The sequence below is a fragment of the Anabas testudineus genome, chromosome 23 (assembly GCF_900324465.2).
Source record: "Anabas testudineus chromosome 23, fAnaTes1.2, whole genome shotgun sequence".
Lineage (NCBI taxonomy): Eukaryota > Metazoa > Chordata > Actinopteri > Anabantiformes > Anabantidae > Anabas > Anabas testudineus.
The window spans coordinates 210,025-270,972 of NC_046631.1; the positions used below are offsets into that span (position 1 = coordinate 210,025).

General features: G+C 38.6%; 2 protein-coding genes across 3 annotated transcripts; both read right to left on the reverse strand.

Annotated features, from left to right (window-relative positions):
* Positions 1-32,300: 32,300 nt before the first annotated feature.
* On the reverse strand, positions 32,301-52,988 carry braf (B-Raf proto-oncogene, serine/threonine kinase). 2 transcript variants are annotated; one of them, XM_026362418.2, is made up of 20 exons: positions 52,828-52,988; positions 47,060-47,161; positions 46,662-46,949; positions 46,354-46,457; positions 45,667-45,769; positions 45,396-45,544; positions 45,065-45,184; positions 44,753-44,912; positions 43,830-43,869; positions 43,195-43,314; positions 42,025-42,161; positions 41,817-41,934; positions 40,328-40,412; positions 39,958-40,134; positions 39,827-39,873; positions 39,571-39,689; positions 39,162-39,293; positions 38,639-38,773; positions 38,109-38,262; positions 32,301-37,386 (listed from the first exon to the last, which is right to left on the reverse strand). In XM_026362418.2, the coding sequence occupies exons 1-20, from the start codon at positions 52,981-52,983 to the stop codon at positions 37,364-37,366; spliced, it is 2,469 nt and encodes an 822-aa protein (XP_026218203.1). In that variant the 5' UTR covers positions 52,984-52,988; the 3' UTR covers positions 32,301-37,363. The 2 variants fall into 2 exon arrangements, with proteins under 2 accessions (XP_026218203.1, XP_026218204.1); XM_026362419.2 differs by lacking the exon at positions 43,195-43,314.
* Positions 52,989-55,147: 2,159 nt separating this feature from the next.
* Positions 55,148-56,894, reverse strand: mrps33 (mitochondrial ribosomal protein S33). Its single transcript, XM_026361258.1, has 3 exons — positions 56,732-56,894; positions 55,917-56,133; positions 55,148-55,732 (listed from the first exon to the last, which is right to left on the reverse strand). Exons 2-3 carry the CDS (start codon positions 56,129-56,131, stop codon positions 55,627-55,629), a joined length of 321 nt encoding a protein of 106 aa, XP_026217043.1. The 5' UTR covers positions 56,132-56,133; positions 56,732-56,894; the 3' UTR covers positions 55,148-55,626.
* Between the last annotated feature and the right edge of the window lie 4,054 nt (positions 56,895-60,948).

Here is a 60,948-nt window from a genome sequence, read left to right on the forward strand (position 1 = left end):
AAATTCTCTGGTCCCACCCTAATTGTGACAAGATAGACTTGCATGGTTTGTAATTTCCTAGCTGTGGATTAGACCAGGACAGCATTGAAAAGATATTTGGGACTAAGCTGATTACAAATCTGCATCAGTACAGTAATTCCTAAGATAAATCTTAAGACATCTGATTAAATTCAATTTCTTTTGTATGCAACAACAGAAGTCATCTCAAGGCACTTCACAGTGTAAGGTTTAAGACCTTACAGAGCAGTATTGTATAAAAATTATATAGAAAACTCAACAATCCCATTTGAGCTGCTGTTTTAACAGTGGAGGGAGAAAACTTCCTTTAGAGGAAGAAACCTCCAGCAGAACCAGGCTCAGGGTGGGCAGCCATTTATCTCAGTTCAGAGTCATCTGAGCCATCTCTAACTATATGCCTTATAAAAAAGGTCTAAGCCTAGTCTTAATGTAGAGAGGGTGTCCGCATTTCCAAACTTGAACTTGGAGCTGGTTCCACAGGAGAGGAACTTGATAGCTAAAGGCTCTGCCTCCCAGTCTACATTTGGAAACTCTAGGAACCACGAGTAAACCTGCACTCTGAGAACAAAGAGTTCTGCTGGGAAAATGTGGAACTATGAGGTGGAGCTTGATTATTAAGTGCTTTATATGTCAAGTCAAGTCAAGTCAAGAAGCTTTATTGTCATTCCAACCACATATAGCTGAAGCAGTCCATAGTGAAATGAGACAACGTTTCTCCAGAACCATGGTGCTACATAAGACGATAACGAGACAGAACATGGAGCTGATGACTGCTAAGTTGTCCTAGCCACATAAAGTGCATCCTGTGCAACCTAGTGCAAACAGTGCAAGAAGACAAAGAAAAAGTGCAGACAGAAATCTGAAGACAGTTCAAAAACAGAACACAAAACACAAAAACAGCAGCGACCAGTAGCTGAAATTTACCATGTACATCTGATGTATTGTAAAAACGATGGTGAAAATGCTGTGCAAGAACAGCAAGGTCAAATGATTTGTGCAAAGTAAAGACATGTAAACATTATAAACAGTTTGTAAATAGGCAGCATCAAATCTAGTGAGTGTGTGTGTGTGTGTGTGCTCAGTTCAGTTTGTTGTGTGTGTGTTGAGGAGCCTGATGGCTTGAGGGAAGAAACTGTTTAACAGTCTGGTTGTGAGGGCCCGAATGCTCCGGAACCTCTTCCCTGATGGCAGAAGTGTGAAGATTGGGTGTGAGGGATAGGTGGGGTCGTCCACAATGCAGCTAGCTTTGCAGATGCAACGTGTAGTATAAATGTCCGTGATGAAGGGGAGAGAGACTCCAATGATCTTCTCAGCTGTCCTCACTATCTGCTGTAGGGCTTTGCGATCCGAAACTGTGCAGTTCCCGAACCAGGCAGTGATGCAGCCGCTCAGGGCGCTCTCAATGGTCCCCCTGTAAAATGTAGTCAGGATGGGGGGCGGCAGATGGGCTTTCCTCAGCTTCCTCAGGAAGTAGAGACGCTGCTGGGCCTTTTTGCTGATGGAGCGGGTGTTGAGTGACCAGGTGAGGTTCTCCTCCAGGTGAACAACAAGAAATTTGGTGCTCTTGGTGATCAGGGGAGAGTGGCTACTCTGTGCTCTTCTAAAGTCAACAACCATCTCAACCATCACTGTCACAGACGGGTGGAGTTGTCTTGTAGTTAGTGATTGCCTGGATGCCCTGCCACATGCTCCGGCTGTCTCCGCTGTCCTCAAAGTGGCCGTGGATCCTCCTGGCTTGCGCGCGCTTCGCCTCTCTGATGGCTCGGGACAGTTCAGCCCTTGCTGTTCTTAAGGCCGTCCTGTCTCCTGCTCTGAAGGCGGAGTCCCTCGACTTCACCAGCGCACGGACCTTAGCAGTCATCCACGGTTTCTGGTTGGAGCGTGTAGTGACGGTCTTGGAGATGGTCACATCATGGACACACTTACTGATGTAGCTGGTCACTGATGATGTGTACTCCTCCAAGTTGCCGGAATCGCCGGTGGTTGCAGCCTGGGACATGCAGTCCTGAAGAGCAGAGATGGCTCCTGCTGGCTAGGTCTTTACCTGCTTCAGAACTGGTTGGGAGCATCGGGCAAGTGGTCTTTATGCTGGGTGGGGGTGGGGCTCCGCTCGGTACGTGCCGGGGATGTTGGTGTAAACACGATCCAGCGCATTCTCCCCTGTTGTTGCAAAGTCCACATGCTGATAGAGTTTAGGGAGCACTAACCTGAGATTTACATGGTTGAAATCTCCGGCAATGATGACCAGTCTGTCAGGTTTTGCGTTCTGCAAGTCGTGTTCTGCACGTCGCTGATAGCCCCATGTAGTTCACCCAACGCCTCTTTGTGAGGAGAATAATTTTAAATTCAATACTGGAATTTACAGGGAGCCAATGGAGAGAAGCTAAAGTAGGAGAAATATGATCTACCTTGTTAATGTCAGTCAGAACTCTGGCTGCAGAGAACAGGATGCTCCTAATTTTAGCAATATTCCTCAGGTGGAAAAAGGCAGTTCTAGAGATTTCTTTCATGTATGAAGTAAAGGAGATATCCTGGTCAAAGATAATTCAGAGATTTCATCTAGGGTAAGAATGTGATTAGACATAGTGTCTTTGAGATTTTTAGGACCAAACAAAATAACCTCTGTCTTATCTGAATTTAGAAGGAAATTGGAGGACATCCAGGCTTTTATGTTTATTAGTCTCTTTGATTGATAAATATAGCTGGGTAACATCTGCATATCAATGGAGTTGAGTGTTTCCTAATAATATTGCCTAAAAGGGACCCTTAGCACAAAGCAAAAAACCCTGTGGAACTCCATAACTAACTTTCTTGTGCATGGAAGACATTTACTTTATTTAAAAACATTGTTCTGCTACATCACCCATCTTCTAATGAGCTTCAGCTTGGCAGTAGAACAGCCCCACATTATAATGGTGGCCGCAGTTCACCATTGGCATCCAGGTTTAATGTTGGTTTGCTGTTCTGAATTACACCATACATAGTGCTGCAAACAATTCAACCTCAATTTCATCAGTCCACACAAAAATTGTCCCAGTGTCAGGGTGGTCTTTCGGGTCCGTCAGGTATACCGTAACATTGATTTGTATGAAATTACCTCAGGAATGCTAATGCTGTTCACACGAAAACACAAGGTTTTTTTTTATAATCAACCCAAGATCAGAATTATACAATAATAGAGAGAAATATACATACAGAACATCGAAAACTCGTTGAATGTTTCTTAGCAAGTGTCACCTGTGGGGATATGTTATCAGTCAGTGGGAATGGTATGACAGACATCAAAGGCACTGCTCAGTGGCTTTAGCAGGAAGATTGAGAAATTGGCCAAAAAGCAGCAGAGCAACCAGACTGACATCTTTAGTTAGTTAAATCAGTTTATTTTATATTCAGTGTGTAAAACAAATAAATTTAGTCATTGTTGGGATTTCATTATTAATCATAGTTCTGCCCTGTCTCTTCCTCACCTTTATGCCTCATTAGAGAACCGGTTACCGCATATTATGCAGAGCGGGCTTGGTGCGAGGGAACAACCTGTCGCAATAAGTCCATATTTCCAGTAGGACTCCTGGTACTGTCACTACTGCTGTGATTGGTCTCAGTATATAGGCAGCCATCCAAACTCACTCTGCTAGATTGTTGATAGAGCTTTAATTAGTGCTCTTTGGTCAATGTATGTTTTTGTGTGATTGTATGTTTTTTTCACAGGACTTCTCTTCATCTACACCTACTTCATGTCTGTTTTCTAGTTTGACAGTTCAGTCTCAGTTATATTATGTTAATAAAATGCTGTTTTCTCATGAACTCCAGTGTCTGGAGAATCAGGTCTAAATGTTGTCTGGAGTTTGAGGCAAGCATATAGGCCATTTTGAGTCACCAATTAACAATACAAGCTTGATTTTGGATTGTTAGAGGAAGTCGGAGTACAGAGAGACAACCCATGCAGACATGGGGAGAACATGCAAACTCCAGAGCTGGGTCCTACTTGCTGTGAGGCAACAGTGCTAACTACCACCACACCAGCAAGGTGCACATCATATCTCTAATATCTGCCTACATTATACACTGCCAATTTAGTGCGGATAATGTATTTATTATTATTTAATATTCTGATGAGACCTCTGCATTATACATCACATTACTGTTTGCTTTAGGACATTTCCAAATTAGATTTTAGTATTAAAGATTAAAGAGATTAATTATATAAGGACTATATAATGACATTTTATTAGTTTTCTATTAGAAGCCAGTCTGTCTAACTTTTTACCTAGGTTTTCTGCTACACACAAAAAAATGCTTCACTAACTGTAGGGTTGAACATGCAACTGGGCATATTCCAACAGGCCTTTTGCAATTAGCTTAAATATGCCAAGGAAGGACTGAGTTGGAGGAAAATACTTACAAATTGAACTCCATTGAGCCTCAATCACCAGCAGCTGACTGCCAGCCTTTCTCAACCTTCCTGTGGATGTTGGCTCTTTAGGCATTCAGCCAAGAATGAGAGTTTCATAAAGAAGGAGCCACTGCTCCTCCCTCTGTCACTGGAATGAGTCACCCCAGCTTACCACCACCAAATGTGACGTGCCATCTGCATACCAGAGCTATTTAATGTGTGCTATTTGGAGCAGTTGGAGCAATTAAAGATGAGGTACATAAATATGTTGTCCAGAGGTTCTTAACCTGATGTGTGAACCATGGCACAAGAGTCAAAGAAAGAGATACTGGGAAGCCCCCATAAGCTGAACCCAGAGAGGCCCTGGCTTGGATATAGCAACTGAAATTCTGTTCACCAGTGTATGTACTTAGTAATATTAAATTAAGTGTGGAGCAGTTATCTATTTTTTAAAATGGTTCATCCACTGCATTAACAGTTAAATTAAAGTTAACAGTTAAGTTATATTCACACCTGCTAATCACCTTATTGTACAGAAAGATAAAAGTTATTGCTGTGAAGGAGCCGGTTAAAGTCACATCTCCTTTATACAGCTTTTCTAAAATAAAGCAAAGTACCATTTACTGTTAGACTATTGTCAGAGATAGTTAAATGGTAAATGGTCTGCACTTATATAGCGCTTTTCTACCTAGCTGGTACTCAAAGCGCTTTACACTGCATCTCATTCACCCATTCAGACACACAAACACACACACAGCTGACCTGACTCACCGGGGGCATCTTGGGGTTCAGTCTTGCGCAAGGACACTTTGGCATGTGACGTGGCAGCCGGGAAACGAACCACCAGTCCTGTGATTGGCAGAGAACTGCTCTACCTATTGAGCCACAGCCACCCCCATTTAAAGGTATGAATAACTTTACTTCACTATGAACTTACACTATGAACAGCAACTCTGAATTATATACCAACAATACCACAGATACGGTATTATCAATCAGTTGAAAGTAGTACAGTGATTAATCACATTTGATGTGATCTTAGTCAGATCAATAGTTTATAGACATTTGACTCTGTACAGTATACTGTTCATAAAATACAGTATAAACAGAGATTATAAGCCAGAAATTTACACAGATCAATATTTAGCTGCCAGCCAGTCAACCTAGGGGGCTTGTATCAGTTCACAATTCACTGTATATTTAGCATTTTTAGACTTTGACAGAATGATTAGGCTATCACTCGGCCTCTACAGTAATGTAAAATTAATCACTGCTTCCACTGAGGGTGCTTAGGGGCATTAATATGCACTACATCATCATGCAGGTTCCACTGGACAAGCAGAGATCTCCCAGACGTGTCACGAATTGGCCATTGCCCCATTAATGACTTGCCAGCGTTTTATGATGGGTTGCACCTTTATTGCTTATTGGACATTTGTTGGACATAACCAGCACACAGATATTCCAGTTGCTGCTGCACTAAAATACATCAGCTCTCAGTTATAGGAACATTTCTGTAACAAACTTCTTAGGACCACCAATTTAGTTTATTTTCTCTTGCACAAGGGAGCATGCATACATCAGCACACGACTGACAGAAAAATACTCAAAGAATCTAACACATGCAAATCCTTATCTATGAGGGAAAGGTGAATTGATAATACTAATGATCTGTGAGAAATTACAGTTTCAAGGTGAATTATATGCCAGAACATCTTATCTGACTCCCGGAGATAAAAGTCTATACACTTTAAGTTATACAGTTTAACGAGAGAAATAAATGTAAAAGGATAACACTCTGTACTATTTTTCTAATACCCAGTTAATTCTGTTTATGAAACCATATTTGTGATGGTGATCCATTTATTATCCTAACCTACCTGCTTTTTTTTTTCAAGGTGGTGAGGGTGCTGGACTTAATTCCAGCTGTCACTGGGTATACCTTTCACAGGTCACCAGTCCATCATATGACTGACTGACATCTAGAGACAGACAGCCATTCAGTGCTAAGTACAACACCAATGTGTACACTAATAATCTAGTGCACAGAGCACATGGCTACACGCTGTATGCATTAAAGGCAAAGTTAATAGTCATCAGCAAAGTTGTGAATAGACCATTTGACCCATACTTGCCTTACCTAATGTGTACACAACTTTGCTTTTGCCCATTTTATTTAAATCATATATTTATGGGTGCTGTCCTGTTGTCGTACACAGAATAGATTACTCCCCCAACTTGTTTATCCTGTCTTGACCACTAGGGCAGGTGCTCGCCAAACCTAATCATAAAGTGTGTTATTGAAGCAGAGTAGTTCATGCTAGAGCAATTACATGGCCAGCCCTATTTAATTTCATATAGTCAATGCTGCTGCTGCTGCTGCTACAGCATCTAACTGGAAACCAACAGGCAATGAACTTCCTGCTGGAAATGTCAAAGCATGTTAGGACCAGGGAAAATGGAAATAGCAAAAGACTCAGTGATTACTGGAGTTGAGTCAATTAGTTATTTTTCTTGCTTCTGGCCATTATAGCTTAGCATTCACATGTAGTTCTGTGCATAAATGCAACTACATGTGTGACAGAGATGTGTTTAAGTGTTAAGTGTTTAACTTAAACAGGGTAAAATGACAAAGACAGGTAATACTGGAATAATTCATACCAGTAGTTATGGAAGACGCTGATACTGCCATTTGGGTCTGTGATTTTGTCATCTGTGATACCCAGCATTGGTGGTTCGAGTATTGAGACCATGTAGTAGTTTACTATATGTACTATTATCTATGTGTAGCTGTCCATCAACAATGTCCCCATGAAGATCAATAAAGTAGCTAAAGAAATTAAATGAAAACTTAAAATAATAGGCATAAAGCCAGAATCTTATCGCTCAATAGTTCCTTGTAACTGTGATGTTTCTATATGATTGAATATATGGCTGGATTTAACTGAACTTTAAATAGATATTTACAATCCTTAGAAGCCTAAAGTGTTTGTGATTATTTTATACTCATGGGGTGGCTGTGGTCAGGAGGTAGTGCAGTTGTCTACCAATTGTGGGATCAGTGGTTTGATTTCTGGCTCCTCATGTCACATGTCAAAGTGTCCTAGGCCAAGATACTGAACCCGATGTTGCCCCCACTAAGTCAGGTCAGGTCAGGTCTGTCATTAGTGTGTGTGTGCAAATGAGTGAATCAGAAACAGTGTAAAAGCGCTTTTAATGCCAGTTACTTAGAAAAATGCTATATACGTGACAAAACCATTTACTTGCACACTGCATTTCTATTTGCTTCTACTACTTTCTATTTCACACCTGGCTGTCTACTGCTACCTGATTGGCAGAGATTTTGGTTTTATCATGATATAAAACAAGACAAAAATAGGCCCAATCAGGCGCAGTCAACCTCTGGAGTATTTGCAGGCAGACTCCTTTGTCGTCAGCCTTTTGTGCCTCAGATTCTACATAAATGGAAATGCAAATGGGGTCAAAAGAGGACACTGAGACAGTGCAGGTAAGGTTTAGTAAGATAAATGGGGAATATGGAAAATGAACTTCTCTTTAGTGCCTCCGGGGCCTCAGGATGTCAGGTCATTAGCTGTGAGATTATGCGATGGAGTTAATAGAGGAAGTGACACAGAATAACAACAGGCTTTTGATCTGTGGCTGCTTAGTTTGATCTTCTTGTAGAATATTTTACTGCAGGGAGAAGTAGTGCAATTCAAACTTCACAAAATCTGAAGCCAAGACTTAACCAAGACCTTTGCATAACTGACCTTTGAAAACAAAGTGAGAGGTTAGAACCTAAAACAAAAACAGTCCATCTGTTGATGAAAATTGTTAACTGATGGAGGACATTTAAATTAAATTGCATAAAAGTGAGCACTTAATGAATTAGGGTGTACAACAGCACTACAATATAAACATTCCTCTGACTTTGTTTGTTTCTCAGCAGTTCGATGTTTGGCAAAAACTTAAATAAATAAGAAAAATGGTTTCTCTAATCCCCTAACCTGATAACAGTAATAAGGTTTCCCATTTATACGTTATGTTTATGTTAATCAAAAACATAACTATGTGTACCCTCTTTTTTTCCTCCAGCTAAATCTCTACAGTCTCTATTAGTGAATACAAGAACAAAAAACGTGTTTTGGATTTTAGTAAATCCACCAACAATTCTGAACTAACTCTGCAGTGCCACCAGGGGCAGCAGTGGTGCAGTGATGTAGAGTGGTTGCCTCATATGTCGAAGTGTCCCTCAAGAAACTGAAAACTGAAACTGAACCTTAAAGATGTCCACAAAAACCACTGATCCAGTGATGTTGCACAAGCTATTGAACTCTTGGTGACATGATCCGCTGTGGTGAAACTGACCATGGCATAAGCCAAAGGAAAGAGAAGTGGAGTGCTGACCTAGATAAAAGCCTTTTGGTTGTTGTTGCCATTGATTCCACACCTTCCTCAACAAAAACAGCTATGACAAAATTTGACATTACTTAATCTTTTATGTGAGACTGTTAGCTACATGTGATTTTCCCATCCACTGTGACAGCTACAAGACCAGAAGACAATCCAGAATATGCCCAATGGTGGAATGGAAACGAATCAGAGGCCGTTTTAGGCTGCTGATGCTGAAAATAAGACAACAGCTACCGCTGATGCTGTTCTGACTGGAACTAGCAGAATAGATCATATTTCTCCCACATTAGCTTCTCTCCATTGGCTCCCTGTAAAATCCAGAATTTAATTTAAAATTCTCCTCATATATAAAGCACTTAATAATCACGGTCCATCTTATCTTAAAGACCTCATAGTTCCACATTTTTGCAGCAGAACTCTCTCTTTTCATAGTGCAGGTTTACTTGTGGTTCCAAGAGTTTCCAAATGTAGAATGGAAGGCAGAGCCGTTAGCTATCAAGTTCCTCTACTGTGGAACCAGCTCCCAGTTCAGGTTCAGGAGGCAGATACCCTCTCTACATTTAAGACTAGACTTAAAACTTAAATTTTTTATAAAGCTTACAGTTAGAGATGGCTCAGATGACTCTGAACCATCTCTTAGTTTTGTTGCTATAGGTTACGTGTATGACTTGCAAGAGTGTCATATTCCAAAAAATAACGCTGCCTATGTAGATATGTCTTTAGATTCTGAGGGTTAACCAGTTACTTCTGCCTGCTGCCGAATCTCAAGAGCTAACATCACATGTCTGCATTTCACCAGATTGGGTGAAAGAATGGTTTCCATGTTTCATGAAAAGAAATGTTTGTTTTGTGAGATAAAAACAAGCTGCAAAAGAGTTTTGTCTTGTTTTGTTGAACTGTAAATATTGGGTGTAAGGCTGATGAGTGAGCGGGATTCTTTTTCCACGATCACAGACAAAAGCTTTGCTTGGGGTCTTTTTCAGCAAGGTGCTGTTAAGCTGACCAATCAACAAGGTTGCTCTGTTAGTAGAACACTCCAGTAGTCAAGGTGAGAGATGATAAGTGCCTGCACAAAAAACTGTGCAGCACATTCAAAGAGGTAGGGTCTGATTTTTCTAGTGTTATAAAGAATGGTAAATGGTCTGCATTTAGAGGGCACTTTTTTTTTTACCTAACTGGTACTCAAAGTGCTTTTACACTGCATCTCATTTACCCATTTGCACACACACACACATACACATACACACAACTGACCTGACTCACTGGGGGCAACTTGAGGTTCAGTATCTTGCCCAAGGACATGTCGGCATATGACAGGAAGAGACGCACATCAAACCACCAATCTTGTGATTGGTAGACAACTGCTGTACCTCCTGAGCCATAGCCTCCCCTCTTCCCAGAAGAGGGCAAGCCCAAGAGATGGAGGAGATATGTTTAGCAAAGCTTAGTTGGTCATCAATGAACAACAGCAGGCTTTGTGCAGACAATCGCTGAAGATCTCTAGTTGATGCTAATGCTATGCTTTATGGAACGTCTGGCTGGGAAGACAAAAACATGTATCTTGGAGAGATCAAGCCGAAGATGTGTTCACCCAGATACTGTAAGTAAATTCAGAGAGTGCAGGCAGGAGATTGTGATGATTTACAGTGTCAAAGCCTGCATGCAGATTGAGTAGGATTAGGACAGAGGACTGGACAAAGCAAAACCATTAAGCAATTTGATGTTGATCAGTTTAGAGATTATGTTGAAGGAGAGTGCAATACATTTTTGAAAGTATTATTGGTACACTGTACAATAATGGAACTTTAATTGGCTTAAACACCTGATAAAAGTTGACTGATTTCACATTCCAAGAGGCTTAACTAGGTAGTATTTATCTCCTCTTAAATTACAGATTAAATTATCTTTATTGTGGAAGCTTGTATACAATTACAACTTTACACAACACACATCACACAAATGGATGCATGTTGTTTTGGATAGAGTAAAAGCATCTATTGAGTGGATGAAGAAGGGTGTCTGGTCTGTTACTTGTCTGATGAACAACGATGACAGGCAGATTGTTATTATTATTGTTATTATCTTTTGTTTTTGGCACTGGTTTAAATGTTAAAATGCAATTTAGAGAAGAAAGTATCACATCTGCCAAATATCTAAATCTAAATGAAAATGCTCACGAGTGCCGTTTCTGTGGAGTGACCACTCTAGAAGCCGGACTGGTTGGCATTTAGGAAGTCCTTCTTAAAAAGGAAGTCAGTTGAATAAAGACTGCTCGTTCAAAGGTCTGTAATTCTCCACAAGGGAGAGTTTTTTTTAGGGAGTGGGGGGATCTGGGCCTGCTTAAATGAAGTGGGAAAGGTGCCTGTAGTGAGAGATGTGTTAATAATTTTTGTAATGGCTAGGATTAGTGTGAATGCAGTTGTTTGAAGGAGAATGTAGGGTATAGGATCAAGAAAACCCATTGTAGAATGGTTTGAGAGGAAGGAGAGGGAGCTACCTGACTCACTGGGGGCAAGTATGTAAAGTCTGGAAGAGAGAGACTGTAAGCTGAATGAAAAAGTGAGCTGATAAATGTGCAGTAGTGGTTTTATCTCCTCGCCCACACTGATGGGCGAGGAGTGTGAGAAAGGGTGAAGTTAGCTAGGGTGGCTGTGTTTTGTAGAGTGATCCATGTTCCTGTAAGTGCTAGCAGCTGAACACTGAAAGGTAACTGGAAACTGGCAAAAAAAATTGTCTGAAAACCAGGCAGGATTTGACAGTGTTCTTCCCTTAATAAATGAAATTATCATTTAAAACAGCATTTTCCATTCAATTGGGTTATCTTTTGGTAATACTGAAATTTGTTTGATGTCCTGAATCATTTAAGTGTAATAAACAGTATAAAAAAAGCATAAAATTAGGAAGGGAGTGAATTCTTTTCCCAGCACTGTAGTTGCTCTGCCACTCCATACAGCTGTGTTTAACCATTGTGAGCTAGCAGGTAAAATCACAAGCACAGACAGTCACAATCATAAGGACCATTCCAGATCTGAGACCTACAATGATCTGCATGCTGTACTAAAATGTAGTAAGCAACTTAAAGATATACATTAAATAATGAAATGTCACATTTAGCAAGGGAGTGAAAGGCAAATGGCATTTTGGCTGGCACAATTTGTATGAATATTAGGGGCCTGCTAGTAGTGCTTTACATTGAAGTCTGTATATATATTTTTTCTTTTTTGTTAACATTTTAACTTTTAACATGAATTGCTCTGTGCTGTGATGAATCAATACTCATCACCAATACTCTAGCTAATTGTTCTTTTCTTCCTTAACCTGAGTGATATAAAATTCCACTGTGCTGTATCAGGTTGATGAGACTTGAGGATATTCTCCCTGGTTTCTATCTTCTCTGGTCCAGTATGATTTATTATGTGTTTTTACAGAATCAGGAGCTGTGCTGAGTGGCTTAAACACATCAGCGTCATTCTATGGTGCATCTCTCTTTTTCTCCGTCTTGCAGACACACACAACCATGATTCTAAAAATAAAATAAAAATTATCATTCAATGAGTTATTGATTTTGGATCCCTGTTTTGATTGAATGTGGCAAAACACATTAAGCAGATTCTAATCAGCAAGTCATGGAAAGCAGAGGCTGATTGTGAGTGCACTACAGATGTGACAGGCATGTCTGATGGATAGGTATGGTTATAACATAACAGTACCAGAGGTCATGTTTTGCAAGTGAAATACAGCTTAGGATTTGTAAAGTATTCTATGATCAGTGTTTTATGAGACAGTTTTATTGATTCTCTTTATCTCAAGTGTCCAATACTGCAGAGCTGCAATGTAATACTAGAGATACAGGAAAAGTAAATATATTTGTTAAAGACATAAAGCAGCATGTAACATGAAAAATTAGCCAATGAGTGTGTTGTAATCAAAACCTGATTATGTTATTATATAATGTATTGTATTATATATATACACAAAGGTTTGGGATCACTTGCAAATATTGCATGAGACAGCTGGGAATTGAACCACCAATCGTACAATTGACAGATAACTGCTCTAACTATAGAGCCACAGCCAGGCAAAATGATTACGAGAAAACTCTTGCAAAATTTGCAATTGTGTTGCTCAAGTGAGAACAGTTGTACTAATGGAGCTAACAAGACAGCATGGCATTCTTTAAGTTAGTTTAGTAGACAACAGAAAACTATACATAAGACAAAAAGACAGGACATATGTACAGTGAGTGTGCGCATGTATGGAATATTTCCATCGAGTTATTGGGTGCCATAGGGAAAAGGAAGGAAAAACAAACAAACAACAACAAAAAAAAACTCACTGAACAAAAAGAATAAGGAGGGAAGGAGGAGAAAAAAAGGGGGGATTAAATCAACATCAAAAATAGTAATAGTAGTGATGGCAGATGAAAAAGAATAGGTAGTTACAAGAAAAGAATATACACATTAAGTTGTAGATTGTTTGCCTAAATTTCTTTCTATTTTGTTGTAAATGAACAATTATTGATCGTAAATGCTCTGAAGCACACACGTCTGTAGACATGTCAGACTTTTGGCAAGGCATGGCTCATATTAGCATATTCTTCTTGTAAGGAGCAAACTAATAAGCTAAAGTGTTGTTTGTCAGTCGAAGTAGCTCTAGTATACACCTCATATGCTAACACCTGACTCCAATTAGCTTTTTTTGAGGTCATTATTCAAAGGGTTCACATACTTATTCTACTTGCATAAAAATAGGGTTGTTCTCAATGAAGACACGAAAGATCAGATTTCTTTTGTGTTATTACTTTAGGCACAATTAATTAGTTAATACTCTTGACCTCGAAGGTCAGATCACTTTTGAAGCCAAATAAATACAGAAAACCATGAAATTCCAAAAGGTTCACATGCCTTTTGTTTCTACTGTACATACATATACACATTATATATACACACATCTATGGAAGGCTTGTTGAGGTAGAGGGTAAGATGATTGCAGCAAAATAAAGGACTATCCTGGAGGACTTATTCAGTCAGCAAGACAACTACAGCTTGGGAGAAGATTTGTTTTCCAAGCAAGACAATGACCAGAAGTATACAGTGAAAGCTACACAGAAATGGTTTACGACAAGATGAATGTTCTAGAATGGCAGAGTCAATTGGAGGAGGTGTCTAGGGAGGGGGAAGTCTGGGCATCTCTGCTTAAGCTGCTCCCCCCGCGACCTGTCCCCGGATAAGGATATGCATATGGATGGATGGATGGAAGAATAGCATAAAATACCAGTGTCCAGATGTGCAAGCCTAAAATTAAGACCTATACACATAGACTCCATGCTGTGATTGCAGCCAAAGGTGCATCTACTAAATACTGACCAGAAGGGGGTGAATATTAATGCAATCACAATTTCACCTTACATATTTTATTTAAGTAACATTACTTCTTAGAACCTGTTTTCACTTTGAGGTATTTTTCTAAAATGTTTTTGTCAAAGTCGCCAACTTTTATTGACTATGATTGATTTGTAATGTCAATAAAATGATGAAACATCCAAGGGGGTGAACCCTTTTATAGGCACTATATAATCTGATTTCACTGACTCCAGTTTGCCTAACAAAAATATTCAAACATAAGTTTGAACATTTGAACAGTGTAACTGTATGATTTACATGCATGTCACCAACGATGAACCCAAATCATCAAGTACTGAAAGACGAGCCTTATTTTGAAGTGTGTAACTTTGATTGGAGTGAAAATTAACTAATTAGGTCATTATGCAGTGATTAAGCAGATTTCACAACAGCAGCAAGAGACAAATCTGACTTTTCCACAAAACATCAGCATTCAGAACTGTATACTAATTTAATATATAAATGCAATGAGAAATAAGCTAAGAAGAACTGCTGTAATCACTTATGTTATGGCATCAGTTCAGTACTCAGCAGCAAGGCAGATTTTTTTAATCCAGAGCCAGAAAAAACACAATGCCCCACTGCCTTCAAATAAAGACTTTTGTTGTCCAAAAATAGAGTACAAGTACTGTAGATTTTGTTTTCAGCAAAAAAGGAGGGCCAGAGAAGAAGAAGAAGAAAAAAAAATGAGCAAAGTTCTGTGTGCGTTAGTCTGATCTCTTATTTTCATTTCGTTTTCCAAACTGCATCTTCTAATTGATTGCATTACACAGACAATTTTGCTTTGTGAGGCAATTTTACGGTTAATGAATATGGCACATTCAGGGTGTTAATTGCTGAAATGCTTGTAAGAAGATTGCTAGTGGAGTGGAAATCAAACAAGCACATGCTGACAAATTAAACTGCTGTGCATACATCTCACTAAATCATTATTGTGGAGGCTGACCTTTAGAATGTAGTGATATGATTTTAAGCATTACAGATTAACAATTTATGAAAGTAATATTACTGACCACAAAGGCTGTCAACACAGCATGTGGTGGCAGAGTGTGTAATAGTTTTACTCCTCACACAGCAGCAGGTAAGATTAAGGGCTGATATTTGTGGCACAGCAGGCTCTGAATCTCAACACATGTACATTGATACAATGCATGTAATAGAAAATTTGACTGTGACTATGACAAAATGAAGAAAATTTACTATGAGCAGCAGTGATTTTCCTAGGAATTCATTCAGATGTTCCGTTCATTTCACACAATTATGGAGGAGCGGGAGGAGAACATGCAGGGTCTGTTCTTCACATCACAAATTACATTCAGCATAACCTGATCAAGTGAGGATGCACCTTAACACTGTTATTCGCAGTAAGGTCTCTGATACTGTGAAAAGTCACTTCATTTCTGGGGGCTGTAAAACAGGTTCAAGCTCTAATGAAGAAAAAAAAAATAGAGGTGGAGGCCTTAGGCAGCATGATAAATAGGGGAGAAAGGATGCTTCCTTGTTGAAGGCCCGCTTGGGGTATCCACAGGTCTTGAGATGCCTGTCCTCCTTCAATTGTGTTTCTGTGTAGGTGGCGATGTAGGTGGCACTACATTTCTCTAAAGGAGAGACAACCAGCTAAATATACTTTATAAAGAACATTTAATAGTACAGTAGGTTTTGAAAACAACAATGCTATCCATAACACAAACATTTTTCCAAAACCAAAGGCATCTTTTTCTTGATCAATGAAAAAAGTCCCACATTGAAATTTTGAAAATTGTATTCCCAAAAACAGCTCCATTTACTCTGTGCACTCCAAAACCACTCACAGCATGCAGTGAGAGGAGAGGAACACTGTATCAGCCGAAGTCCCCCAGCAAAGTCTATAGCATCATAACTAAGAGGTGGTTCAGTCACCTGAGTCAGCTTGATTATTATTGACCATATTATGTACACACGTGGAATAAATTGCTGGTACCTTCTGTTAAAGAAAGAAAAAAATGCAAAGGTCACTGAAATAACTTGAAACCGAAAAAAGCAATAATAAATAAAAAATGACTAAAAATTAACTCATGAAAATTAAACATGACTTGTGAGCTGTGTTTTAACAGAGTTTTTTTTTTTAAAACTAACTAATGAAACTGGCCTGGACAAAATGGTGGTACCCTTAACTTAATATTTTGTTGCACAAACTTTTGAGGCAATCACTGCAAGCAAGCATTTTCTGTAACTCTCAATGAGACTTCTGCACCTGCCAACAGGTATTTTGGTCCACTTCTCACAAGCAATCTGCTCCAGCTGTCTCAGGTTTGAATGGTGCCTTCTCCAGACTGCATGTTTCAGCTTTTTACACAGATGTTCAATGTGATTCAGATCAGGACTCAGAGGCTACTTCAGAATAGTCCAATGATCTGTTCTTGGCCATTCTTAGGTGTTTTTGGCTGAGTTTTGGGTTATTATCTTGTTGGAGAACTATGACCTGTGACAAAGACCAAGCTTTCTGACACTGCGCAGCACATTTTGCTCCAGAATGCCTTAAAAATCTTGAGATTACATTGTACCTTGCACAGATTTAAAAAATCCTGTGCCAGGTGGAGCAAAGCAGCCCCAGAACATAATTAAGCCTCCTCCGTGTTCCACAGTAGGTGCAGAGTACTTTTTTTGTATGCTTCATTTTCACATCTGAACATAGAGCTGATGTGACTTGCCAAAAAGTTTAAGTTTTTTCTGTCCAAAGGACATTCTCCCAGAAGCTTAATACTCCCTTTCTGTTTTTTTTTTCTTTTTTACGATTTGCTTTCAGTCCTCCTCGGTTATCTTCTATTAAGTCCACTTTGGCTTAAACAGCGACTGATGGTGTGATCTGACTCCTATGTACCTTGATGTTTGTCTATCAGGAGATTTCCTGAACAACTCACTCCTTAGTTTTCTTAGTGATTCATGTTAGGTGTGATACACACCATGAACAGCACAGTGACCACTTTTCACCCTTTAAATAGACAGACAGACTGATTACAAGTCTGAAGAAACCTGTGATGCTAATTACAGGACACACATTAGTTTAACATGGCCCTATGGTCAAATTATTTTACATCTTTTCTAGGGGTACCATCTTTTTGTCCAGGCTTCGTTTATTTTTTAAAAAACACTTGTTGAACCTGTCGTAGCAATTTCTCCTCTTCCGGTAAATATGATAAAATCTTAGCATCTGATTTTCATGAGTTAAATTTTAGCAAATTTTTATTTGTGGGTTTTTCTTTCTTTAACTGAAGGGTACCAACAACTTTGTCCACATGTGTAATATTTCTCTCTATATCGCTCAACTGTAATTGAGTGAAACTAACTACATTTTATTTCAGTTCATCATATTGTTATAATAATGTTAATTGTTTGTTGGTGCAATAACACAAAGCTATAACTCTTTGTGAGCCTGGGTAAAGTGCTGAAAAAACCTGGGGTTGTTCTTATTTGCCTCTATTTTTATCCAAAGTGACTTAGAAGTGAGGTACAAGGCCAGCAAGAAATCAGAGTCAAAGAGAAAACATTAGAATAAAGTGATATAAAAAGAAATCTTTCCATTTAATGAGCTGCAAGTTATAAGACATTAAGATGTGTCAAAGTGCAGTTTCGACCTGTTTTTTGAATATTGGGAGTGAGGCTGCTAAACATGCAGTTTGGTACCTCATTTGACCATTGTGGGAACACTAAGCTGAAGAGCTTTCCTTGGGATCTTTTGCTGTGAGGTGAAGGGACCATAAGATTTTGTTTGTTGGCAGAGAACAGTTGGTCAAAGTTAAACTAATATTCATTTAGTATTGAGTATGGTTATAATAGTTACATTATAGTTATATTTTAGTATATTTATCCATAGTATGAACTCATTAGGTGATGAACAATTAATAATTGTAAGCTTTCAACAGCATAATAAAACTTTTCTGCAACTTTTAGTTTATTTTTATATTACTTGTTTGTACTTCTGTGCGTCATCCTTGCAGCTCCCTGCACCATCCCTAACTGTGTCAGTGTTCACATCGATGTGCAATGCTTTACAACAACAAAAGTAACAGTGACTGCAAAACAGTGAGCATACACTTAGCAACAAAAAGCACAGAGGCAATAAACTGTACATAGGGACAGGGTGTGACAACTTTAAGTTTTTGGTTTCATCAGGAGAACCTTTGTTAACTCAAGAATATGTTACCATATTCTTGAGTTAACTGTTGTTTCCTGTCATGCCAGTTCTCTGAAGAAAGGCTGGAATAATCCTAGGCAGAAATCTCTCATCTGCTGGGCTCTGCTCTGCCTCTGGCTTAGTTTCCTTGTACCACCACTAAGCAGCCTCCTTTAAAAGCCAGCGCTGGCCCCTAGGCAGGAGCAGGTCTGAGTGAAGGATCAAAAAAAAAAAGGGGGATTTGTTAAATTTAAAGCACTGATGCAGTGGCTGTATTACCTTTCATCTTTGTTTCCTCTGACCAGTATTATACAGTCTGTATAATTCTTTAATTTATCTAGATTATTTAGTGGTCTCTGATTGTAACCAAAACCTAATTCTGGACCCTAGTTGGCCAGGTTCACTATAATGTAGGGCTGACTAGATTTTGGGTTGGGTCTAGTCAGGTCTATGCCAATTGATCTCTCTGTAAAACTTTAGAAAATTCGGGTAATTTGGGTTAGAGCTTTGTTTTCCACAGAATGGCTGAGTTTTAGATTTCACACTCATTAGGAATGTAAGACTTCTGATACAATCTACTTGTATTTAAATTTATTTAAATGTATTTATCTTCATATAAATAATTATAATCAAAAGGCAACTTTGCTTAGCTGGACCATAGAAGGTTAATTCATGTTGATGGCAGCACCTTTTATTAAATTAGATAAAAGGCTAGGGGTTTGATCATTTTATTAATTATTACTTTTCAGTCTGGATGCAAATATAAATCTCAATCTACTCGTTCTCTCTCACCACATCCTGGAAGTAGACTTTGTTCAGAGGGTTACAATGTCAGTTGCCATTCTCTGTTCACTGAGGTGTGTAATAAATAATAATAATAAATAATTGTTTATTCTCAAATTGCACTCTTCTCATTGGGAAAATTACATGTCACTGCTTTCAGAAACTTAAGACTCAAAATATCAATGCAATGGCTGCATCACCCTTTTAAAAATAAACAAATACTGATGACAGGGAATATGCTGTTCACTGTTGTTCATCTTTACTTGATGCAAAGGCAGATCTCTAAAGGCAAATGATTTAAAAAGATTGACTCATTTCGTTGTACTAATTTACGACTAGTTCCAAGTGAGAAAAAAATAAATACTTTTTAAATGGACACTTAAAAAAATTGGAAATGCATATTACAAATAAAGCACTTAAAGTGCCCACATTATATTTTTTGGGACTTAAAAACTGGTCCTTGAAGTCCCCAAAATGTGCTGTCTTGCTGAAAACCTGTGTAGATTATAGTGAGTGTAAAGTATGAAAATGTGTGTGAATAGGACCTCTCAAAAGCGACCAGTTTTGTAAGACTAAGCAGGGAATGGGATCATGCTCAAAAAGAGTGCATTTCTAACATATTTACATACATGAAGTCATATAAAATGATTAAAATGTGGATTTTACTGTATGCATTTTATTCAATCATATTTATCTTCAGTTATTAGTTCTTAGTCACTTGTGAGACCTTTCATTATAAGTTCATAAAACATGATACTTTGTATCAATTGAATAATATATATCAACTCATTTTAGTTAAACTGCGAAGTAGTACAGTGCCTATAAAATCATTCACGGGGAAACACATTTAATCTTAAATAGTGTTGTATTTTAATTTGGCTTGTGTGTGTTTAAGAATGCATAAGAACACATGGTGACAAAGGTGAAGATGAATAAACTGTCTCAGATCCATGTGTTTAAAATACACTTGGTATTCATTAAATTAACATTTAATTAATAAGTTAATTAAGAATAGGTACATAGGTAAAGTTAAAGTAATATAAATAATAAATTAATTATTAATTGTGAAATTAATAATTAATTCTCAATAATTTTTGTTCTTTTAAGAGTTTCAATTCAGCAAAAAGTCATTTCTACAGGTATATCATCTATGGTATGTCATCTGTGAGGGCCACTACCAGTGACATGTCAATAAACAGTTAACTCTATTTATATCTTAGGTTTTGATTTCCATAAAAAGCTGCTGACTGTAAAATAGCACATGTTGCTTGCAGTGTTGACTATGAGTGACTATTGGGCATGTATGTACAGGATGGTGTATGTGTAGTTAATTGATTAAGAAGCTGCCTGGGAATTAGCCTGTGATTTCATTTTATGTTTTTATCTGCAGACTAGTTACACTAGTTACACATGCACTGGAAATTTTTAGAGAAGGAATTTGGGCAAGTTCAAGTAATATTTGTAATGTATCTTTTACCTTTTTAAAAAAATTATCTGTAACATAGTTGTTCACACATCATAGTTTTCCCCACGTTTCAGTTTAATACCCAATAAAAAGACTTTTTCCCTTTACTGTGAGTGGAGATTTGAAACTCTATAAAGTCTTGTCTTTGTCCAGTGTACCTGCATTGAAATCAGTTGAAACCCTTCACTTTTTTACTTTAACTTAATGATCCATCTCTCATTCTCAGGATTTTTTTTTCCATGAAAATTTACCCATAGTTAGAGGATGAATTGTTTTAACTGTAGTGATCCCCTGAAGTTTTGCTCAGACATAATTTGATGTAGTCAGTATTAACATCACAGATTTTTTTTGGCAAGACAAAATAATTTCTTGTTGCCATATTTGTTGCTGCCAATGTCTGTCCAAGTTACCAACTTAATGCTGTAGTTTACAGTTGACTGAGTTGACAGTCAACACATTGTGTATTAAAGTGGACTTAAAGTGGCCTCTCAACAAACTTATATTTCCTCAGAGACCGCCTTCACCTAGAGCTGAGAGTTAGGGAAAGTGGAAACAAGAAGAGTAGCTTTCTCCATACAGTAAGTTTGATACAGATTGAAGGAGACTGTATATAACACTGAACATGATTGCTCTTTGTGGGTGTGCTGCTGGTACACAGAGCAACATAAACAGAGTGATTAGCGTCATTAAGCTACATTCATAAGAGCATGTGCTTAGCTAGAAACACTAGATGCACACGGCTGGGTGGTTTTTAAATAACGTGACCTTGGGCGGCTGAATAAACAGCTCTTTGTTTTGTTTCCATGGTACCCATTCAGTAGAGATTGAGAAAAACTGAAGTGTGATTTTGGAGTGGTTTTAGTAGTGCTGTTCTAATTATTTCAACCTAATAGAAACTGTGGGAGGTTGCTGCTGCTCTGCTGGACAAGAATGATAAAGTCATGGTTCCAAATATGGAGGAGAGAGATGTCATCATTGAGATGAGAAAGCATCATTCACACAGTGAAAGTCACTCTGCTGCTCTGTCCATCACAGAGCCCTTTGTTGAATTGGCATTAAGGTCTGGGTTAAACCTTATTTACAGCTTAGCTTCAACTACTTCTTAAACTAAATGTGATTACATTTTAAAGGGTCAAACAAGGCCCTACTATCCTAGTAGGATCCTGCACTACTGCTGAATTCTGGTAATGAAAAATAAAGGGAAAAGGTGTAACATCAGTTCTTTCATTTTTTCACAAAGCTTATTAATACAGTTCAGTGGTTTGTAATATTCAGAAAGGACTTTTGTAAGTTAACCTTGTGGCAAATGTTTTTTTCTTCTTTCCTGACTATATTGACATAAACAGCACAAATACAGCCTTTGCGTTATAAGGTAATCCACCAAAAATACATACATGCATGGGATTGGCTAAGGCACTGCCTTGCAGGATAACATCACACTGTGTTGCAGAAAATGTTTTCTTGTCCCAGCCGTTCTAAACTAAAAGGGCAAGATAAGGATGTTACTTTTTTCCACAAAAAAACAAAAACAAAAAAAAACGATACTATTGAAGCACATGTCATTTTCACCAAGAGGTGAAAAATCCAGAGAACCAAGATCTGAATTTGCTACATACAGTGTGTGTATGTTTATCATGTTGAAGGCTAAAACTGCTGACTGGATACAAATAGTATCTCACACTGTACTTGTCAAAACCTGTTACAAAGCTTTAACAATAACCTTTAAAAAAATGCAAAAAATGTTTGACTCATCAGATCAGAAGTTGGATATTTAATGGTATAGCCAACCAGTGGTTCATAATTTATTATTGGCACCGTCACAATATCTGGTTCCACATCAGTTCCATAACACACTACTGATACTGCTTGATGTTAACATGAAAGCGTATGACCTTTTCTAAAAAGAAAGTTTATTGACATCTAGATTTGTCAACCCTGAGGTGAGGAAAACTGAGTTTTCAGTCACAAAGATCACTTTAACACTGAGTGAGTTACCATGATAACCTGCAAACTGGCAGGACTACTAAGTTTTTCTTTTACTCTGATTAGCTTTGCTAAACTTGATAGAGTTTATGGTTAAGTTTAGAGTTTGTTAAATCTGCTTTCTGAAAGAGGGCTCTCGTGTCAAGGAATGTAGGTACTTACTAGAAGATGATAGTGTCATCACAGGATATGATAAATGTTTGCTCTTTTAATAACTGCTACCACACTGTACAAAATATTCAATTACTATCGAGCGTCATGTTTCCTCACAGTGTTTGTCCGTTCATTTTTCGTCTAATCTAATGATCAAACTGTCCCTCAAGTCCCCGGAGGTATTTGATTGGTGTCTCTTGTTGCAGAAAATTAATTTATGCATTTGAGAGGATTTTTCAGTGATTGTTTTTTGTGCAGTTTGGACTAGGGAGGTAGTGATGAGATTCAATTTGGAAAAAAATTGACAATTGGTAGTTCAAATATATATAAAAATATCTTACATGCTACTTAGCTAATTAAGTGATGCCAATCAAATGGTACAGTGTGAGTTTGTGTCAGTGTTTCTAAACTAACAAAATAGGTGTAATTCCCAGCTCTAGTGCTAGCTCTTGTGCTTCTGGGTCCTTTCAGGTGACAGCCTCCACTTTATCTCCAGACAGTTAAATGTATAATTTAAACTACACTGTTTTAAATTATACACATAATAACTAAAAACCTGCAGAAGTGACATGCAATAGTCTGGGGAATACATTGTCTGTCCTTGTAGCAGACTGAGCAGTGTCTTTCCCTTGAAAGACATGGACCAATAACTCTTATCATACACATCCACACAGTAATCTTGTGATAGAGACATGTTACTGGGGAAGACTGCAGGTTTTCAGCAACAGATTAGGGACTATTCGAAAACAAGCAAGCTAGTGGCCATCAAGGACCAGTAATGGAAACCTCTGGTCTTGCCCAGATTCTGCTGAGACATTCCTGCACACAATGCCAGTCACTTGGTTGTGCCTCTCAGTGTATGCTTTCCTTGCCGGCATACTCCATCCTTCTTTATGGTTCCCATGCAAATGCAGTTACCACCTTTCACCTGTTCACTACCATCCAGCCACACTCAGCAGATTACAAACTTACCTAAGTGGGCTTTATATGAATCCGACTCAAAATGTTAAATGTTATTGTTAAAGCATATCCGAAGTGTAGACCAACAATTCTCCAACCAAAGTGGAGTAGTGTACATACATCATATTTACCTTACTTGAATGTTAAATATTTCCTTTTCCAGTGCAGTGGTCATTATGTCAACAGAGAACAGAATCAGGTTTTCTGTTACGTTCCCGATATAAACTCACTGAAACTGATTTTTTAGGATACTGTACTGGATAGGAGATTGCTCCTCTAGTTTAATTTGTTTAGCTGTTTAGTGTGTCTGCATTTGTTTCTACATATACAGCCTGTTTGCTTCACTGCATGTAGTCTATAATCAGTGCAGCTGAGAAATTGAGTCAACTATGTGTCATGATACTCTATTATATTATACTATACTATACTATCAAACACCATTACCATTAATGCTGAGAACTATTCAAACTGTGAATGGCTAAAGCTAAACATCTGTGTGCAGATACATTTTTGCTACTCTGAACATGTTGGAAGACTGTTAGAATACGGTGAAAGTGAAAAGAAGGGTAAATGCAGGCATGGCTATGTGACAGCTGACCCTGGAGTTCAATATTCACTGGTATCAGCATAGAGATCTGCAGAGAAAGTCTGCAGCTGATAGAGACATTCACAGGCTCTCTACATTTAATTAGATTAAGATTCACTGTGCTACCTCTTTTTACCTCTCTTAACCAGCTGTCTGGAGAAGACAGTGGATAAATGGCCAGTGGCTAAAAAGTGACTGGAACAGTCTGGCTCTAACTGATGAAAAAGTGGATGTCATTCATTAAACTCCCAAAAACAAAGCAGCATTAAGCACAACACAAATACATACAAAGATACAAATAGAACACAGTGTGATCTCTGGATCTTAATTCAAGTACACCAATAACAAAGTAACAACCTCAAACTGAGTTTTAGAGACTGTTCTTCACCTTGGCAAAAGCTGATGACTAAACTAGCCATGGCTAATGTTCAGCTTAGTAATAATTCCAGAGTTTTCAATCATATCACAAGATCTTCATCAACAGGTCAAAACATGGTCAATAAGTCTTTAAGGGAAGAGATGCACCAAGCCGACATGAAATAACCTGACATTTTTGTGTCATGGATTCAAGCTGAAGTTCAGATAAAAAGCCCAGATTATGCAAAGTCCACCTTTTCACCATTTGTGCACACATATAACTATTATGAATACAGACACACCAAAAAGAGCACTCCCTCCTTTTTTTTTTATTTTTCTATTTTGTGAAAACAAATTCTTGATAATATGTGCACGAAATTACGTCTTAATTAATCTCAGTGACACACACCCTCTTCAATCTCGGCCCAAACACCGTTCACAACAACCTCAGCCAAAAACCATTGTTATAGACTCACTCTGAAAACAGCAAAACAGTAGTGATCCAAACAGCACTTCCATAAAAAGTAAAAAGTTGTCCACTTTGAGATTTCTGTAATGATTGAGTGAAATATGTATATGCAAGACAAACCAAATATAAATCCTGAGTGTCCAGAGATATGCTGAAAGTTGTGTGCAGGCTGCAGAGAGCTGACAGTGTCTAGATGAAAGAAAAAAAGAGCTGCTGGTCATCTTTCAAAGCTTGCAAAATGCTTGAGTTTTTTCCCCTTTTAGAGCATCAGGTATCATATCAAACTAACAGTAATCATTAGCTCTGGATTGCCATGCTGTGTTGTCTATACAGTATATAATGTCAATGAATATGCATGGCGAGAGGATCAGAGGTGGACCAGGTCTGAAGGCAAAAGACATGGGTCTAAAAACGGAAAAGGAGGCAAGTAGAAGAAAATCTACGGATTAAACATTCCTCCTAGAAAAGAGATCACTTACTTTGGCAAACCAGCAGGAGCAAGGCAAGGGCAAGGTCTAGGCTCAGAAGTTGTTGTAAACAGGGCTGGAATACAAGACTATGTTGGGGAAAAAGGTGAGTGCAGGAAGGTGTGAAAAAGTAAAGGCTCTAGACAGGCTGTGAAACAGGATTATGACAGGTATTCACATCACATTTATGCACCTAATCACTGTGATTATGGTCAGCAGAACAATTCAATCTTCCAATGATTAGAGAAGATTTCTAAATACCAGTGTTGATGTGTTTTGACAAAAGTATGCAAAGAAAAAAAAACCTTACAAATAACCTCACAAATGTGCTGATGATTAATATGGGGAACGGTTCATTTTGTCTTGTGTGAATACAGCAATTGCATTCAGGTGTGAACCAAAACAACTGGAACGAGACTCTTAAAAAGAGGTAACTCTAGCTAACTCCGGTGCTGCCCTCCTGGCAAAAAAGCAACACAGAAACCGAAAGCTATGAATCACTTTTAAATTAATTTCTTTTGTACATCCAAAACATTCTGCAGGATGAATTGTGGACAAATGTGGAATCATGAGAACAGCAGTGCCTCATAGCTATCTGGTTACATGACTGATGAAAGGTAATAAATAACCGCGGGGAAAACCAACCTGCGTTAACATACATCTAGTCCCAGAAACATACAATAGTCCACAGTACATTACAGGTTCTTCATCCTGTATGTACATTTTTTGTACACACAGCACACACATCTGACCAATAGGCAAAGAGAACATTCTTGTGGGGTTTCTTGTGATGCATTTTGGTACGCTTGGATTTTTCTCTTTGTGAAAAAAAAACTGAACCAAGGGGAAAATGCCACAACTTCACAAACTCATCAAGTGATTCTGACCAGAACAAATGGCATGAGGATGATGAAAATTGCAGATACTCTAAATTGAACTTTTAAGAAAAATATCACTAAGATACATTTATAAACATCAACTAGAATGACTGCAGTAATCTACTGTAACTAGACAGCCTGCAGCAATACTGTGATTACTTACGTACATGAGATTTTTTATTTTTAATGACTTTGCAAAGATTTCCAAACAGCTAAATGAAATCTTGTGAGGAAAACATTAACAACTTTTGTGGCAAGTCACATATAAAAATCCTGGAAACAATGGTTTAATAGTTAATAATTTATTGTGTTTTATTTAAAAGAATCATAAGTTTGGGTGTCATAAAAGATTTATCAAATTTCCAGTTTTTCTGCTACATAACAGCTCTGTGATCAGAAAAAAGAAACTTTTGTAGCTTTTGTACAGAAAAGCTTTTGGTCTTCAAAAACCTATATCCGTCAATTCCTGATTCCACCTGTATTGAAGCATCAGACACAGTGATCAGTGGATGCCAGGCTAGTCAGGCTGGTGAACTGCACAGTCATGTCCTAGTGGTAGAAGTTTCCTCCTGTCTGTTGTTAGTGGTGGAAAGCAGATGTAGGAGGTGGGAGCATTCAAAGAAACTTGGAAAGAAAATAAATCACTAAGGAGAGGCAACGCCTGAGGGACCGTACAGCAAAGAACATTTTATAGATGGAATAGCTGATGAAGGACAGGGAAATACTGGTGAATAAAACAGAGAGAGAGAGTTGATCATAAGAGACATTTAGTTTGCTTCAGGAAATGACGGGAAGAAAAAGCTAAAGAAAAATAAACTGCGTAGAATGTAGTAGGTAAAGACACAACCTTACTGCTTTTGTAGCTTTTGTACAGTATATTGACAGTTGGGATGATTTTCACCACAATTCAAGTTCAGTGTTTTTGATGGTTTTTATTTGATGGTGATAATAATTCATAAAAAAGGACTTTGCACTATAGTTTTACTAACAAAGTGATGATTATAATAATTCTAAAACAACTACATAATAATGACCTATTATATTAGACATGTCAGATGTTTTCCAATCTTCTAGGTACCTAGGAGATGCAAGTTCCATCCTCTGAATGGATATAGGTACATCTTTACACACACACTTATGCAATTGGATTCTTATGAACCATGCCGCCACCATCTCCACAAGACTGCATCACTTGAATCTAACACTTAGATGATAAGCACCCTAGAGGCACTAGGTAAGTGCTACACTAGTGGCTGGAGTCAAGTCAAGTCAAGTCAAGAAGCTTTATTGTCATTCCAACCACATATAGCTGAAGCAGTACATAGTGAAATGAGACAACGTTTCTCCAGAACCATGGTGCTACATAAAACGGCAACAAGACAAACATGGGGCTGAGGACTGCTAAGTTGTCCTAGCAAAACACATAAAGTGCATCCTGTGCAACCTAGTGCAAACAGTGCAAGAACACAAAGAAAAAGTGCAGGATAGTGTAGTGGTAAGTTGCTGCCCTCTATGTGGCAGACTGGGGTTTGAATCCCAGCTCCGGCTTACCTCCAGCACATTTACATTTGGGTGTTTTCTTTACCCTGCCTTTGCCTTTACCTTGTACCCTTGCAAGCTGACTGGATAAAAGCATCTGCCAAATGACTAAATGCATTAATTGATATATATGTATTGCCTCTTCAGAGACAATATTTATTTATATTTTAATAGTTAGGAGCAACTGTGGTTCCATTGGTAGGGCAGTCATCTACAAACCCCAGGGTTAGTGTTTTGATTTCCCTGATTCCTGCCCACATATCAGTGTCCCTAGGCAAAAAACTGAACCCTAAGCCCTTGGTGCCTAAAATGCAACTGCCTACCCACAAAGAATTTCCCTAACGGGATTAATAAAGTATCAGGTTAATTAATCACAGGGTCTAAAATAGTAAACTTTTGCAAGCATAACCCTGCTGATCCACACTCCAATCCAGGAAGTGTATATACACAAAGTTACCACATCTGGGCATCTGAAATACATCTATCACGCCATAGTGGATCAGGACTATGAACAGTACTGACCAGTTCAACTAATAGTAAAAATCTGACATTTGAGGTGGTTTTGGATGTTTTAATGAAAGAAATTACAAAGCCAAAGCATATTATTTCACAGGAGAGAAAATATTTAAAATTATACAAACGTTTTGAGTTTTAAATTTGGTTTAGTTTAGTAATAGGTTATGTCTGAATTACATCTTTAGCTACTGAACACTACAGAATTGTGTATGATGAAGTCTTTTTTCATATTATCCCTAAAGATGTTATACGAAGGTATACCCAGTAGCACTACGGAGAAAGAACTTACAAATAGCCTCTTTAGCTGTTTTTTAAAGGTGCATGATTTAGACAAGACTGAATAGACATTCTGATTTTAAGAATTTTAAGAATTATATTTATTATTACTGCATGTAATAATATAATATAATTCTTAAAATCAGAATAATCTTAAATATTACATATTACATTAGTGTCACAATCTACAAAAGATTCAAATTTAACTAACTATCCTGTATCATAAATATATTTGGCATCTGGCATTTTTAACAAACCCAACTGCTGAAACATCAGCTGTAAACTCAGCGAGTTATTGATATTTGAGTTGTAGATGAAGCTTTGTCTCCATACACATTCATGCAGTAAGATGTGCCTCCCTGATCAAACATGGCAGCTGAGTGGACACATTGACACCAATGGAAAGAAGTGGGTCAGGCGGTATCAGCAACAAAAGAAGAATAAGGACCTACCACGTGCATCAGCATGAAAACCTTATATAAAGCAGGCAAGACAGAAAGATCTCGAGTGAAAATGTAGTGAAGCTGTAGATTAGTGCATAGATAATTATAGTAACAATAACACTGTAGAATTGGAACTCTAACTGTGACCTAATATTCCAAAGTTGCTTTTGGAAACTGGACTGGACAACTGGACAAAGTAACTGCTTCAGGCTGTGGAAAGTTGGCAGTTGACTACAGATTGATCCCTTTTCTACCAAGGATTGTTTGCTGTATAAATATTTTTAAGTAGCTTGTGACACTATTATGTGCTCTTTGAAAAATTTGAAGAATATGACATTAGGTTAATGTTGCTCCTTTCCAGTGGAAGCTGGAAGGGACTGATGTGACAGTCTCAAACAAAGTAATGCCACCGGTTAAAAAGAAAAGTTGAAAAAACGGATAATTTGTTTTACAGTATACATATTTTAACAATTGAGCTAAATAAATAGTAAAAAAATAAAGTAAAATGAAAAGTAGTCAAGTCACCATACATTCATTGGCATTATCCACTTGGACTCAGCTCCTGAACAACAAAGATGTGTTTCTAGTTCACATACAAATCATTTGAACCCGTATTTTTCCAGGGGAAGTCAACTGAGCTCTTTACCCTCATTGTGTTGCCTCACGTTCATTCAGTCCTACACACTTGAATGCCAAAAGCTGCCCACTTTCTTAACAGCCTTGTACTGTTGGCCTGCGAGCTTCTCTGCTGGAGCAGCTGGGGCTTCACTATGTTTTACAATTGCACCTCCACTGTGGACGAGGGAGGGAAGCTGGTGATTCATTCATCTTTCCCCTTCTATTATTCCTGACAGATGTTTCATACACACGTGTGGGAGGAATAGGATCCTTTACCTATTACATACTGCCATATAAATAAAAGTATCCATATTGAAACCACAGTGGTGATAAATGGGAAATATGATAAAGAGGAGCAGCGTCTGTGATTTTATGAGGGGTTGTCAATATGTTTTACGGTGTGTAAGATCATATTTCAGGTGTGTAGACAATCGGAACACTGCTGGAAAAAAAAGATAGTGTCAGGTCACGGTCTTCATGCATGTATGACCAGTGTTTATGGATGTGCCTTGCCCTTATCTACCATAGCCCTGTAATCAAACATTCACACAGTTCATATTTCACACACACACACACACACACACACACACACACACACACACACACACACACACACACACACACACACACACACACACCAGCACATCATGGGATTCAATCATAGGATTGATGGTTTGATTCCTGGCTGCCATGTTACATGCCAAAGTGTCCTTGGGCAAGATACTAAACCCTGGTGTGTGGAGTGTGATCAACAGCTCTGCCCTGTGTGTGTGTGTGTGTGTGAATTGGTGAATGAGACGCAGTTGGTGAATGAGATGCAGTGTAAAGTGCTTTGAGTACCAGTTAGGTAGAAAATTGCTGTGTAAGTGCAGACCATCAGTTTGCCAAGTGGTTAATACAAATGACTAAATTTCTCCTAGAGCAAATTTTCAGTTGTAAGACAAGTTTACAAGTTATCTGATTTCAACCAACACACACAATCACCTTGTGCATGTGTGTCTTTATTACAGTCACTCAAAGTTGTGTTAGAGCTCCCTGGTGACTTCTGCAGCATCAGTGAAGAACTGCTTTCAGTTACGTTATATGCAACAGCACACAAAAAAAGCTGAACTTGAACTTGAGGTCCCATCATCAGGGAGACCTAGCAGAGAGGCAACCTATCTGATCAGTGAACTGCTCACACTTCTTGCTCCTCTGGACATGTTTCAGAGGTCTTAGCACCTACATTGGTGATAGACAGAACAGAAGAATGAAGGTAATAGATAAAAGCCACATAGTTAAAGCAGACATTCTATCATTGAACAGACATAAAAGGGTCCATATCTGATCTGCAGATAACTGGGAATTTCTGAAGCTTATCACTCATCAATTTCCCAACAACAATTTCCCATAGAGATCAAAATGTTTTTTATCAATATTAGAAAATCGGGTAATGAATTTACACTGTGCAGCAGTAGAAACTGTGGGGCTCATAAAAGCCTGGTTCTTTCTAGCATTTGGTGGTTTTTGCATCAGATTGACTGGATGTGGTCACTGATTCCACAGTGTGGAATGCATATGTATTTTAGTTTTAACATATTTCCATTTCTTAATTCGTTTTTGTAAATGCACATATGTAAAATTTAGAGAAGCAAAGACTTAGTCATACTCAACAATGATTGCTAATATTGGTATGACATCACATGCCATAACATACTGTCCAGTATTGACAAGAGAAAACAAAACAAAAACTCTTTTCTCACACCTAACAGTGGCCCTCGGGTTGCTTTTTGGTCCTTGATTCACAATCATTTTAAAAGCCCAGTCTTAAAGTGACAGTGGGCTGTTGTTCCTTTTTACTGACTTGAGAAATTTGACATAATCTTCATGATTGTGATTTATCATTACTGGATGGGAAATATGTTTTGACAGGGCACATATGTCAATGGAAAACTAACCAGGAATTGGCCTCTTGAAGGTGGTTAAGATTTTAACAAAAGCGTGCAAAGTTGTAAACAGTAGCTTTTTGGAGGAAGGTTTATCACTGCATATATCTTGCACCATCATCGTTTCTTGAGCCTGCTTTCACAACTGTGTATCATCACTTAATTTTCTCAAACTACATTTACTTTTGAAAACATATGACCTGCTGCCCATTTTAAGAAACCTGACCAGTGTTAAGTGAAACATGATGCTCAAAATCAAGTCTGTGTTCAACCCAAACAATGTGACAGTAACTGTGACACACTTTTGTATCACAGATCTCCAGTTGTAATGTGAATGTACTTTTGAAATGTGTCCGCTTCACATTTCCTTCCAGCAGCACGTTCCTATACATGTTGCAGTGGTAGATGGTGCCACCATGTGGATGTAAAATGTTTCTAAGTCAGTGGAACATTACACTAACACAACTCTACATAAATACCACACAAAGACATGTAAAGCAAGCTACAGTTTTCATGCACTTCTTTAATATATCAGTTTTTCATATTCACAACAAATACATTAAGCTCTTTCTTCTTATGATACAGCCTTAAATATTTTTTACACACAACCATTTTTATCAGAAGTCTATCAAAATGTCTTTTAATCTTTGTCTCTTTATTTTAAACATTTCAGAATTTGTTACACTTTTAGTCTCCATGCCTCCTAGCAAACTGACAATATTTCCTTTGTACAACTATTTACAAGTGAAAACCAAAACAAATCTTCATAAAGTTTTCATGATAGTTCTCAGTTGAAAGCAAATGTTGAGTTTGAGCTGCAGGCAAAGATGTGGGAGGGGGGAATGTTTGAGAACAATACAGGAAGTGAACAATGAGGGCTGAACACAAAGTCAGCAATGACGATGAGGAGCAGAGGGCATGTGGTGCAGCTCAGTGTTTCCTCCTGTAATCTATTCTATGAAGGTTTAGCCGATATACATCTGTGATAATCTCAGAAAAATAAAAGATCTCCAAGAAAAATGCACATCAAAAGACAAGACTGCTTACTTCCTTAGGTCGTGTTCTATCAACAGTGAGAGATCTCTCTGCAAAGACACGTCTCTGATGGATGACACTATGGAAGAGACTGAAGCCATGTGGTCCCACCCATGCTGGGATACAAATACATGAAATGATGGGAGTTAGAATTTAAAGTCTGGCTTTATATTTTAAAATTTTTTTTCCCAAGATGGGAGAGTTTACAATGTCATGGAAGTGCAATGTCCACAGCTAGTAGTGGAACACACAGGAAAAAAACGACTTATCCCAGACTTCTACAAACCCCTGAGCCATAGTTTTTTAGAAAAAGTGTTAAAATTAAACTGCAAATAAGAATTCCTTAAATTGAGTCAGATCTGAGTTTGTGTCTTGACTTGAACCTTGTTTCTTCCCACATGACCTCGTTCTCTTCTTTAAGTACAAGAATTAGCTGATTTCAGAGCATGTCCATCTTCCAAATGTAGAAACTCAGAAGTTAACGACCTATATCTAAGTCTCCTCAACAACCTGAACCAGCTGGAAAATGGTGAATGATGCGTCAGGTCAGGTTTCAGAGATGTTACATGACCAGAGGATATGTCATATGTAATAGCCTACGGTGTCTCATATATGAGAGTAATCCTAACCTGCATAATTGAGTGTTTGAGTAAAAGTAGTGGAGTACAGACGTAGAAACCAAACTATCTCAAATCTACTGGTGGAAACAATGTACTGAGCTGTCTGCTGTTGGCTGTGGTTTAGATCCAGGTGATACCAGCTATTTCTGTAAATGCAGACGCAATGCTGGTGACAAACAGGAGTGGCGTACACTAACCTGAACTAACCCCATGTGTTAAAAGAGAGCAAAACACCATGTGAACCAGCAACATGGCAGAAACATATGCCATTATATATTCAGTGTCCTTTTAGTTGTTTTGGTCTCTGCCAACTCCTAAGAAAAAGAATTGGCTCTTCTAAATGATCCACTGTGTCCACAAGCTAGCCACAAACTTCATACGCGTCTGCAAAGTGGGTTTCTCATCATACATTTACAAAAAAGTCAGAGAATAACCTTTCTAATTACCTAAGATTTTTCCCTCAGTACTTTACATCCATGCTGTCCTATCCAAAAAGACATTTTATCCTTGGAAGATTTGGTAGGGTTTATCCACAGCACAGCTGCAGCCACTTTTGTTTCCTTCTATTCTGTATTAGCAAAGAGAACAACAGTTGCATTGATCAGTAGCCAGACCAGTTTTCTATTAAAGCACCCCAGCTGCAATAAAGGCACAACCTACTGTCTTCATTCATAGTGAATTTTAGATGGTGACAGATGATTTCCGATTATCATACCAGTAGTAAAAACATTCAAAATAAAAATGTATAGTCCTGAAGCATTCTCAACTTGTTGAGTATGCTGTCAGGAAAATTACCAACCAAGTGCGACTCAAGTTTAAATAACAGCTTTGGCCCACCCTTGTTGATGTGCACCTGCACTATGCTATGCCACACAAAACCAGATGAACCCATACTCAAAATTGCATCACCTGGGACCAAAGGCCACCCAAATTCTGATGGACATAAGGTACTTTGCTTACACCAGTAGATACAAAGCTTCACACAGATTTTTACTCTTCAAATAAAGTATCACTTTGGGAAATACATTTTTCTGCTCTTGTAAGCTGGGTAATGTCATAATTGTGATATTTGTGCATCTAGCCCAGAGATACTTTTCTTTAGAGACAATATTCTTATCAGATGATCTCTTATAAGATTTCAGTCACTGAGCACCTCAGAAAATGTGTTGAGGAAAGCTTTATTTTACAGAAAAACAAACTCAATGGATTGAAGGGAATCTTAATTAGGTAGGGTAAATTGTAGCTGGGTCTAAAGTTAACAAAAAAAAGTCAATAAGTTAAGATGATTACTGTCAATTCAAGACTTTCAGTGTGTTTAGTGTGTGAGACCTACAGATTCAGCTATGCTATGATGCTATAGGATATGCTTTAGGGAAGTTGACAGAGCATTGATATAAATACACTTGTCACTTACCCAGGATTGTTTTTCTCACCTTTTAAACCGATAACCTATCCGACCATATTATTAGCACAGTTCTAGTAAAACATTTTGTGAACTGCTCAGTGATAGAAATGTTCCTTTTACAGCATACAGAGATTCAGGACAGTCACATGTAGCAAGACTCATTGGTCCAGACAAGCAATTCCCCAAGTTCTAGTCTTTGTCATAAGCTAAACTAAACTCATCACAGTATAATCTCTTTTCTGGACATGCAAATATACAAATAAGTGTATTTTCTAACAAGTTGTCCCTTCCATAAAAAGGTAGGCAACAAAATGCATATTAGCGTTGCTGCAAGTGGGGGGGTACCTGGGGTGTAGTTTCTGATGTATCTGATGGAAGGACATACATGACCCTTGATGAATGTGAAGAACCAGTTGTTTGAATGGACACTTTGACTGTGTGCTCTGTCACCACATCATCAGGTCAGCAGTCTCGTGTTCTCATCGCCTATCTCTGTAGGTATGGCGACATATTTTGTGGCTGGAGGCTTTTTCAAACACAGTTCTTTGATTAAAACTAAGCCTTCCCAGCAAAATTTTCAGTCTGCAGATGTTTCATGCATTGGATGAATTTAGGTCATCAGGTCTGTATATCTGTGTAATTTATTCAATAAAAAACAAAAAAAACAAACAAAAAAAAACAAAACAAGGCAAGACGCTCATTTCCTTTGATCCATCTCTACAAAGTGCAAGTACACGAGTGACAAAGACTAAAACAAGTGTCAAAAGAAACACTAGCTAGCTTCAAATAAAGTGGTCTTCAAACTAAATCCAAAAAAAAATTCACATAAATAAGTACATATGTGCAGGCCTGCCTGTACAGAAAAGGCAAACAATGACAATAACGAAACAAACAAACAAACGAAAAAGAAAAAACTAATAACACCTACAACCCCGAACACACGCTGGAATGAAAAAGTACAGGTGTATTTGTGTAGAAAAGGTAAAAGGTGACTGAAAGAACATTTTCAGACATTTCCAAGCAGAACTATCCAGGTGATCACCGCTTCTTTCAGCAAGAAGACGCATCGGCCTGTTATTTAGCAGCTGCAATAACTAAGGTCCCCATTTTAAGCTGAGTGCAATATTAAAGCCACGTAATCAAAAACAGAAGGGTTTGAGTGAAAACGTTAGAAAGCAAAAGAACAGCTTTGTTGCAAAGATGCCATCTAACAACTTCAAAGCTTCGAGAAGCAACAAGAACTGTACACTCTCTTAGCTCCGTATAAACCCTGGGTAGCAGCTCAGCTTATACTAGGCTCTTTAAACAGAATAAGAAACCCCTCTTAGTTAGCTTCCATCACCAAACTAATCTGCGTTTTTCCCCCCTCTGAACAACTCCTGTGGTGCCTGGGTTTTCTACCAGAAACCTATGAAAAGAAGAACCCTGCTTTCACTTTTCACGTTTGAGAAGACAGAGTCTTTCCAACCCCTCTAAAGCTCATTTATCAGCATGTCATTTGTTGGCTTAGATGAGGTTCTTTAACTTGAATCATTACCAAAGAAATAAGTATTTTTCCTCCCAACAGCTCCTGATGTTTTTAAAACCCTGCAGACTCTGGATTACCAGAGACCTGTAGGAAGAACCGCTTCTCCTGTTTTCACACGGAAAATCATGAGCTTTTGTTGTTTCATCATTGGTGTTGATTTAGTTGGATGCAAAATACATTATTTATTTTGGTCAGTAAAATCCAACAAGACAAAAAGAACGAAGCCTGTTCTGAGTGACTAGGTGGAAGGTTTACTTCTAAAAAAAGCTACTACCTCTTCAAAAGAAAATAAAGAACAAAACAAACAAACAACAAAAAAATAATAATACACCAACTGCTAGCTACTCTGAACTCTGAAACAAGAGAAACAACAACAAAAAAAAAAGTAGAAATCGATTTGTCGTTCAATTCATCGACACAACCCTTGTTGAGTGACTTCAAACTCTACTTGGGAATGGGCTTACGTCTGACCCTCTATTTCAACTGATAGATGAGAGGATTCTTCTCCTTCCACAGGCCATGTTGTGCTGTCACTCCAAGTGCAGTTCAGCAGCCGAGCCGATAAACTTCCCTCCTCACACCCGCACAGGAAAAGATGGGATGAGCGGCACCCAAAGACTCAACTTCTCCTGACGTTTTGCCACCATCTTTCCTTCCATTTGCCTTCAATTTTTTCCCCTCCAGCAGGCAACAAAACCATTTTAGTGTGGACATTTTTCTTCTTTTAGTGTCACTAAAGTTGCTTTTTTATTTGACATTTTGTTCTAATTCTGTTGTGTCGGTTGCTGTGGCTGTTTGCCTGCTGGACAGCTTTGTGTTGCCTTCGGTAAGTCTGCCTTCTTCAGGTTGACAGAGGAAGGAAATAGCACATTCTTTGAGACCATTCTTTCATTTTTTTTTCAGTAATGAATGAATCCACCGCAGGGACACAAGACTTTTGAGAAGTGACGAGAGATGGACTGGTGAGATCTGTAGCACTTACTTAAATGCTGAAAACTCTCCTGAAAAATAACATAAATACAATTGAGCATGCAAGCATTGCTGCAGCAGCTACACTAATATTTGTTATCAAGTTTATATGTTTAGTACAATTTCTCTCAACCAACTGAACAAAACAAGCCAGTAGTGAAAGTAGGAATCATTTCAAGCTGACTGTCTCTTCAAGAAGTGTTGCATTCAAGCTACTATCAAACTTCTCTTAAGGTGAAATGTGTGTTCAGATATCCAGCAGACTTTATTCTGGTTTCAAGGAATTCAGTATTATACCATTATGTAATGTACACTTATTACCATTACACTTAATGCACTTATTACCATTACCTTACCATTTGGCAACTGTTCAACAGTATCCTGCAAACCAGCTTAAAGGACTCTAGCCCCAAATATGTTTTCAAAATGCAGTCAACCATCATCCGCTTCACTATGTTATCTATGTATGTATGTATTGCTGGACCACTATATTTCTGCACACACATACACATGTGGAAACCAGTCTAATCCTTGTTTTCATTAATATTTGAGATTAGCAAAGGTATATATGTATATATATATATATATATATATATATCTGGGCTTTTTCTTTCATTTTTGTAGTAACACTTCAAGTATAAAGACATATTTGTTAAATGAGTATCCATCTCATAAAACCTCCATCTTACGATAATGGTTGTTTAGTTAATATACTGAATCTTTACTAGTACCGTTACAAAAGATGTGTTCTCACCATAGCCGCCAGCCTGGATGGGGGTTTTGGGTGAGGCGCAGGCATACAAGCTGAAGTCCTCTGTCTGAAAGCCAGCTCGGTTCAATGAAGGCTCCGAGGCGCTGCGGTGGATTTTGGGTAATGAGCGAGCCAGCAGCTCAATGGATGCCAAGATCTGATAGAATACACAATATAGCCACAGATTCACCAGTCAGAATCAGTTCACAGCAAAACAACACCAAGAAAAATGCTCTGTACTGCATTTCAATCAAAGCCAATTACATTTTTATCAACAGAGTAACATGCTTTCAAAAATGAACAATTTGGTTGTGTTTACATTAGAAGCAACATGTCATACCAGTTTAATTGATAAGATGCATATTTAATGACAGAAATAACTGGTTTCCTCTACCATTGAGTTTAAAGGAAAACATTAAACAATATTCACTGAGCTGTGCTTGTGATGCCACCCCGTCTTCAATGTAGTAAATAATTAGCATCTTTCACCTCCTAGTGAAATATACGTAGATGGATATGCATTTGTTTCTCACTTGAGGGAAGAGAGGTCGCTCCTCTCTCTTCTTCTTTAGGCAGTCAGCCATCAGCCTCTTCATGGCCTTTGGACAGTTGCTCCGCACCTTACTGAGGTCGGGAGACAAGTAACCTCGACCCACCATAAATATGATCTGCAGGAAGGGAAGATACGGCTAGTTAAAATACAGGATCTTTGAACTGGACTGTTCACCAGCTTCCACACTTAATTTAAGCTAGGCTAATATCCATCTGAATAGGTCACTAACCAAAACAAGTGACTTTCAAAACTATAGATGGATAAACAGAGTACAAATTACAAATATAAAATTCTGGTCTATTCATCTGTGTGCTGACAACATATACAAATGGAATGGAGTGGCCCACAGGTGCAGGGTTCCTATTTTCCTAATTTTTGTTAAGAAAATGTGTGAAAAAGCGTTGGTAAGAGACATATTCTGAAACAAATTAAATACTGTATGTCACACAAAAGCACTGCTATTAAAACGTCAAGTGTCAGTGGAATTTAACAAGTCCTTGTACCTGGTCTCTGTTGTTGATATTGGAGTAGGGCAGTGCTCCCGACATTAGCTCATACAGCACAATGCCAAAAGCGTAGACATCTGACTGGAAGCTGTAGGGATTCTTGTCCTGCAGCCGGATCACCTCTGGAGCCTGGGATAGCACAGGTTATATGAACTGTTGCCCAAAGAAAACTACACACTTTTAGCTGCTCAGCACTTAGAGCACCAAAGGGGCCACAGATCAGACTGTGGTTGTACTGGTCAGCTTCCAGGAGTGAATAAAATAAAATACATTACTGCCAAACATTACCATGTTTGGATGTAAAAATCCAGAATTTAGAAGAAGTAGAAAAAGGACAAAGAAAATGTAAATTGGTTAAACAAACAGACAGCAGAAATGTCCTGCTGGTAAAATAAAACTCACTGACCATCCACAGTATAGAGCCAGACAGCTGTTCAAACTGGTGCGAGCCACTCCAGCGGGACTTGACTGTAGCCAGCCCAAAGTCACCAATCTTTACTGTGAGATCGTCGTGGAGGAAAATATCTGGGAAAAGAGGAGGTCAAGGAAGCAGTTTCCATGTCAACGTACCGGCTTGTCTGTTGGCCAGATCTGAACTTAACACTGAGAACAGAACAGAAAGACTTTGTCCTACAGATTATTGTCACTTTTGAAAAGGATACTGTTGCTCTTCAGATCTCTGTGGATGATTGATTTGGCATGCAGGTAACTGAAGAGAAAAATAACAACCATTGTTAAACCAACTACACATATGAAGAAATTTGACTGCCATTGTATTTGTGGGGGAACTTACTCCATGCCCTGAGCGGTCTGTCGAGCAATGTCGATTAGCTTGATCATCTCAAACTTAGTCTCGATGATGTGCAGGTGGTGGTACAGACTAGAGCCTTCACACCACTGGGTGACTATGGCCAGCTGGGGCTTGGTTGTGTAGCCCATGAACAGCAGGATGTTCACATGACGTGTTTTCCTGGTGGCAAATATTGTACTTTTACCCTACTTTATTTAATAATTATAGTTACTTTTCAGAATCTGAAAAGAATTCAAAATACAGCATAATCATCAGACTTTAATGACTCCAACATGTGATCAATAAAATAGCTTAATTTAAAGGAGTTTAAATAATTTCCATTGTTTCATTGTTTGAGCAGGTGGGATGTTACCTGAGGACTCCCACTTCATTCTTGAATGCCTGGAGCTGCTGTGGTGTGGGAGCAGTGACATTCAACATTTTCACTGCCACATCACCTAGAGAAGACATGTTAGTCAAAGATCATTTTAAGAAGATGTTGTACAAATGCTAGTGCAAATGCACCTTCACAGTGTCCTCCCCAGGCTAAGCTGCTACTGACAGCAAAGACAGTTGGTTTTAAGGCTGAAACAATTATTGTAAGTAAGTTGAACTAAAAATGTTTTGCCACAAAATATATTTATATAACATCCACTGTAGTTTGCATTATGATTATTACTGCTGTGCAAGACACTACACTGTGGCCTGGAGTGAGAAATGTATAAAAAGAGAGAAAATAGGGAGTATGGAAGATGAGAAAGAAAACTACATAAAGTGTCCAAGGTCTGGGATTACATCATGTTAAGCGAATGAAAACTCTGTAAAATAAGTCTATTATAAAAAAAAATAATATAGTCCTTGAATGCACTTGTTTTGAGAGTATATAAACAATATAAATTTCTGCAATTGAAGAAATTAAAATATTGATTTCTAAAATAAAACCAATTAGTTGTTCATGACTTGTCTTGCTTTCTTTTTTATATTTACTGCTGCTCTTTACCAAAGCTAAATTATTTATGATTAATTGATAGAATAATCAATAGAATACTTATTACTAAAACAACCGATGCCTGTGGTCCTAGATTCCAAGTCCTATTTTAAAATATCAAAAACATCTACATCTACATCTACCGGTACTTGCTTCCATTCAGTCAACTGCGTCTGTTATTGCTTTTAAACTTTCCTTTAAGCTCATGCTTACCTCTCTGTATTTCTGTACACTGTACACATTTTGACACCACGAAGCAATAATATGCCACAAGTATTTATTTATGAGGTGTGTTTTTAAAACAACAGAACGCTGAAAGGTTTATCATGCTGTTACCATTCCTCTTGTTCATAGATTCTTGCCTAAGGCCAATTGCCACAGGTCTTGTTCTGTGCAAAAATTTATTTGAATGTCTACGTAAAGCTAATGTGCAGCTGTAAGAAATAAAGTGGACATCTCTTAAAGTTTCCCTGGTCATGTTTCCCCAGTTTAGTTCCAGCAGAAGGAAAGTCAGAGGAGAATTTTGCTTCAACAAGGCTGCAGCTTTGGAAGATATTTTCTTTTATTGTAACTAATCTGGAAGGTTGATGTCTGATAATGTCTTCAGAGAAACATTAAATTAACTTTTCACAGAGTTTAGCCCCATCACTTCTCTCAAATCTCTCAAAAGCCTAAAGGAAAGAGGACTGATTACAGGAACTTGTTTTCAGTGTTTGTATGACGATGGTTTTACGACATGATTTATGATTATGAACCAGTGGTTACAGGGGTAAATTCATTGGTTTATTTATATAATGATGATTTGATGCCCAGAGCATGTAAGCAGTTGTCTTGCTTCTGGTGGACTGGAAATACAGTATGCTGCTGCTCTTACCATGCCACTTTCCCTTGAAGACAGTTCCAAAGGATCCAGAGCCTATCCTCTGACCCAGAGTGATCTGGCCCTCAGGTATTTCCCAGTCATCACTGGAATCCCTCCTCCCCAGGGTTTTCTGTTTCACAAGACACACAGCAGTTCAAATACACACATACACACAATAACCTGCCAGGAAAATATGGTAAATTTTAAAACCCATTCTCACCATCTTATTGCGGTCCTCAGAAGAGGATGACGACTTGCGCTCTCTCTGTTGGCATGGTGACTTCTGTGGAACCTTGACGTTAGTCAGAGAGCCAGGTAAGGAGGCCGGAGGTGTGGCTGACAGGCCTGTAGTGGAGCCTGGAACAGGATCAGTAATGAAAAGAAGAGAAACGATAAAAGAAGAAAGGTAAGGTGGATAGAGGAGCCAGTCAAAAGAAGATCATAAAACTGAAGAGTAAAGGAAGATAAGGTGTGATAGAGAACGGGGACTAAGGCATCTGTTGTGTGTGTGTCTGTGTATCTGTGTTCGCATGCACGGAGGAGATGTGAGGTGGTGTTTGGTTGGATGGCAGTTAAAGTTTTAATAACTTAGACCTCTTGTAACTTTGATATATTATTTCAAATGACGTAGTCAGGGGTTGGCAGAACAGACGGAATTGATTTCGAGGCTCATGCTCATCCAGAACTGTCACATGTATTCTTGGGGTCATCATACAGGTCGTTGATTTATCTACTTTGATTTCAATTTGATCATAAAAGAACATTCACACACGTACATTACATCTTTTTTTGTTTTGTTTTTTTTATCTCTTTTTCAACAGTGCTACTTATCAATACAATTACACTCATTTTGAATATGACACTTGAAATATGTAATTAATGTGGACTTTGTGTTTCTAACTGGTTTTAATAATATAAACCATCATTTTAATTTAATTTATATTTTGCACATATTGTTATTTGATGTTGCTGTTGAATATATCTTTTAATACACGAAGACATGTTGATTATGTTGTCTGTTCAATTAGCTAGCAATGTATACAATATATTTAATTTAAATCCCTTTTGGCTTCTTGCATTACTTAATTTTTAAATTGTACTATAATTAATAAAATCTTAACAACTGCTAACTATAGTTAAATAATTGAACTGGGGAACAGAATTAGCAGTAAAACTGCCATCCAAAGAAGAAGTGCCTCATTAGAGCAGCAGTAAGATCTCTGTAACTTGTCAACTGCCAGGTGTATCATAGAGCATGTGTGACATAAAGGGGAAAGATAGCGAGATCGAGGGTGACACACACAGTGGATGTGACACAGGGCTGAGGTTGTTGTGTGGGGAGGTGGGGTGAGGATGGTGAAGAACACAGAACACACAGAGGCCTAACTACCTCGGAAAACAGGCTCGGGCTCAAAATCAAACACTATGTCATTGGGGTAGGAGTATAGGAGGGGGCTTGAGGTCCGTGTTCGGTGCTTCCTCAAGCAGCGGGCGGGGTGGGTCAGAGGGGCTGCAGGGCAAAGAGAGACAGACAGACGATCACTGCTACTCACCCTGCCCCTCTCACCTCTAACTAAGCTCCTGCATAAAGAGGTCTCATGCTTTTACATTTTAGGAAGTAGTAACAGTTCGTCTTAACATCATAAAGACCATAGAGCACCTCTGATTTACTCATTTTATTTCCATAGAACATTTGCAGTGAAGTTCAAAGACCCATAAGCCAAAGTATGTGTATCCCTGCCAAGTCTCCTGAGAAGGAGGCAGGCCTGGCAGACACTGGAGTAAGACTGGAAGATGAAAAAGAGCTGAACTGGAGTGGATGTTTTATTCTTCAAACACCCTACTGATGCGTCCTGAGACACTGCGCTCACTGATTGGATGCTGGACTTATCCGAACTCCACACTTGCACTCTCACACACACGCGCACACACACACACACACACACACACACAAAAGACCAAGAGCACGCAGACGCAGGATGGCGGGGAAAAAGTCACTGAAGGAGCTTAAAATCTACTACTTACCTCCATCTGACCTCGGTAAGCCCTGCTCTCGAATCAGATCCTGAAATGAAGGACAAAAGTAAATCAATTATTGTGGACACTGTTTGAATGTACACCTACATAACTGACTGTATGGTGTTGCACACTTTAGTGTAGCAACTTCAGAAATGTTCAGTAAGTAGTAACTTAGTTGTTGATCAGAAGCCAAGTCAAACCATGCTGACAAACTGTTAGCTGCTATCTAAACAGCAACTAAATATATCATATAGCTATTGTTTAACTCTGTGCAAAGATAAATTAAAAGAATTGTTAGTAAGCTGCTAGTAAGTACTGTCATACATGAGCAAGAGTCAAAGCATTATGACAGCGTTAAGACGAATTACACTCAGCAACTGTACAGGAGCCACATTGCAAAGAAGAAAATCCTGCATACTTTGGCTTGTAAAATCATAAAAAGGTGTAGTGAACAGAGTGTAACTTGCTAAAGAAAAAAAACAAGTTTACTGAATAGCTTTGTATTATACTGTATTTTTCACAGTCGTATTAGAGTTTTAATTTTCATTGTGTTGTGCTTTAGTTTGTTTCTAATGTGAACATCAAAAGCTCAATATTTGGGTGAGAAAAACATTTATTACATTTGCTTTACTGATATTTTTATGTTTGAGTTGTTAGAAGCACAAAGAGGTTTCTGTGAAATTAGGTTTGAGCCATGCTTGACAACCTACACTATATCTAGCTGTGTCTACATGCCAGCTTATGCTGGGGTCTAGTTGAAATACGAACAGGACATACAGAGGGGTACGTGTGTGGACATTTCTGCTCTGTCAGTGCTCAAATACATTAGAGTGATGCTAGTGTGCACAACCTCGAACATATGTGTATGAGAACTGGGTAAGAAGTACACATTTTTCAGAGTCATCCCAGAGGAAGGCGAGTAGACTCACGTCGATGTTGACAGGCTCGATGGTGTTAATGTGGACGTTGGGGGCTGAGGACGAACGGTCCCGCTGGCCAAACTGGTTGCGGTGGTCCTCCTCGTTGGGTCGAAAACTGGGCGGGATGGGTATGGACTTGGACGGGGACACAGTGGTGTGGCATATAGAACTAGAAAGATGAAATTTGTTATTAAAAAGTAGTTAAAATGGATTTGAGTTTTTATTCACATAAACACAACCTAAAACAGCAGCAACTGTAAAGTGCTTTTCAGATTTGAAGCTGCCAACTCCTGACTCTGGACTCAAAGGCAGAGGACTTACCCACTGGAGTCTGATGGGGGCAGTGACGGACAGGCCTCAGACACAGGGGTGGTTCCTTCTGAGGAGACCTCCTCTTGGGTGAGCGGGTGATGCTCGAAGAACTTGGACACCAACAGCAAACTGTGGAAGAGACATCATGTGGGTTATATATTTATTATTCAGTAATCTCAACCCAACCTTGTCATGGAATCAGGAGACACCTAAAAGATAACTTATTTGACAGACAAAGCAACATGGCATTTCAATACGCAATCCACGACAATAATGGGAATTCTTCTAATAAAACTACTTTTTATAGTGGCATTGTGTTCTCCCCCTGTGTGCGACTTACTCTAGCTGGTCATAGTTGACACACATGAGAGGAACTTCAGTGCTGCAGCGCTGGTGAAACTTGTAGCCACAGGTCTGACAGCGGAAACCCTGGAACAGCAGCTTTCTGCAGAAGTCACAGAAGGCCAGTGTGAAGAAAGTCTTTCTCACCTGTCAATCAAACACACATACAATCGGGACCCGGTAAGACAAAGAGCTATAAGAAATATAATTAGTGTATTTGTTTACCGTCGGTCAAGTGAGTCAGGATGTGTTCATCTCATAGTACTTACAAAGTTGTGTGTAGTGAGCGGCACATTCTCCAACACTTCTACATGCAGCTCCTCTCCTGTCAGCCAGGAGATGTCCGTGTCCCAACCAATGGGCTTCTTCTCTCTGAAGAGGAAGTGAAGAATTAGGGGAACTGTCTAGACCTCGCACTACTGAGGGTTTAACAACCATATTAAAAGTTGTGATAACATAACTGTGATAGTGATCCAGCAAACAACAGTAGATCCCATAGTGATTGTGTCAACATGTTATTCATTCATGCAGAGAAAAACAGGAACTATATCTTAAATTTTACTTGTGCAAATGAAATAAAATCTGACCAAAAAGATGCATAATGGACAGACAAATTACAGGAAACACGCGGAGTCTGAATGTTTGACCCCTATAAAGGCATCTGGTGGCGCTGTTATGCTGTGGGGGCACATTTTCCTGCCATGGTTTGGCTCTACTCCTCTGCAATTTTACTGCAATTCAGTAAAGTTGTTCCGAGTGATCACCTTTATCCTATATTGGAACATTTTTATCTTGATACGAGATACAAGGGGAGGGGGATCATTGAATGGTTTGATGATAAAAATGGTGTGAATGATATGCTATGGCCTTTGCAGTCAGGAGATTTCAACCTAGTTAAACACCTGGAGGACATTTTGGATATTAGACACCACTTTCCATGTCAGTGAGAGACTTACCCGTCCTGTATCCTGTACACTGCACAGCATTCTGGAATGAGGCCTCGCATCATCAGAGCTTTCTTCAGTGAGTCCCTGACAGTCATCCCACAGCGGGCTGGGACCTGGACACAGCACAGCAGCACTCACTGAACTGACATGGAACAGTAGAGCAAGGCAAGCTAACACTTGAATACAACTACACCAAGTTTGGAGGTTGAAATGTTCAACTGCAAAGTTAAATGGCCCACTGGTAAAGAAGACAATGTGACTAAAATCACATCAATTTAGCTTCACTGCCAATGTATCAGCAGAGAGGTCGGACATACCACTGTTCTCTGTTTGTTTGGCAGAAACACCCTGACAATGGGCTTCTGGGGGGAGCGAGGGTTGGCTCGGCTGGCGTCAGAGGGGGTCTGCAGGACAGCCAAAGAGTTTGGGGCTGAGGAAAAAGCCTGAGCACCTGCTCCAACCCCACAGCCTGCCATCTTCACGTCAAGAAGAGCTGGCACAGGAGAAGGAGAGCAGGAGAAGTCGGCACCATTCCCCATGGCCTCCAGCAGCTGCTGTTCCCTCTGCTGCAGCGCGTCCAGTTTACTGGTGTACTCCTCATAGGCCTGAAAGGGGGCATACAGCTCAGAGAACCCAACAGCTGCAACACCTTTAGTAACATTCATAGGATTTGTTTTCTGGAAAATTAGGTTAACTAAAGCCAAGTGATTGTTACCTCTAGATATATGGAGGGAGGATTGTGTTCTCCTCCAAACTTGTCCAGAAGAGCTTCTAAGTGTTCTTGTGTCAACTTTATCATCTGTTTTATGTTCCAGATCTGTGGGGAGACACACCAAACAATCTTCAAAACTTTCAAGTTCAATAATATTTGCAAGTCAAGAAGACACATAATTAAATGATTGTATCCCTTTCATGTGTGCAGAGAGCCAACAGAAAGTCAACCTGCTCAGCTGAAGATGTACTAGACTGACCATGATTTAGGGAAAAAGAAAGTTAAGCCTACAGGCTGCAGTATTCAGATGTCAAAGGACTAATACGATCAGTAAGTACTTTTATTTTTCTCCTTTAACTCACATGAAAAAGAAATCTCAAGAACTGCCTTCTTTCACCTGAGTAATATTGCTAAAATTAGGAGCATCCTGTCTCAAAGTGATGCTGAAAAACTAGTCCATGCATTTTTTACTTCCAGACTCGACTACTGTAATTCACTGTCAATAGGATGTCCCAATAACTCCTTAAAAAGCGGCCACTTAATCCAAAGTGCTGCAATGCAAGAGTGATCATATTTCTCCTACTTTAGCTTCTCTCCATCGACTCTCTGTAAAATGTATTATAGAATTTAAAAATATTTAGTTAAACGTTAATAATAAACCTCCACCATATTTTCCCAGGAAAACACTTCGCTCTGAGAGTGCAGGTCTACTTGTGATTGATAAAGTTGAAATGTAGAATGTAGAATAGGAGGCAGAGCCTTTAGCTAAAAAGCTCCTTTTCTATGGAACCAGCTTCCAATTCAGGTTTGGGAGGCAGACATTTTTTTTTTCTTTCCTTTTTGATATATAGTCAGAGCTGGCTCAGGTCAGATCAAAAAGGAAAGAAAAATATCTGCCTCCTTGTTTTACTCTGAACCATTTCCTACTGTGTGTTATAGACTAGTGGGGAGGTCCCTGTGCTGAGGGTACTCCCTTGATACGCTGAGCTCCTCTCCACCACCATTGCATGCCGTTAACATTGTGACTTCTCTCTCCCATATTTCTGCTTCCTCCTCTCCTTGTCTCTGTACCTTTCTGCAGATATTGTCAGCCTCCAATGTGAAGCTTCTGGCCCTGCCTACCTGTCCAGTGTTTTGTCTAATGCACCTTGTTGTTCTTTTAATGCCCGTTGTTGTGTTCTCTCTAGTCTTTCCACTCAGTTCAACCAGTCAGGGCAAATGATCGCCTAGCTTGAGCCTCATTCTGATGGAGTTATAAGGAGTTATTTCTCTCCACTGTCACCTAGTGCTTGCTCTGCAGGGTTGTGTTGGGTTTTCTCTACAATTCTGTAATGTCTTAGCGTTACTATGTAAACTGTCTTGAGATGATAACATGCATCGCCTGCACCCTGTCTGACTGACAGTATATTGAATATCTTTCAGACTAGTTTAGTGTTCTTTTTGGTTATGAGCTGCTGATCACAAATAGAGCACAAAAAAAAAAGACATTTTAAATTACTTTTTTTTTTTTTTTTTTACAATTTTAGCACATAATTGCTTACTAGAATAATCATAGAAATAACAGGCAGATTATTCAGTATAATTTCCATAGGTTTGTGTCATACAAAATACATGTGACCACACCTATTTTAAATAATGTCTATTAATAGTAGCCAGGTCATCACTGGATTAATAAACAGAAGTAAATTCATGTAACTAAATTATAGCATTTGTTCTATTCAAATCATGGGAAAAGGGTTATGATTACACATAAAGTTCAGTTTATGTCAAAACTTTTATGAAGAAAAATACATTTTTAGGAAGAATGTTCTTAAGTTGTCTGTTAAGTCAGAAACTTTAACTGTGGAATGCAGGAATCAATTTGCTGAAATCAATTTTGAAATCAGTGTTTTCAGTATTATATAATTTCTGCACTTTATTTTTGAAATGATTGACTACTCCATTAGTTAAGTCACTGAAAGTGAATAACTATTTTGAATGATTTCTGAAATAAAAATATTATTATTCAAATAATATTAATGTTCATTCTCTGGTCACGCTTTTGCCATTGTACCTCTGTGTATATGAGTTCAGACCTGACTGGAGCATATTTCTTAGGACTAAGGATTCCAAACGTACAGTTTGTTTGCTCTGATCCAAATAATGGCCCAATTTGTAAACTTGTTCAGTTTCCCCCCTGGCATACTTTCATTTCACACACTCAGACCCGTCCACTAGTCTTGTCCACTCATTGGTTAAAAAGACTTGGGGTGGGAACAAGAAAGTAAACACAGGAAGAAAATCCTGTTCTGTGACTACTGTTGAGAGAGGAATTTCTATAAACAACCTCACAAGTAGTATATGCTTATAATTATCCCAGCAATATTCCAACTAAATTTGTCAACTAGATGTTTAGCAAAATTCTGCCAATTTGGGTTGGATCTAGGTTGAATCACATTCTTGCAGAGAAAAGCACTCCAGAGTTTGTTTGGGACTGGAAAAAGACCACAGCCAATAAATGGTCTCAGTGTGGTTGTTTTAGAGTTTGGCAGCCCAGACTAACTGCAAAAAGCAGAAAACCAACAGGTTTGATTCAACTGGACTAAGGAAAGTAGGTGGGGAAACACTCTAGAGGCTTTTTCAAACGTATAGGTTGTTTGTTCCTGTCAAAATCAGTGGACAAGTTTGGAAACGCTGTCCGTTTACCACTTGGTTCTTCCTTTTACACAAAAATCCAATCAAATTAAAAGGTGTTGCTATAAGTCACAGTAGAAGGATCTAGGAAGCTCATTAGTTAAACTGATCTGGTGTGGAAACAAGAAAGTAAACACAGGAAGAAGATCCTGTTCTGTTCCGGTGAATATTCCTATGAGAGTAAAGTTGCTATGCAACATGGAACTACTCAGTGTTATTTGCTAATAACTGTGGTGATAATCTGAGCAATATACCAACAAAACTCTACAGCACATGATGTGTTGAAAACACAAAACCACTTCACACAAAGATCACCTGCTGTCTACTTACCATTTATTAAAAATCTGCTGATTTGAGCCTGATCGAGGACAGATTACATTGTTGCTACAAACGAACCGGACTAAGTAGTCCATGCCTAAGTAACACTGATATGTTCAGACCTGACCAAATTAATCACACCAAGATGGAGAACGATCAAGATTCATTTCAACCAGATGAAAAAAGGCAGTTGGGAAAACACTAACTGCATTACAGCAAGATTTTCATATGAGAATCAGATAAACTAAAACCAGTAGCTGTCTGCAAAAAGGAAAGCAAATCAAATGCTTTGAAAATGACCAGTGAAGTACTGACAACTTGTTTAAAGGTTCGAAGAAGCAAATGCACTTCTTCTTTCTTCAAGAACTTTTGTCTAAGAGGAGAGCAAGATGTATGGCAACAATGCAGTAGATACTAATCGCTGTGATGCTTAGAAGGGGTTTCTGCAACCATCCAGGCTGCAACTGACTAAATAGGGCAGGCTGACAAGAGCTGGAGTTAGGACTTCATGTTTGTGTCTGATATGATATATCTGATACCAACACTTAAATTTTTTATTCAAATTAAATAAAATTTACCAATCACTTGATAAAAAGACATTGTCATTAACAGAGTTTTAGGAATGATGTGATGTTATTTATTTGTATTAGCCAAAGAAAATAATGACATGATATTGATGTCATGACAGTTATATTCAGATTGATATGGTAACTATGGCTACATAGTGGATATAATGGGAACTCAATAGTTTAGTAGGGATAAGTTTCGATTGGGCTTACTGAATCTGATTCTCTCTCTCTCTGAAACTCTAACTAATCCACTAGCCAAAACCTGTGCTGGTATTTTCCTGTGTATAGTAATCAGCAGTCTGCCCGTTATGAAATGTTACTTCACAAAGGTTGCTTAATTATCATCATCATTATTTTGTGTCATTGCTGTTAGTGGGAATTTCCCTCATATACAAAATGCAAAGCACTGGATGAGTTTGGAGCATCTCAGCACTTCTATATTAGCTCTGGAGCATGTTTCTGTGGACATACTAGACTACCAATCTATTCCACTGGCTTGTACTGATTGGCAATGAGATCAACTACTGACAACTGAAGACACAAAGGCAGGTTTTTTGTTTTTGTTTTTGTTTTTTTTTAATTCATGGGTTCATATTATATTCATTAATTCATGGGATATTTATATTCATATTCTGCCTACTGTTTGTTTCTTGTGTGTCAACATGGTCTGTTAGCCACTCTGAAGTCTGTTATTTTTTAATCATGCATTTTATTTATTGCTGACTTGCTGTCAAACTGCTTTTTAAACATGTGATTTGAGACAGTACCCTACATGATGAACTGACATGTTAATAAGAAAACCCTTCACTTCTTAAAGTCCTTCATTTAATGAAGTCCTTCATTAAAGGACAGCTTCACAGGTATTCAGGTCAGTCTTAAAACTAAATTCAGGTGCAGGTATGATGCTGTTACCATTCCTCCCGTCCACACTTGCCATGTAAAGTGTTGGGGCTACAGGTCATGATCTGTGTGAAAATGAAATCACATGTGCATCTAAAGCTAATATGAGACTTCAGCAGCATGAGTTTATTAAATCAAGTGGTAACTTTCTGAAGTAAAAGTTCAGAGAGAAAGAGAGAATCTGCAGGCTGATTGTTGCACAGAGGAAGGTCTGAGGATTTGCCCCCTGCATTATTTACACAGGATCTTCTAAAGATTTTAATGTATAGGATAGAATAATACAACAGAGCGTGTTTCAATGTTTATATGGCTGTCTGCCTAATGTTTTGAGAAAGAATTTGATTGCTGAACCTATCCTTTAAAATGGGCTCTGCTCACAGAATTAGACTTTGTGTCATTCTCTGTTCTGTGAACATGTGCACATTTCAGTGGTGGAGGGAGAACTAACTGATGTTTGTTGTAATCATACTATTGACCAACTTGTAAAAATGCTGTTGAATGATGAGGATTTTAGCCTGTTGTCATGGTTCAGCAGTGAGGCCTCTCACCTGCAGACTCTACACAGATTTCCCGGCTAGGCTACATGGTCCATGTGCATAAATTATGAAAACAAAGCCTGGCTTTGCCTTCTTGAGTGTGTGCATGTGTGTGTTATCTGACGTGGGGGTGGCGATTGTAAAGCCTCTAATATTAATAAAAGTAGTCTATGTTTCTAGATCTCATGAAGAAAAAAAAAACACAAGCACGACTTGAGTTAGCCTCCACCTCCTCCTCCATCATCATCATCATCATCATCATCATCATCATCACTACCAGCATCACCATTATAATTATTATCATGACCCCCTTGAGATGAAGCATTATAGAGAATTGTTTAATATGAAACTATGGGCACATTAGAATCCAGTAGAAAGCCCTGGAAAGGGGTGGAAGTGTGTGTCTTTGTTGTGTCCACGGCGGTGTGGGAGCCCTGCTGGAGCAGCAGGCTGCGGCTGCAGCGAGCCTGGAAAACGAAGCCAGGACCGAGTGGAATAAAACAGGCCCAAAATAAACACAGGCTCCGCCGAGTAAAACCTTCCTCTTCTGCTCACACCGTGTCTGTCGCATTATCCTGTTCACTAGAAGTCGAGGCTTGTGAAAAGCCTAGCGCACAGATTGCTGTTACATTTAGTGCATCGTCTTGCCCCCTGCATCCCCCCACGATCCATGTTACAGCCGGTGTTTCCTGAAGATTTACATCCAATTACCTCCGCTCGGAGCCCGTGTCCCCTGACTAGCCTAGAGCCGTTACCCCGCCGCCGCAGCGCTTACCTCCTCATCCTGCGGATCTCCAGGGATCCCCGACGAACAGGAGGAGTCCAGCCCGGCGCCTAGCTCCTCCAGGCCCCGCTCCCTGCCCGGCTCCCGCTCCGCGGTGTCTCCGTTAAATACGGGCGGTGGAGACTCGGCGCTGCTCAACGCCGCCATTTTAAACTGCGAGAAACTGAGTGGAAAATACTAGAGGGAAACGCAGGCTAGTGCTGAGGACAGGAGGGGGAGACAGAGAACAGAGTTCCCAAGGCTTTGGACTGGATAAATGCCCACTGGCACGCAAATATCTTATTCATATTATTATTATTACTTGGCTAATAATGCGTTTAGACGTTTACTCCCTTTTACATTAACCCCATTAGCCAAGGTGACAGTTCTGGTTTAAATTAGTGTTCAGTTTAAACAGCTCCGATTTTATGAAGACTCAAATATAACGTCAGTGCTGAATTATTGTCCTCTATATGTCGATGCTATTTTAAAATAGTGTAGAAGAGGTTCTGAGAAGGTAAGCCTTATGGATCTGACCGCTGATTTCATATTTTATTTATGTATTTCCATCACTTTTATCCACCAGCACTGTTTAGTTCCCTGTCGCCCAGTTTATAGAAGACATCAGCAGGCTGAAAGTGTATCATTAAATTAATTTCTATTCATCTACACCTTTAGCTAATAGCAAACACTGCTATTTCACTGGAAAGAAAAAAAAATATCCCACACATTTGACTAACCTATATTTTTATATATTAAACAGTATTACGCACAAGTTTTCTGAAAAGCATTCAGTGCACACTGCAACCTGTAGGTGGAGCTGGTGCTTGATTTCTTTTTTATTTACTGTGATGTCCCATCCCCTCCAGCAAGTATAGAGACTCTGCAGAACCAGTGATGCAGCATGATCTGTCTTAGTTAACACTGTATCTTAGCAGTGCACATGCTCTGACAACCTTGCAAAACAAATTATCACATTTAGGGGCCTCAGAGAGTCTGTGGACAGACATCTGCAAAGACAGTCATCCAGTCTTAAAGAGGCACTGTGATTGTAAAGTTAAGCCACTAACAGTGAAACAGTGACCCAGTGCAGTGCAGAATATGCCTGGAAACATAAGCTTGGGAGCTACGGGTCCCATATACAACTGTTGCCAAAGTGCTTCACCAGTTATCATTTTATAGCCAAGTAAAGATTTAGCCTAGCCTCTATACGCCACATACACCGATCAGCCACAATATTAACACCACCTGGTGAGTTTGAAACTGTATCTGCTCTGTGTATTTTTTGGAACCCTTTGAGCTGGCATGTAAAAGGTGACTATGAACCATCTCTTAGTTCTGCTGCTATAGGTTAGTCTGCTGGGGAACCTCCACTGACAAACTGAGCTACTCTCCTCTCTCTTCTCCTCTATCCATTAAAATCCTCTATTATTCCATAACTCTCTCCCGTAGTTGTGTTTCTTCCTCTCTCTGTACTTTTCTGCAGGTATCCGTGGCCTTGGAGCTGTTTATCTCCAGAGTGCAGTTGCTGGACCTACCGACCTGTCCAATGTTTTTGCTGCTTGTTTTTTTGTTGCCTGATGTTCTATTCTCTCTCCTCTTTCCTCTCACGCCAACCGGTTGAGGTAGATGGCTGCCTACTCTGAGCCTGGTTCCATTCAACTGAATTCAATTAGATTTTGATGTATAGTGCCAAATCACAACAGAAGTCATCTCAAGGCACTTTACAGCGTAAGGTTTAAGGTTTGAGCCTACGACTTCAAAGACCTAGAAAGCTGGATTTAACAGACAATACCAGGAGTCTTACTTGAAATATGGATTTTTTGCGACAGGTTGCTCTGCATAATATGCGGCCATATATATTTAGAAAATACCAGTTTTTATGCCGGTCATATCATTTTATTTTGTTCTATTTATCCGCCACACCTTAAAGCTGGTCAGTGAAAATATTGTCTGACATTAAACCAGTCCGTGACGCAAAAAAGGTTGGGGACTGCTGTTCTAAAGGGAGTTTTTCCCCCTCCACTGTTGTCTAGTGCTTGCTCAATTAGGATTGACTTCTGTTGTACTATACAAATAAAACATAATGGAAATGTTACCAAAATGGTTATATTGTTGCTGCAGTGATTCTGGTCAGCAGGCAGGAGGAGCTTTGTTTATTCCTCTGACATTAATTTTATTTTGAAAAGATGAAGGATGTCGGTTACTTTACATCATTTTCTATCCATTTCATTACTGTTCAGCTTGCAGCACTAAACAGCTTCAGAGTTGAAAGAGGTACAGTGTAGCTGTCATACTACAAAATACGTTATTAATGCACAAAGACCCCTCAGGTAGTTACAATGACCTTGTTTTTATAGTACACAGCTGAACTCATGTATTATCATTGTGTCATGATGTTTCAACCCCTGCAACTTAAAGAGCAACTTTTTGTTCGTTGTTGTTGTTCAATTTACATTTATATGATTGGTATTAAACTACCCTAAAAGTATCTCTCTGCTTCCATTTAAAAAAAAAACTCCTAATGACATAATCTGAAGGAGTTTCTCACTTGCCCATACTACAGCAGGGATACATAATACAAGGATACTTTAATATATGAAATTTGCCTTTAAATGCATCATGCAATGTTCAACAACAAAAAGATGGAAATAACTGCAATACAAACCACAGATTAATACATCTAACGTGTAATGTGACCTAGGGTATTAGTCATCGATGAAAACATTAATTAAAGAGTCCACCAGTGTCTGCCTCTATAAGAGGGAACAGAAGTCCCATGTGAAGACGAAGCAGCAAGAATGTTGCAGCTCATTTCTTCTTGCCAGCTCTTTTCCCCTCTCCTTTTTTTGGTTTTCCTTTTCCTCGTAATTTTCTCAGGCGACGCATCTCCTCTTTGAAGTCTTCATGCTCATCTCTGAGAAGAAAGATAAATCACAGTTTTAAAATGTACTGTGCTTACTGAGGGTTATATCCACATCAATACTCAAAACTAGAATTTCAAATATTAGTGTTTTTCACAGGTTGCTCATGCGACCACTAATGAAACCTGCACTTCCAGCACTTATGTAATGGAGCTGGTGAGTCAGTTTTTGAAGTACCTGAACAGTCCCATGAACCTGAGCTTCTGGGTCATGGCATAGTAAATCTTGTGCTGTGGGTACCAGTCATACACCTCCTTTCTCTTGGCCAGTGGGGTCTCCTGGAACAGCTGGACAACCTTCATAGATCTTGAATCTGTCGGGCGCACAACCTCCCCAAAGATCTGGGCGCTCAGTCTGGCCATGCGCATTGCATAGCTGGACAGACTGGCCATGACTGCTCAACAGAGCAGAGAGAAGACTCAGATTAAACAGGTACAACATTAATCCCACACCCCATCAATCTAAAAACGATGACTATAACTCCTCTCTTTTTTTCAGAAATAAAACAGTATAAAAAATAAAGTTCAGTGTTGAGTAGACAGAACATGAAAACTGCTTTGTCCATTTCTTAAAGTGCAATAAGGGGCAATAATAAGTGCAATAATAGTCTACACAATAGATGAGACTATTATAGTGCCTTGAGATGACTTGTTGTGATTTGTAGCTATATAAATAAACAGAAGTGAATTTAATAGATTTCATCATTATGAAATATGCTGCTAATGTGACAGTAACCTATATAATAGCCTAGAGTAACGTCAGTCACAGAATAAAAGTAACGTGTCGGTTTGCTGGATGTCTGCTGTTCTGTCAGCACTATTACTTTATATGTTTGTAATGTGTTTGCCGTCATACTAAAACCAAGCTGATGGCAGACTTCAGAGTCCTGAAGAAACTGCAAAACCTTGACGAAAACTCAAAGGAAGCAACACGATGAAGAGCCACGCTTCATTTGTTCAGCTTTTCTCCGCAGTTATAGCATGTTTTCTTACCTCACTCTGTAGCCTGAGAGGACGCTCACACCAGTGTTTAGCGAAACACCCTTCGATTGTATGTAAAATGTCCTTAAATCTGGTGAATTGACAGTAACATTTCAGCAGTCGCTAACCTTCACAAAACACACTGCCAGCAAAGGCTCTGACGCGCATGACACATTTTCTTTGAAGATGATTGGTTAGTTGTTTTCACTTCCTGTTTCCTGATATTTTATTTTCCATCATACAAAATAGAATGATTAATAAATCGTCATAAATAGGATTGTTTTACACAAATATATAAATCAGATCTCATTAAAATTTAAAATTAGCGCAGACAGTCTGTCCTTCTTGAGACAGAATAATGTGTTTTTTTGTCTTGCGCTAGGCAGGAAGTCCGTTGTCTTAAGGCCATGGGTTTCACACGTTTTGCACAAGGTTCCGCTTACCAAAGGTCTGCGCACTAAATTTACATTTTCAATGATTAGAATTCCTTTTTTGATATCCTAAATTATACCTGAAATCCCATTTTGATTTGTCAAAATCGTAATTCGTGACATCTCTAAGTTGAATGGGAATTTTAGATTTTGCTCATTTAAATTCTAATTACAGACATATTTAAAGTTTCATTTAATTTCGACTGATTCCAGTCAAAGATGTTTCAATTGATCATAGTTAGCATAGTTATCTGAAACTAAAAGATTATGAGTTGAACTGCAATTTAAATATGTGAAATTAGAGTTATGACAAGTCAAAACTATATTGGAAAACAGTTGAATTTAAGTATTGACAATATGTTATATAATACTTATTACCTACAAAGACGTTATAGATAGGCTATCTTAAAATGAGAGTAGTCTCACCAGATCTTATCTAATTCAGTTGAATTCAGTTTATTTATATAGCTTCAAACCACAACAAAGGCATCTCAAGGCATTTTAAACGTTACAAAACAAATCTCTGTTGAGCAGCACTACTCAACGGTTAAGAGAAAAAATATCTATAACCAAAGAAATTTGTACATACAACATGTATGTATTTGTATTTGTATGCATATGCCGTGTCATAAATAAATCAACAACATATTAAAGGACAGTTACACTGTAAAACATCATACAGGAATTCAATGAAATAAATAAATAAATGTAAATATCTAAGTAAGATTTACTCTTTTTTAGCTCTAATTTACCTCAAACTAGTTTAAACAGAGAAATATCAAAGCAAAATCAAACTGTCTTTAATAACTGTCCATGTAAAAAATATTTTATTTAAAAAGTTAATCAAACTTGTTTTCAGAAGTTACCTTTTTTTGAGAGTTGGAGTACGGCTGGAAGAACTTTTTACAAATATGTAGAAAAAAATATATGAACTTAATATGACGTTTCATGAAAGGAAAAGAATGGAACACACTGATTTATCTGCTGTTTTAATGGTGCAAACTAGATGACCTGCTGGTCTAATTTGTTTGTACCATTAAAAGCAGCAAATCTATCAATGTTTTTCATTCTTTTTCTTTTCACAGTGTTCAGCGTCAGTCCATTGAGATCATTAATCAATTCAAACTTAAAGTCATTATTAGACACACTGCTCTGTGTTTTAACTGTATTTTTTAAAACTTGTTTTCACTTGCAGTTGCTTGTCCTGTATGTTCTTTCTTTTGTTCAGTGTTTGTCCCCGTACTGCAATATTTCATGAACTGCTGACAGCTAAAGTCTTTTTCATGAATTTTCTGCACTTGTCGCTGTTCTTATTGTGTCTTTACAACTTATTTACAGAAGAGGGCGCCATGTATAAAGAAACTAAATTTAAAACCACAGTTTTTCTGGATATTTCCAAAGCTTTACCTTCTGAGCACATTGACAAAGCCTGACAGGAAACATGGGAAGTGATGAGGACATGAAAACTCTGGTGCGGACAGGCAGGCACATAATATTGCATTTTGTAGCTATCATTGCCAGTACCAGATAATGTACATCCTAATGACTGAAATATCTGAAGAGATTTCACCCCACACAAGTTGGAGTAACTCTTGCAAAAGCTCAGTGGGGTTGGGATCCTGTGACTGTGCTGGCTAGTCCATTATAAGCAGAATAACAACTGACTGATTGTGTCCTTTATAGTTTTTGCATACTTTGAAGCTGTGCTTTGGTTGTAAAACAACATTTGCTTCTTGTGGGCATTGTCCACAGGGTATGGCATGGCATTACACAATGATTCTTTTACCCATTCATAAATCATAAACCACTATGTGATGTTCCTCATTGTCAAATTATACACTCTACTGTGTTTGTCCTTTTGCTCAGTTATTCAGGGGTCCTACCCTTTTTCTATTCTGGCTACAGTCAATTTGAGCTGTTCTGTGAAGAGAGTAGTACAAATGGTCGTATGAGATCTTTTTTTTTTTTAGCATGGAATAGCCAAATACATTTATGTATTTAAATACATCCTAATTTAACAATAAATCACCTGAGATTCAGAAGTGTGGACTTAACTCAGCAGCCTTGAAGTGCCAAGAGTGCCAAGACGCCAGGTGGGTAGTAGTTGGTGATGTAGACCTCCTCTGTAAAGGCTGGGGGAGTTTCGTAGCAGCATTGTGTTGAAACTTTTTAGTCCCATAACTGTATATTATGCCAACTGCAACCAGTAGGAAGTCATAAGGTGCATTATTGTCATCATTGACATCGCTTTCACAATAATTATACTGATGATCCAATTAGTCCAATTAATAACAGTGTGATGTGGATGTTCCCTGTCAGGGCTCAACTCTGTCCGATTAAGCATTATGATTACATTGCTGTCCTTTACATTTTAGTCATTTAGCAGACGCTTTTATCCAAAGCAACTTCCAAGTCATAAGAGTAGGCAGGGCAGCGTGAGGGGGTCTTGCCTAAAGACCCCTACTGGAGGTAGACCACAGCTGGGATTTGAACCCCAGTCTCCAACATGGGAGGCGGTGATGTCACTACAGTAACCAGCCGGCATCTGTCAAACATTTGTCTTAAACATTGAGCCTTTCAGACACTGTCTCACTGTGACCATACTAATGTATAATGTCTCTCTTTTTCTTTGACATGATTAAACCACTGTGGCCATCACTCATCAGCAGGTATGTTTTCAAAGTGAGAGGAGCAGTTACGCATGTGACACAGCAAAGGTAACTTGATTAAACGTCAATATCTTTGGTGTCTGCATTGGACTTCCTAACCTAAATAATTAGCACATGAAACTAATGACTGAAGAATGCTGAGCTCGGGATATAGTGCATCCTGAAAATATTCACAGCGAGAACAACATTTCACTTCAGTAAAGTGCGTAAAACTTATTTTGGGCTCTGTTCTGTGTATACCAGAAGGTTGATATATATATTTGGTGTTCGTGGTGTAGGGGTGCAACCTACGCTGTGTCTGCTAGTAAACGTGTCTAATTGGGATATGACCTTAACAACCCATGGGAACAGTGGCTAGTTTACCTTGCCTGTTTCACGGCTAGGCTGTTTACTGTTGGAGAACATGTGTTGCACCAAACTTCTGATTTCTAGCTAAATAAAAGGTGTTTAGTGGTAACGCTGAACGGGATGTGAATGAAAATCATTCATGGCTTACAGTTAAACTGAGGTAAGAGTTTAAGCTTATTCGTAATGTAGCTTTGTAATTGTCATTGGTGGTCAGTCTCATACCCCAATATTTAATAATTTAGTAAACCCTCCCATCTTTTATCTCCCATGCAAGGTGCTTGTTTTAATGTGTGAGATAACGTGCTGAAACAACTACAACAGCAACAGAAGGAAAAATAATTGTATGGGTGGGCTACATGTGGAGACATGATGACATGGATATGTCTACTGCTTGTCATGTCAGTCAGCATATTGGTGTGAATCAAAGGTAACTGTAAGTTTAGGTATATGTAATGTTGTTGTTGTTTTTTTTTGCTTTTTTTTTTATTGAGGTGATTACATACTCGTAACCCCTTTAACTTGATTTCTTTGCAAGGGTAAAGTAGGAGTCTGAACAAATACTAAGATGGTGTTTTCACAAATGTATTGAAGTGCAGAAGGCAATTGTGTTGGGTGACGTTTTTGTAAGTGCAGAGGTGATTAACAAAGAAATGGATGGAGCTAAAATATTTGCTCATTGCAAAATAAGGGAAGTGTTAAGTTTACAATAACCAGAGCCAACTAGTAATAGTTGAGAGCTCCAAGCTCCAATTCTTAGCCAATAAGGGGAAGACTCTATCTG

Coding starts and splice junctions, on each gene's coding strand:
- mrps33 (XM_026361258.1), bottom strand. CDS start 56,131: ATGGCCAGTCTGTCCAGCTATGCAATGCGCATGGCCAGACTGAGCGCC. Junction 55,733..55,916: donor AGGTTCATGGGACTGTTCAG/GTACTTCAAAAA, acceptor CTTTCTTCTCAG/AGATGAGCATGAAGACTTCA.
- braf (XM_026362418.2), bottom strand. CDS start 52,983: ATGGCGGCGTTGAGCAGCGCCGAGTCTCCACCGCCCGTATTTAACGGA. Junction 43,315..43,829: donor CTTACCGAGGTCAGATGGAG/GTAAGTAGTAGA, acceptor TTTGCCCTGCAG/CCCCTCTGACCCACCCCGCC. Junction 39,294..39,570: donor CTGGCTCTATACTGTGGATG/GTCAGTGAGTTT, acceptor GTGCTATCCCAG/GCTCCAGAGGTGATCCGGCT.